We start from the raw sequence: 64,054 nt of genomic DNA, 5'->3' as shown, positions 1-64,054 counted from the left end.
CCTTACTGTATTTAACACACACATAAGGCGCACTGGACCATAGGGCGCATACAAGTACCGTATGCGTATTTAAAAATAAAGCGGGAGCAAACCTGAATTCGGTACCTTATGCCGGTAATCGTCATCATCAACAACACACAAGCATACAAGTGTGCGTATTTAAAAATAAAGCAGGAGCAAAACAAAGTTTGGTACTCACATTTTTATCATCAATCAAACCCATCGAAGTCCTCATCCTCTGTGTCTGAATTGAACAGCTGCGCTAAATCTCCATCAAACATGCCAGGTTCACTGTCTTCACCGTCAGAGTCACTTTCCGTGCCGTGCGGCTCCTCGGAAACGATGCCGGCTTTTGCGAAAGCTCGAACAACAGTGCCAGCAGACATGTTAGCCCAAGCATCTACAATCCATTGGCAAATTGTGGCGTAACTCGCCCGGCGCTGCCTTCCACTCTTAGTGAAACTGTGGTCTCCACCGGTCATCCATCGCTCCCAGGCCGCTCGCAGCCTTACTTTGAACGGGCGGTTCACACCGATGTCCAGCGGTTGGAGTTCCTTTGTCAGGCCTCCCGGAATGACAGCAAGCTCACAGTTCATTTGCTTCACTAGTTTTTTCACATCGGCTGTGAGATGGGCACGCATAGAGTCACAGATTAAGAGCGATGGTGATGCGTGGAAAAAACCACCTGGTCTCCTTACATACACCTCCCTCAGCCAGTCTTTCATCATTTCCTCATCCATCCAGCCCTTTTCATTTGCCTTAATGATGATTTCTGCTGGAAACTTCTCTTTAGGCAAAGTCTTTCGCTTAAAAATCACCATAGGCGGCAGTTTCTGTCCATTAGCATGGCAGCCAAGCACAACAGTGAAAGAAGACTTTTCATACCCCGTTGTGCGTATCGCTACCGTGCTGGTCCCCTTCTTCTCCACAGTGTGACTCACCGGGATGTCAAAAGTGAGCGGGACCTCGTCCATGTTTGTGATGTGGCTGGGCTGGATGTTTTTGTCGCCGATGTGTTTGCTGCAGTAGGAGCGGAAGATGGCCAGCTTTTCCTTATAATCCGCTGGAAGTTGCTGCGCTACCGTAGTCCTGGTCCGGATGGAAAAATGGCACCGTTTCATAAAAAGTGAAAGTGAAACTGCTTTTAGCCGAATGGTGACCGTCGAAACGCTTCTCCTGCTCGCTCTTTGCTCGATGATCCACCGCTCGAGTCTTTCCTCCAACTCGAGCCACCTCGCCTTATGTCCGCGGAAACTCAGCTGCGTCTTCTTGACCTGCCGGAGCTTGTTTTCCAGCTTCCTCCATTTGCGAACCATCGATTCGTTAATCTTAAATTCTCTCGCCGCTGCTCGATTTCCATGTTCCTCCGCGTAGCTGATGGCCTTCAGTTTAAACTGTGCTTCGTAAGCCTGTCTCTTTGCCATTTTCAGGGTTGTTAAAACAACGATGTCCTGCATAATGCACATACCTGTTCTTTTATACAGGTATGTGCGATTGTCCCGGTATATACGATCAACGCCCACACTTCACCCTTTAACGTTCTCATGGTGTTCTCTACTACGTCCTCCTTACAACACATAGGGCGCACCGCGCTATAGGGCGCGCCGCACTTTTTGAAGAAAATCTAAGACTTTTAAGTGCGCCTTATGGTCGTGAAAATACGGTACTCCCAGCTGTGTCCACCACCTGTGTGTAATTTCTCTGTGTGTATTTAAGTCGCGTCTTCTGTCATTGTAGTTGCTGGTCTGTCTGTGTATCCTCCATGTCTCATTCGTGTGTCTCCCTGCTGTCATCATCATGTGCCATCGTCTTTCTTCCTTTTATGTTCAGGTTCTTGTTCATGCTCAGTAGTTTAGTTGTCCCAGTATAGTTTAGTTCTCTGTTTTGCCGTTTGCCTATCTATATTTCGTGTTCAATAAATCTCCTTCACGACTGCCTGCATTTGGATCCTCCTTTATCATCTCCACACAGCTCTTCTCACTCGCCGTGACAGACAGAAATAACAAAATTCTCCTTTAGATAATAAGACTGTTTACTGTGACTCTCTTTCTCCTCATTGGAGGCCACCCGTGTTGATCGAAGATTGACTTTTACTTAACCGGGTGAAGGGACACTTTCTCTTGGTTGAACACACACACATACGCATGTACAGTGACACAGACCTACACTCAACCCCCCCCCCCCAAAACCCCTCCAAACACCTTTGAAGCTTATGTCTTCTATGTTGTGAGATGTGGTGATTCATGTGTTGTTGTTTTTGTTTTTTTCTCCTCGTCTTTCCTCATGTTGTGCATTTTCCATTGTTGTACCTCTCTCTGACCTGCCTACCCTATGAGATGTTTGTGTAATGTATGTATGATCGGAAGGGAAAGATGGCGCTGGCACGGCTGGCAGCCTTAACCCAGTTTCCCTCGGGATGAGTAAAGTATTATCAATCAACACTACTAGCAGCAGCATCACATCCTTGATACCACATTGCAACCACAAGACCTTGTGATAGCAACACTAGCAAAACTATATAGAGGATTACCAGAATGCCAGTCGCACACTCTTACACACCTTTTGACTACATGTTTCTGTATACATTAGCACATGTTTTGTTTGTTTTGTTTTCTCAAAAACTAAACATGCAAGAAGGATGAATGATGGCTGAATGATCAGAATGCCAGAAAAATCTAAATAACTTAATTCATGCTAATGCTCGCCGCTACCACCATATTGATTTCACCTTCGAGACTCTCACAGAAGACTCCCTTTTCTCGTTCACCAAAATTTCCCCCTCTGATCTGAACTAATTTAGCCCAAACGGTCAGCAAATCAAGGCATCATGAACTGATGCCTGTCACTCACTACTCTATGAAGGTGAATGATAGATGATGCTGTGGAACATGGGCTGTGAAAAATAAGCCCATGTAGTTAAATCCTGTGTTTTTCTTTGGACTATTTGGTGTTGTTGCTGCACTTTTTTACACCAGCGTTTAAACAATGTGTTCTAAGATCATTTTAAACACACACTCACTCAAACACATACACATCTCTGAATCTCTGAACACACGCATATTTCCAACACTCTCCTCCTATTCCCACATAAATGAAAGATGCCATTCAGTGCACTGTAACTATTACAACATTAATAAACAGAAAACAATGAGGTATTCAAAACTATTTTTGATTTGAAATCTGCTTTTTAGCTAGGCAGTCTGATGTGTCATGTGCAGAGAAATTACACGTTGTTTTCTCAATTGCTCTGTGAATGTTTAACATTTGATCGGTGCTGTGAGAAATTTCTTTCTAAGACAAGCAATAATTTAATGTTTAACTTAATTCTGTTCCTTCAGCAGCAAGTAAACCCAGAGCCACACTGACAGCACAAAGTTCAGTCATACCAGCAGGGGGCAGTGTGACACTGAGCTGCTCTGTGGAGGGCTCTGCTGGCTGGAAGTTTGACTGGTTCAGACGTGATTCAGTCTCTTTTAAAGCTCAGCTCATGAGAGGAAATGAAGCAAACAGAGATATTAGTGTCTCACAAGGAGGTCTGTACCACTGCAGAGGAGGGAGAGGAGATCCAGTTTGCTACACAGAGGACAGCCGTGACGTCACCGTTGTGGAGATTTGTGAGTTTTTTATAATTATATATATAATATAATTTTTATAAAGTTTATAGTTGATATACTTTATCTTTCTTATCTTCTCTTCTAACTTTAGCTAGCAACTGGGAGTTTGTTGACCTTTAAATGAGGGACACTTTCTGAGTCTGTTATCATGGTAACATACTGATCTATTGCAGGTTTTCTTCAACAAACTCTGTTTCTCTCTGACTCTTTCCCTCCTGCTGCACCTGAATCCACTTTCAAAGCTCAGAGTGAAGCAAGTTCTTCTACACAAGTTGATTCACTTCAAGTTAAATGAGGGCAGCAGCGTTATCATCATTGTTAAGGGCCACAGGGGAGAAGCCATAATAACAAAGATGAAATTCTTACAAAACAGCTAAAGTTCAGGAGCAATGAAGACAGTGCACTTGGTTCACCTTCCAGAATTCATCTCAGTGGTGTGTGGACTTCCACCCCCTAAAGGGGCACACATGCCTTAAAATCAACAGTTCCACCTTTTGTGTTGCTCCACTTTACTGTCCTTCTGCACAGTCCGTGTAACAAAACAATACGTTACAAATACTGGTCATGTCTCCAAAATGACTTTCAGTCCTCACAATTACTAAAATAAACTGTTAACGAATTAAATAAAAGAAATGAAAGCATTAATAAAAGTGGACACATATTCTGGGCGCACCACATAATCGTAAGTCAGTCAGGTCACTGACTATCTTGGGATTCAGTCTATAACCAAACTCAAACGTATCAAGAGTGTCATTTTCCTTCACAAAAGCTTTTATTTGCATAAATACAGCTTTTTCTAATGCTTCACTAAACGAGGGAGGTTTAAAATTGGTTTGTAATATATTTGTGTCCAAGTTTGAATTCTTTAAAATGACAATAAAAATTGATGGTGGTTTTAAATGTTAAGTTTGAGATACAGGCTGTATCCCAATTCGGGGTCTGCAGCCTTAAAGGCCGCATTTTAAGGCCGATTACATCACACCGACCCGACAAAGGCTGTCCCAATTCGAAGGCTGCTCGAAATGCGGCCCTCAAATGCGTCCTTCATTTCCCTGAATTTTAATCACTGATGACTTTCTTTCTCTGCTCACACACTTAACTCAGAGTGAACATACTCAATGAACATGATTTGCTAGTTCACCTCAAATTCAGTTTTTATGAAACTGGTGTGACTGATGGGTCCAGAGATTTTTGTTGTGACCCATCTTTATTCAGTACATGCATCACACCACAATTTCCAACCACTACTTCGCCGTGTTTTTAACACCATGGGTGTGATTGTGAATGCCATACAGGTGCGTCCGCACGGCACCACAAACCACGCCCCACCACAGAAACCAAAGCATACTTAATCCAACTCATGAAAAAAATATATATACAACATCAATAAAAAAATAACAACTGAATGATGTAAATGCTATGAAACTTTACTAAAAGTCATAAATTGAAGTTGTTTACATGGTATCATAACTTTGTGTGTATATGTGTTGCTGTTCATTCTTCTAAACAGTTTCTGTCTGTGAATCAGCTGTTTTTCACTCACTTTACTCTCATTTAAACAGCAGAATTTTTATGTCGCTATTTGTATCTAACTGGATATTTTTCTTTGAACAATTCCCAGTAAGCCCACTGTGACCCTGCAGCCATCCTGGACTCAGATATACAGCAGTGAGACAGTCACTGTCAGATGTGAGATTCAGGGAGGTGAAGGAGCTCAGTGGACGTATGAATGGAGAGCAGCCAAGTTAAACACACCTCCAACATCCAATGAATACAGAATCATCAGAGCTACTGAGTCTGACAGTGGAGGATACAGCTGCCGGGGCAGGAGGGACTATTTCTTCTCAGAGTGGAGTGATATCATCACACTGACTGTATCATGTAAGATCTTTCATCCAGAGTATCTAAATAAGGACAAAGCACTTCTTCTTTCTTACAGCTTTATAACTGTCTTTCATGTTGGTCAGTAAAATGTTTAGTTTTTATTCCAACAACAAAAACCTGAACAGCAGCTTTTTATTCACAGTGAAGAGAACAAAACATATGAGAGTAACTTCTCTGCTGTGCAGCTCTAATACATGAAAGATGAAATGCAGAACAAATGCTGGATTTGTCTCAGCTGCTCCACCACATCCACTAAGAAACATTAAATCCACTGATTGTTCCTCGTGTGTGTTTTTAACTTAGAAATGCAGCAAATTAAATATGAAAGATTAGTGTTGTGTTTGTGTGATAGTTGTACAGTTTGTTGTAGCTTCACCATTAAAGTTATGTGATATTTATTATTGACATATTTCCACCAAGTTATTTCAACTGGTTTGATTCAGTCATTGACTTTTGTTCTTTTTCTAAACTGAACTGCAGATAAACCAAAGGCCAAACTGAGAGCTGATAACACAGCTGTTCCAGTAGGGGGCAGTGTGACCCTGACCTGCTCTGTGAGCCCATCATCATCATCTGGATGGAAATACTACTGGTACAGAGATGAGAAATCCTCTGAAGCCCTGACCACACAAGATGCAGTTTTCCACTCAAATGGACAAATCAGTGTCTCACAGGAAGGACTCTACAGGTGCAGAGGAGGAAGAGGAAACCCAGTTTACTACACAGAGGACAGCCAGTCAGTCAGGATTGGGAAAACTGGTCAGTTTAACATGAAGTCAGATAAATTCCTGATTAAGGAGGAAGATGAAGAACAAAAGGCATTAACATTTTTGACATTCGTGTGTTTTTATTGTACTTTCTTGAACAGTAACAGCCTCAAACAGGCCTGTTGTGACTCTGTATCCAAACTGGTCTGAGATATACAGAGGAGAGACGATCACTGTCAGATGTGAGATCCATGGAGGAGACACTGAGTGGGATTATGAGTGGGAAACAAACAGCAGGATAAAAGCTCCAAATCAAAATGAATACAGGATTAGATCTGCTTCATCATCCAACAGTGGAAACTATCGCTGTAAGGGCAGAATGAAAAGTTCACAGCATGAAACAACAGAGTGGAGTGATTCAGTCACACTGACAGTTTCTGACAGTAAGTAGAGTCATAGTTCATTTAACCTGGAAATAGAAACAGTTTGTAAAAATGTGTTTTTATTAGTACATGTTGAGATATTTGACATGTTTAGATCGTCTCACTCTTAAAGTTCATCATAAATATTTGTGAGTCAACATTTTAGTGACATTGAATTCAGAGTTAAGAGACGAAAGATTGAGAGAAAATCTTTGTTGAACAGATGAACCCCGTCCTGTCCTCACTGTGTCTCCATCATGGCTGAGTCCTGGAGCCTCAGTAACTCTGAACTGTGAGGTTGAACATCCGTCTGCAGGATGGAGCTTCTACTGGTATAAAGCTGTTCCTGATCTATCAGAGAAATCCTCCAGTTATGAGCTGCTACCTGATGGCAGTGGGACTGCACAGGACTCCTACATCATTCATGGACAGACACACACAGCAGGATATGTGTGCAGAGCTGGAAGAGGAGACCCAGAGTATCACACTGATCACAGTCAACCAAAGTTTGTCTGGTCTGCAGGTCAGCTTGTTTCTGTCTATCTTTTTTCAAGTAATGCAACAGCAAAAAAATGTAAATTGATGGGGTTTTTTTTTTGGGGGGGGGGTAGCATTGAAGGTGAAAATTATATGAACATTGCTTTTAGCACTGACCTTTAAACATTAAAGAAAAATAATATTTTCACTGTGATATTTTGAATCCTAACATCTCTGAGCTTTGTCTCTTCACTGCATGTTGTTTCCAGATGTTCATTCAGCAGCGTCTCTCACAGTGAGTCCTGACAGAGTGCAACACTTCACCTCTGACTCTGTCTCACTGACCTGTGAGGGAAACTTCACTGAGTGGAGAGTGAGGAAGTTCTCTGAGGACGGCCGACTGTACTCTGACTGTAGGAGAATGACTGGATCCACATGTGACGTCAACACATCAAAGTCAGATACTGCAGTGTATTGGTGTGAGTCTGGATCAGGAGAGTTCAGCAGTGCAGTCAACATCACTGTACAGAGTATGTTATTATACATTTACTTCTTGGATTTGGATGATTTAGAAATCACATGAACATTTGTCCCAGCTTTGCTGTATGTGAAGTCATTTTATGTGGGAAAAATAGCAGTTTTTAAACATAGAAGATCAGATCTTGATGATAAAAAGCATCTGTACAATCTGTTCTTATTATTGTTTGTCAGCTTTTTTCTAAATTTGTGCAGCAGCTGATGTGACTGGAACAATATTTGTGATTGTTTCACAGATGATGGTAATGGTCCTATCCTGGTGAGTCCTGTTCATCCTGTGACTGAGGGAGCTTCTGTTAGTCTGAGCTGCATTTTGAGAACACAAAAAATACTTTCCAATGTGTTTTTCTATCACAATGACAAACTTCTTCAAAATGATCCCCGAGGGGAGCTGAAGATCTCTGCAGTGTCAAAGTCTGATGAAGGTTTCTACAAGTGTCAGTACTCAGGAAGAGAGTCAGCACAGAGCTGGATGTCAGTTAAAGGTGAGCAGGATCAAAATATGTGATGGATTTTTATAAATGAGTTTGATGACTGAGAGGCAACATTAGATTTTCTGATTTACGTCTCAAAGTCGCCTGGCTCAATTTTGTAAATATATATATATATATATATATATATATATATATATATATAAATAAAAATACATGTAATTCATTAATGAATAATTATTGTTTCTTGTAACTGTGTCAGGAGCTGACAGCTCTTCATCTCCTGTGTGGTTGATGGTTGGACTGGTTTGTGGAGTCTCTCTCATTATTATTCTCCTGCTCTTGTTCTATCGCTGCAGACAGTCCAAGTGTAAGAGCCTCTTCTTGTCATTGTGTATTACAGAGTTTATTTACTGCATACGCTTTAATTATTCACACATATACATGTATTCTGATCGAACAATTTACATCACAAACATGTGTAATAACATTTGTCTCTTTCACAGATTGCTTCACCAGGTTGGTAAAATACTTTTTATTATCATTTTAAACAAACATCAGTTACTTTTGAGTTTATTGTGTTTATTTCCTGTTTCAGGTGGATCCAGTCTGAGAGTCACAGTCCGGGCTCCTCCACAAATCATGGAGTCAACCAGGATGAAACTCATGAATACAACTCTCTTCATCCTGGTCAGCACCTAAACCGATCTTTATTATCATTATTAATATTGACTTTTCATTCAGTCTCCATTAACAGGAACATTTCTTAGGTTCAGTTTGTGCTCAGCAGCTTCTCAAAGAACATTTATCAAAATCCAGCTGGACAAACATCCAAATAACCAACTGACTACATGCACAAAAGATCAGAAACAAACAGGATTTTACAACCTGATTGTATCTTTAACTCGACTGAAAGAATCCACAAATGTTGTTGTTTCATATCAGAACAACACAAACAGTAACACCATGATGGGTTCATGCTCTGAAAATATCTGACAGTCCTGGATTTGACTTAAACACAACTAATGAAATTGGATGTGATGTGTTTTTTTTTTTTGGTTTTTTTTGTGTCCCGTTTGGATCTTTAGCCATCAGAATTGTTTTCTTAAGGCCAAGAAGGATGCCAAGCGGATTTATTTTAGCAAGTGGATCATCATGGCCTTGCCATATTGGTCCATTTGATTGACCTTTATTATAATTATGAATTTATTTTATTTTCAGTTGGTACAAACGGGACAGACATGACTGGGGGATAGGACAGGGAGAAAGAATGAAAGAAAGAGAGGGAGAGAAAGAAAACCAAAGGGGAGAAGAGACGGTGAGAAGGGGGGGAAGAAAGAAAAAAACAAAAACAAACAAACAAACAAAACAAAACACCTGGATCACCTGTATGGAGAAAAAAAACAGAAGAGAAAGCAAACAACAAAGAGCAACATAATAAAAAAACAGCACCATCACAATAAACTAGCTAGCAGTAGATAACAGTAGATACTAAATAATAAACGATATTGTGCAGCACGCAAGATAGACAGCGCACAATGTTCTTTGAGGCAGCAGCCAAGAAAGCTGTAGTTCGCGTCTGTGAACACCTGTGTGTACACCTGTGTGCATACCTGTGTGGATCAGCATGCTTGTATTCCAAAGGTTTTTCCATGTAACGATCTGCTAGGGAGTGTGGGGAGCCACAGCCCCGTCCACCAGGGTATGAAGCAGGTATGGAGGAGATCCAGGCCCCAGACATCCAGAGGCCCCAGAGTACAAGGACCCGAGGAGGACCACCAAAGGGAGGGGGGGGACCGTGCCACCCTCCTGGGAAGAGCTGAGTAGAGCCCCAAAGGAGAGGTCACCCCGCAGCTACGGAGCAGAGGCCAGAGGGGGTTGCAGTGGCGTGCCCGCGGGCTCTGCCGGCAGCCAGCTGTGCCAGAGAGGACCGAGCTTCAGGCCCAGAGGCCAGAGGCCTGAGGGCATCCCACCCCCCGGAAGGAGCCCAGCCGGGCCACAGGCGCCCGGCCCCGCCAATCGGCCACCAGGTGTGAGCTGGTACATACATGAGCGCCCAGCCCCAGACGACAAGGACCACCAACACACCAACGTCTGAGGGCATCAGCCACCGGCAGGGAGTGTGGTGAGGGGAGATAGGCCTCCATACTTTAGAGGGCCTGAGATGTACCCAGAGAGGTTGAGTCTAAGACCCAACCTGACATATAGACACAGACGAACAGGCACACGCGGACACAGACGTGCATTCCCACACCATATGCACAACCAAATACTCGGCACTTACCCAACGTGTAGACAGACACAAATAGACACTGCACAGACAGTCGCACTCCCCAAACATACTCTATATCCCAGGTCCAGGTACCCCCACCCTCAGAGGGGCAAGCCGCATCTAGACCCAGGAGATGTAACCCTTCTCTCTGGGGTGGAGGCAAGCAGACCACCTCCTTATCTGCAGTAGCGGGGAGGCCCCGCATCCCAGACCCCAGTCTGACGGCTAACAGAACCGGGGTGAGTGAAGACCTCAAACCTCCCTACGCCCGCTCATATGTAGTGTTGCTGTGTGCTGTTCTAAAGTGCATTTAAAACTCAGGAGAGCATGGTACTAGCTTCCTCTCAGAGAGCAGCACGGCTCTTCCCGAAAACCCTTAGTGTCTAAATGCATTTAAAATTGAGGGTAGGGCACCAGCGCCAGAGGTGGGTTGGAGTACACCGACCATCCTCTGGATGCTGTAAAACGTGCCCACCCCCAAGGCCCTATATGTATGTGTTATGTGAGAGTGTGAGTAATGTGGATGTCTAGGTTGCAGAATAAAATTGAGGCACAGGCGGCCAGAACGGGACAGAGGGGGAGTGCCTCCCCTGCACCCTGGTGACATACCTGCACCCCAAGCCCTGCGTGTGTGGGAGGGTGTGGTAGAGCGGGAATAGGGAGGCAGCTGAGGATGGGGAGGGAAGAAAGGGAGGGGCAAGCAGCCCCTCCCTGGGGCCAGCTCCCCCGCTGACCCCAGTAGGGACCCCCACACTCTGGAACCCACCAGGGCAAGGGGGCCCAGGCCCATCCGGACCGGGGCCCTCAGCACCCCAGACTGGGGGGCGGAGCACCCCCAGACCCCCAAGCCTCCACGCCCGTCCCGGACCCTCCCAGGGGCAGCCAGGCTACCAGGCCAGTAACCAATGTCCGCCAGCACAGACCCTCCCCCATCTCCGCTGTACGCAGCCACAAGGAAAACACCATCCAAGAGCCCCAGAGCTCCTAACCAGGTCATGGCCACATCCCTCAGGTTAGTCCCTCTAGGGAAACGTCCTTAAGGACTCCCCAGATGCCCTAAGGCCGTCCCTACCCCCATATCAACCACAATAGCGAAGGCAGGACCAAACCATGATCCCCCAGCCCCACTAGGTGATGAAGCCGATCAAAGGAGCCCAAAGGGATTGATCAAATGTGATGGCAGATGTTGTATCAAGACTAATGTGATCTATTAGATGGTTTCTATATTGGTTACAATTAAGATTATTTTTATTTTTCCAGTTAATGAGGACCATTTTCTTGGCAATGCATAGGGCCGTAAAACAACGTGGGCTGTGTTTATTTCTGCAGTGACCTCATCCAAGTTGCTCAGCAAGCACACTAAAGGGGAGGCTGGAATGTTACATTTCAGACACTTTGATAAGTCTTCACATATCTCACGCCAGAATTTCTGAATTGGTGGACAGAACCAAAGAGCATGGATGTAATTGTCCGTTGTATTTGCTGTGCAGTGTGAGCAGTTGTTGGAAGGCGTATAGCCCATCTTGAACATCCTATGACCAGTATAGTGCACTCTGTGTAATATTTTGTATTGTATTAATTGCAAACTGGGATTTCTGATCCATTGAAAGGTTTTTAAGCATATCTGAGACCAAAGGTTTGGGTCTAAGTTGATTGATAAATCTGCTTCCCATTTTACAATAGGAAGGGATATTGATTCATCTATTTTAGAAAGTGTTCTGTATATTTTAGACAATAATTTGGGGGGTTTTAGACTAAAAAATTGTACCACACTTGGTGGTGTTTGTAATTCAGCTTCACTGGGATTAAATTTCTTTTTTTACTATGGATTTAATTTGTTAATATTCCAAAAATCGTTTCTTGTTGATCCCATAATGTGCAACTAGTCTGTCAAACGAAATAAAGTCTGTTCCTTCCCACATATGTTCCAAGTATTTAATTCCTTTGCAATTCCAATCTGGAAAGTTTATCATATTATTGTTTTGTAATATGTCCGGATTGTTCCAGATAGGTGTACTTTTGCATGGGATTAATGAAGACTCTGTCATTTTTAGAAACTCCCACCATGCTGTCAGAGAAGAGCTAATATTGATGCTTTTAAAGCATTCATGTCGTTTGATGTTTGAGCTGATAAATGGTAGGTCTGAAATTTCTAGGTTATTACATAGTGCCTGTTCTACATCTATCCAAGGTTCATCTAAGAGGGTGTGTTTAAACCATCTAGAGATGAACTGAAGCCTGTTGGCTAAAAAATAGTGATTAAAGTTAGGCAGATCTAATCCTCCTTTATCCTTGGTCCTTTGTAGTGTTTTTAAGCTGATACGTGGGGGTTTATCTTTCCAAAGGAATTTAGAAATATACGAGTCTAGAGATCTGAACCAATCTTGTGATGGCTTATTTGGGATCATTGAAAATAAATAGTTTATTTTTGGCAAGACCATCATTTTTATAGCGGCGACCCTTCCCATGAGTGATATGGGTAAAGATTTCCATCTAGCCAGGTCGCCTTCTACTGTCTTTAAAAGTGGGATGTGTTTTAATTTAGTTAATTCTGAAAGTTTAGGAGAGACATTAATACCTAAATATTTTATATTTCCACATTGCAGTGGGGAAGGAGAAGAGTTATGGAATTAATTAATTAATCAATTAATCGGAAGAACTGTTGATTTCGACCAGTTAATTGAATAATCTGAGACACTTGAGAAGGAATTTATCAATGCAATTACCCCAGAGATATTGGTTTGTGAGTTTTGGAGAAAAAGTAACACATCATCTGCATAAAGGCTGATTTTACGTTCTATATTCTTACATTTTATGCCCTTAATTGTTGTAGCCTGTCTAATTGCTGCTGCTAGTGGCTCAATAAAAATTGCAAACAGTGAAGGGGAGAGTCTGGTGCCCCTCAGAAGAGAGAAGCTGGAGGATGTTTGGTGTGATGTGTTTACAAACATTCTTACATTTCAGGTGCAGATGAACCCGGAGACGTCACATACTCTCTTATTAAACTTCAAAACCTTAGAAAGAAGAGTGAGTACACAAAACACACAGTGTAGAAAAAAGCCTGGAAAGTTTTTAAAGTGTTTAAAATGTTTTAATTATTTTCATTAATCTGATCATCTTCACAGAGAAGCATCATAAACCAGAGCAGAGTGCTGTTTACTCTGAGGTGAAGACGGGAGCTGCAGGTACAGTCACAACAGTCTCATTCAGTGTTTGTACTTGAATGTGTCATCACATCGTTATATTGCAGGTAATTATAGGTCAACATGGAGTTTAGTTATTCACTGACCAAGCTTAGCTACTACATACGACCACTACACATCACCAGACTGAATCTTATACACATCGAGGGCCGTTCAGAGTTTAGTGTAAGTTTGTCTGCTACATATACAGAATGATATTGTTATTGTACAGTATGGTATTGTCCATCTATATGTCCCCAAACTAAATAGTTTCTCTCATGTTTTTACTCTGTAATGTTCTTGTCATCATATCTGTGCTGAACAAATGTGTGCTGAGCTCTGACGTCTCTTTTAGAGGACAGTCTGGTGTATGCTGAGGTCAAACAGCCCAAAAAAGAAAAAGCCAAGAAAAACAAAGGTGAGCAAAGTCTGCCATCATCTCCACTGAATATTGTTCAACATGTTTATCTGCTCTTACAATGTAAATCTGTTTATTTTATAGTTTATATTTATGTATTCACACTTTGTCAGCTATTTAAAATCTACTCTTTTATCTTTGCATTAGTGGAGACATCCAGTTTCCTCCTGGTTAATGATATTATTGTTTTCAATGATCTTCTCTTCATTCACAGGAACATCAAGTCCTGCAGCTGATGCAGCAGTTTATTCTGAAGTCACATCAGGAAGCTCTCTCAGTAATTCTGCTGCCATGCAGGCTGATTTATTCTTCACATTATTAAATGTCTTCAGCTCATAATATCTTTACATGTTGGAAATCACTTTGTCTCTTTGTGCTTGTCTTACAGGTCAGTGAGGAGAGCTGTAGCAGCAAAGCCAAGAAGAAGCTTTTTATGAAGCCACTCTTGCCCAAATATCAGACATGCTCAGCTTTATGTACAGTTACAATATTCAATCATAATATCATATATAACAGGGGTCAGCAAACCAGGGCACGCGTGCCACAGCTGGAACGCGAAGGGTTAACTGTTGGCATGACCGTAGCTGGACCAGCCATCGGACATTTGCTCGGTGGGCCAATGTTGATTTTTCGTTTTTATGGGCCGATGATTTTTTTTTTATTTATTTTTTTTGCAACGGTATAAACAATGAAAGGTGGTGGATTGGCCAGATGCTGGTCAATGTGTAAAAATAACTCGAGAGACCCATTTTCAGAGAAAATATCAGGCGTTTCGTGTTGAGCTGAGAGGGGACACAGTTTGTCCCGGACTTCAGCTACAATGGAAAAAGACACAAAGCTGGATTTATTCTGTGTCTTTGCTGCACAGCTGCCTCTTCTTCTCTTATTCTCTCCTGTTGCTACTTTAATCATGAAACTGATCAATGATCAGCTGATCGGCTTTTCTCTCTTGCTTGTTCATTGCCCACTTTGCACCAGAAAGAGGAAACCAGCGGATGCCGCCCTAAACAACAGCAGAACGTTTAAGCTTGATCAGCTGTTGTTAGAATTTATTTAATATTAATTTCTAGTATCAGCTGATGTTTGCTGGAGCCACAGCTGTAAAGCTGCTGGTCATGATGTCGGTTTGGATATGTGGTGAGAGGGAAACATGAAGATGAAACCAGGAGATGTCCTTACTGAATCATCAGAGCTGAACAGGTGATGGAGAAACAGGTTTACCTTTTAGGTCACATGAATGAGTTGAAGGGAAGTTAAGAACTGTTTCTGAGAGACAAATAACACCAGGATCCTTTTTTTACTTAGCTGACAGCTGGTAACTGTGCAGGGGCGGGTCTAGCAAGGTTTTGCCAGGGGGGCAGGTAGAGCATTAACAGGGAGAAGGGGGCACAAATAAAATACTTTCTTATTCTCATTTAAAATATCTAGCTTTTATTAAATAATTATCTGAAGCTTACAACCAAAGTTTTTATCTGATGTAAAATGTATAGAAATCATACATATACCAACAAGACTGTACGTCACTGTCACAACAGTGTTTGCTTTCATTCAGGCTTTATGGCTTTAATACCTGGTGGGCTGGTCTCTAGTAAAAATGCCCGGGACGATTTTTTGTCCCAATCCAGCCCTGGGCACGACACGCAGTGAATTAATAACATTAACATGTGTATCTCTGTATTAACAAATGTGCCATATTGGCCCATTTTATTTTTCTTATCATTGTTGTGAGGAGACCATAAATAGCATTTGCATTTTCTGTTGTACAGTTCATTTGCTGTTATGGATAAAAAAGTGGCTTTTTGTTGTTTCAAAATAGCTGATAACTATTCACTGATAGCTGCCAACATCTGCAAACAAATATAGTTCTATAAAGTGGTTCTGTGTGTAACTGTTAATATAGAGCGTTGTTAAATTTATTGCTAATGCAGTCATATGGCACATTGACTTCTGAGGAAATTTTAGATGGCACTCGTCATCAGAAAGGTTGCCGACCCCTGATATAGACATAGTACTCTCTTATAGTATAAAACAAATGCAGATGTATTCCTATTTAATATTCATGCGTTTTATATTCATATATTTTTTATAAACATTTTGTAATAAACCTTGACTGTATCTAACATGTTCCAACACCAGTGAGAACAAAGTGTGAAATATGTGATCTTTAGTATCTGACTCTAGCAGATGTCTTGTTTTATGTTATCAGCTCACAGCAGAGAGTTAACAAGGAATTCAGACAAAGAGCACAGTGGAAATTTCACTTTTCGCTCTCTGTGTGCATCACACGTGTTTATATGACCTGTCCATACTGGAGTGATAGTAATAATTGTCACTGCTACATTGCATGACACTATGTGAAAACAGTTTTCGAATAAAGTCACTGTGGCCATTAAATCTGTGGGCATAAAGAGAAACTGTGAAAAGCTTGTTTCTCATGCTGAAAAGCAGCTGCCTGTAAGAGTCTCTGCTGTAATTGTTCACATTAATAAAAAAAAAACACTCGGTCTCTTTCTCTCTGCCCTCAACATCATATAAAGATGGATTTCAATAAGTCCTGATATGTGACTTTTTTGAGCTTCCGCAGCAATTCACTAAATTATTATTATTCAGTTAAAAATATCTGCAAACTATAATAAAACCGTAAACAAAGAACATGTGTTGGTCATCTGGTTTTAAGTTTAAATGTGTACAGTGTAAGTGTGTGCAGTATATGAGTCTACAAGTTAAAGTCTTTGTGAAATGGAAACCACACACACACTATGTTGCATATTGGAAAAGAATTGGATCATTTTGATTGGTGTAGTTTTCCACACAAACATTGTTTTTTATTCTTCATCTATTTCACCCTCTACAGATGTAATCAGCCCATTCAATGGACATAATTCAAATATAAATTTCCGTTTAAGTAGTTTTCTTATAGTTAAAGGGATATAAATTTACAGGTGTGCCCCTGTAGCATTGCACTTGCTCTCTGTGTGGACTGCACATTTTATATGATCTACCTGTAATGGGAAAAAATACCACACTGTGAGAACTGATAAAAAGTCAAAATCTTTTTCTGCAGCGTAGTAGGATTATTCTTTAGTCAGCAAAGACCAAACCAAGTGTGTTCACTTTAGCTAGAGTCCATCGTGTTTTGCATGAAGCCTCTCAGGACTGTCAGAGTCAAATATGCTGACATCCAGCCGCTGACAGTGTCCAAAAACCTGACAAATATTCTGCTATGATAACAATCCAATGGACCACAGCAGTTTGGTTAAAAAAGAAAGGAGTAAAACTATAAGCTGAGTGAAAATGCTGTCTGACTTTAAAAATTGTAACAGAACATTTTTAATAGAAAATAGAAAGGGAACAACATAAGGAACAAACATGTATGTTCTGAATGGACAGGAAACACAAACACTGCTGCGGTCGAAGTTACAGCAGATGTTTGAGCTCAGTTTTAATGGGAAGGAAGCATGGAGGCCACTGAGAAGAAGAAGTTACAGTCTTATCTATATTTAGTACAGCAGCTCTTTCTTCTGCTTAATTATTTTTGGAAACCAAAACACTTAAAGATTAGCTGTGGATCAGAGTGCAGCAGAGCTGGATGTGAGGATGAAGTGGTCTTTACTCTGTGTACTGGGGCTATTCTGTAAGTACATTACTGATTACTTTTCTATTTATATGGCACTGAATAAAGAAACAGTTTTTCTTTTTTTTGAGCAGGAGAACAAGTTTGAGAATTTGATTAGTGCTACAATCTGTTGTTTTACACTAGCAGTTTAAAGTCTACAAGCACAGCAATTAGAGAATGAGCAGGAATGTGTCATCTGAAAATTCACCTTCTTATAAATGTTTTAGTTCATAATGAGATGATTTTCTGTCACTTTGATGATGTTTCAATCTTTATTTTAGTGCTCAGTAAAATCTTGTATGGAAATGCTGAAGGTAAGGTGTGTTTTTTTCTTTTGTTGCTCTTTTTTATATTAACAGTATTGAACTTAGAACCTAAATTATTAAGTAGTATACTTCTATAGATACCAAGCAGGTTACTGTGATAAATGTGGAGGGCTGGTTATCCATGGAGAGAAAGCCCCTGGCTCTCTGTATCTTTCTGGTTTCTTCAGCAAAACCAGGAAGAGGTTGAGTCAGAATAAATTTGGGGTTACAAACAGGAAGTAGAAGGGAGAAGTGAGCAAGCTGAGTGTGGCCAAGTGGTCAATATATATGACAGAGATGTGGCTCAGTAAGAATCAGAGTGAATAAGATTTAACTGAGCATTTGATGTGCCAGTATGGAGATTTAGGTGTCTCAGTGTTTAAGGCTGGAGCTACAGTGCTCCCAGCATACGTGAAGCTCCACCTGTACTGGAACATAACAGAAAGTGAAAAATGGAAGAGGGAATTACTGGAGGATGAGGTTGAGGGAGCTTTTTATTTATTTTATTTTATACGATACATTTGAAATTAAATGTAATAAATTTCAGTTTTAAAACTACCAGGTGAGAGCCAGAGTGTGATTTACTGATACACTCTGACATACGATTTATTTCTGTGCATTTATTTAATAATTTTTACAAACTGAATTGGTAAACCAGTACCACTCATGTCAAAACTAGAACAGATATATTGCCTCACCTGTTTAATGTATTGGGGTACGGACTATCACAATGTACTTTTGTTGTATTAACTGAAGGACTCAAAGGTGTATTTATAAAAAAAAAAAAAATACACAGACAATAATAGAAGTAAATACTCTTGGAATCTGTGAATTGCAAGGATGAATACAATTCTCTGGCAAAGACTTAAACATTTCCAGGGATTTAAATAAAGCTGCCAGAATATGAATCACAAGACCCAGAAATTCTCTTCATATCTTCATGTTTCTTCTGTGGATAGATGATCCAAATAGTCTTGACTACTTTTTCCCACCAGCATTACTGACTGTCCACTATTGGACATCATGTTCTGCCCACGAGGGTAGTGAGCCGGTAACATGACTGAAAACTATTAATACTATGTGATGAAAATAGTTTAAATATGTTGAATGTGCTATTTCAGTAGAACAAGAACAGAATAAATACAAACAAATTTAACAAAAATGTCTCAGTTTTGAATCGAAAAATACACTTGGCAAATGTGCAAATATCATATAATTTAGTGCCCGATAGACAGAAACATAATACCCCAGAGGTGTTCAGTTGAATTTAAGTCATCCTCCAGGATATGCCTGTATAGTCTCATCACAGGAGGCTGAGCATTGTCGTGCACCAGGCGAAACCCAGGACCACCTGCACTAGCACAGGGTCTGACAGCGGGTCCAAGCAGTACCTTATGGAAGTCAGGGTGGAGTTTCCTAGCCTGTAGAATTCTGTGTTTCCCTCCATGGATATGACGCCCAGACCATCACTGACACTGAAAAAGTGATTTAACATTATTCACATTTCATATCAAAGAGACTGTAATTTTCTTTTTTTTTTGTATTTCTAACTTACAGAATTTAGAGAGAAGGCCACTCTGACAGCACAAAGTTCAATCATACCAGCAGGGGGCAGTGTGACACTGACCTGTGATGTGAAGGAATCTACTGACTTAAAATATGAGTGGTTCAGACAAACGTCATCTGAAGAAAAGTCCATAATAACTGATGAGTCAGGCAGAGCAATCTCTGTTTTTAAAGGAGGAAATTACACCTGTAGAGCTGAAGGGAAAACTGTCACCATAACAGAAAGTGACTCAGTCACGGTTCGGGAAACTGGTGAGTGTAAACATTTCATTTGAAATAAAACAACAAAGTCTTGAAGAGATCCATTTTAAACGGTGGCTGTACAGGCACAGATGGAGGCGTTGAGTTTTCTGTCTTTTTCTTCTTGTTCAGTATGTTTTTACAGATTTTTTAAATGTTTAGAAGACCTGCATGGAGTATTTATACACCTTTAGTTACTGAAAAACATTAAATCACATAGCATGCAGGGTAATCAGTGAAATAGCAATATATAAATGTATTGATCTGAACAGAAAAAATACAATGAAACATAAAAATAGCATATTCATCCTAGATCACTGCACCTGTTTTTAAATTATAATAATATATAATACATTATATTGAAGCCATAAGTTTTGAAATTTCAGCTTGCAGAGGAACCAACACAGAAATACAGCTTAACAAAATGTTAAAGTAGTTAACAGGTTAACCTATTAAGTGTGTCTGTACAATTACACAGTTAATCCGAACATTGATATTTGGGTTATTTTGAAAGATTAATGCACAACAAATCATTCAAACAAGTATGACAAAAGGCTGCTGCTGGAAACAGTGATGTTTGTGTTTGTTAGTTCGTAACAGGATCACAGTGACTGTGCAGCACAGCTGGTCTCAGATATTCACTGGTGAGACAATCACTCTCAGATGTGAGATTCAGGGAGGTGAAGGAAAGGTGTGGAAATATGAATGGACAGCACCCAACACAAACAGCCCTCCAACATCCAGTGAATACAGGATCAGCAGAGTTTCAGTGTCCCACAGTGGAGACTACAGATGTCGGGGTAGCAGTGACTATCTCTTAACAGGATGGAGTGATGCCTTCAGACTGACAGTTTCATGTGAGTTGGACCATGATTCATGCTGACATTTAATGTTTTCATGTTTACATCTGTCTTAACAGGAAAACTCCAACAATGATCCAGCTGTCTGCAGGCAGCTCAGGACAACAGTTTCTCTCACTGAAATCACTGAAATCACTGAAATCTTTAGTTAAACAGTCTAATGTGTCACATGCAGGGAAACGAATTATTGGTTGTTTTTGTAGATAAATTACTCTGTGAATGTTTAATGTGTGATTAGTACTGTAAGAAATTTTTCTCCATGATGATTTAGTGTTTACTTTGTTTCCTTCTTTCTTTGTCTGCAAACTCCATAGCAAGTAAACCCAGAGCCACACTGACAGCACACAGTTCAGTCATACCAGCAGGGGGCAGTGTGACACTGAGCTGCTCTGTGGAGGGCTCTGCTGGCTGGAAGTTTGACTGGTTCAGACGTGATTCAGTCTCTTCTAAAGCTCAGCTCATGAGAGGAAATGAAGCAAACAGAGTTATTAGTGTCTCACAAGGAGGTCTGTACCACTGCAGAGGAGGGAGAGGAGATCCAGTTTACTACACAGAGGACAGCACTCCATTTACAATTTACAAACAAGGTGAGGGTTTACTTTTGCTCTGAAAAAAAAACCCCATTCACAATTAAATTAGAAAAAAAATAAAACAACTTTATATCTATGGTTTCTTTTGTTTTTGGTCTCTGTTGGAGTTGTTTTTAAATGTGTGGTTTTGTTTGTTTGTTGAACAGTTTTGGCTGCTGTGAAACTGCAGCACAGCTGGTCTCAGATATTCACTGGTGAGACAATCACTCTCAGATGTGAGATTCAGGGAGGTGAAGGAAAGGTGTGGAAATATGAATGGACAGCACCCAACACAAACAGCCCTCCAACATCCAGTGAATACAGGATCAGCAGAGTTTCAGTGTCCCACAGTGGAGACTACAGATGTCGGGGTAGCAGTGACTATCTCTTAACAGGATGGAGTGATGCCTTCACACCGACAGTTTCATGTGAGTTGGTTTACGAGTCAAACTGAAGTTTCCTTTTTTGTGTTTTAAACTCGACATCAAGAAACAATTCAGACCCTCCAAGAAACTCACTGTGCAAACAGACACACAGCTGAGTCCACTGTGACTTCACAATGATTCAATTAAAGGGGAATGTAAAGAGATGATAGTTTTAATAAATAAATAATAAATCAGGTAAATCTGTTGTGTAGTTTTGAGCTAAGACAGATCGCCTGTGTGAGATTATAACCTTGTGTTTGGTGCCAGTCAGAGTCAGAGCCACACTGAGAGCAGAAAGCACAATCACAGCAGTGATACCAGCAGTTCTTCAGTCTGTTTGTCTTTCAGTGAGGTCACATTAAAAGCACCAGGACACAGTTTATGAAATTTGGGGGATCAAAGCCAAAGAAAGAAGCCATTTCATTTCACTGTGTGTAGCTGGTCTGGCCTCACACTGTTGCTGCAAACTGTGTTGTGTCAATGAGGAGATGAGTCAGCTGTTGCTTTGCCTGCTGAGTTTATTCTCCAACAATGTTTAAATAAAAATCAATTCAGTTCAGCAACTTCATGTGATTGGGCTTCTACACGCACAGCTTTAAAAGAAACAGTGTCTTTGAATACAGCAACCAAGATTTGAACCATTTTAGCACTTTTACTGTGCTTAACCTCTGTAACAGGATCATTAGCATAATCTCATCTCTCCCCAGCAGGGCCTCCTTCAAAACTACAGGAAATGTAGTCAAAGGTTATAAAAAATAAAAGCTTTCAAATATTAAAAATAAATACACAAAATAACTAGATACACATGTATGACTTGGGTATAAAAAATAATGACAAAACCAAATAACAGACAATGGATTCTCTGTGAAATATAAATAAATATATTTCAATGCATGTTTTACATGTGGATACAGATTACTGTTTAAAAATTGTACAAAAAAGTTTCTTTACTATAGAAAAACTTTTGTCCGTCCAGTTTTGACTTTCTTAGGAAGCTGTTTAAATGTTCGTTTATCCCTGCATTAAGGCTTTATGTTTCCACTGGAACTAAACATATCTTTTTAAAAATAGAGCAGTGTTGCATTCTGGGAAATAGCGTGGAATTCAAAGCTTGGATTTAAAATGAAAAACTGTAATTATCAGGGGCTATGCTTGTGTAATTGTCACCAGTTCTTTTTGTGTATTTTGGTTTGAGGTTTGTGCAGATTTTCAGGAAAGATGTTTGGCCTCATGCGCACCAGATGCTGCACCTTTATTCAGGTCATAGAAGCTGAACCAAAGACCAGAAAATGGCCTCAAATTATTACAGACACATTACTACAGTAATCTTTCTCATTACAAAGTTTTGCTCTCAGGAAGACTCGGGTGGATGGAAAACAAATCTTTTGCATTCCATCTACTGTATCACATGCAAAGTTGCAAAGAAAGCTTTCACATGAGTCTCTACAGTCCTGAAAAAACTAAGCACACCTCATGATTCAGTAGCTTGTAAAACCTCCTTTAACAGCAACGACTTGAAGTAATCTTTTTTTTTTTTATCAGTCTGTCTCATCATTGTGGAGAAATTTTGATCTAGTCTTCTTTACAGCATTGCTTCTAAGTGGCTAAATATAATAATATCATTAGAGCGTATCCATTTACTCAGAGTCACTGACTGAAAAGCTTCAGATCTGTGTAGGTATGATTGATTGTTTTTATTCATTTTTAATGAATCGTGTGCATGTTTATATATTTTTCCTCCTTTTTCATATCTGCAGATAAACCCAGGGCCACACTGACAGCAGGAACAACAATCATACCAGTAGGGGGCAGTGTGACACTGACCTGCTCTGTGCAGAGCTCTGATGGATGGAAATATGAGTGGTTCAGACGAACCCAAAGAACCTCTGAAGGTAAAATCAGAGGTCAACAAAACAGAGATATCAGAGTATCTCAAGGAGGAATCTACAGCTGCAGAGGAACAAGAGGAAACCCAGTTTACTACACTGATAGAAGTGATGATGTCACCATTGAGATAACCTGTGAGTTCAGTAATTTAGTTTGAAATATACATTCAGTCATGATCATCAAACATACAATGTGAAGTTTTCTGTGTTGATTTCATGTTTCTGTTTGTATCTCAACTGTTAATATGTGTGAACAGTTTCCAATAAAGTTGTTGTAAAACAACAACCCAACTGGCCTCAGATATTCAGAGGTGAGACGATCACTCTGACATGTGAGGTGCAGGAAGGAGGTGAAACCACTGAGTGGGAGTATGAATGGAGACGACCCAGGACACCCACACAGTGGACACACAATAATGATGTGACATTCAGAGTTTCTGAGTCCAGCAGTGGAGACTACATGTGTAAGAGTCGACGCAGAGATGACTCATATTCTTCAACAGAGTGGAGTGAAGCCTTCACATTGTCAGCATCAAGTAAGTCATGTTTGTTGTGTGATCTCCATTTGACAAATGTCATAATGGTCAGCACAGGATGAATTCAATGGTCTACAAAGCATGTTACATTGTTAGTCAGACAAAGAGCTGCAGCTGATAGTAGCCTCATTGTAGACAGTTTGTCACCACTTTGTGTCATGAACTTTCAGCTGGTATAGAGACGCCAATGCTGACCTGCTGCTCCACCACCTGAGGACAAGAATGATATAAACAGGATAAATAAATAACATATTCAAACGTCTTGATGCATTCTCAATCATCCAGGGAAGTAAATCTCCAAAAGTTGATTCTGTTCATCTGGATGTAGCGTTTTGTGGGAGAAACGTTTTGTCACTCATCCAAGTGACTTCTTCAGTCTCAGCTGACTGCAGGTTTCCTCAATCTTATAAACAGTATGTTTGCAGAATGACTGAAACCCGCCCACTGAAGGAACAATGGGCTGGGAGGTCAGTTCCTTAATCAGAATTATGCAAATTCTCAGGACCATTGATCAACAACCACTGGCCAAAACCCATTGATCAAAAACCACGAGTACCATTCACAGAGAGTTGGGGAATGGCTGCAATCACAGCATTGTAAGATGGTGAAAGATGTACCCTTAGGCCCGCTCCTCGATTCAGAGATGGTCTTTCCCTTTTCACGTAAATGGCGTCCTTGACTCCGCGCTCAAACCAGCGTTCTTCCCTGTCCAGGATGTGTACATCCTCATCCTTGAAAGAGTGTCCACTGGCCTGTAGGTGTAAACGTTTCTCCCATAAAAAGATACGTCCAGATGAACAGAATCAGCTTTTGGAGAATATATTAAAACAAATAACAATTGATGTACAATTTCCATAAAAACAAATAATAAAAGTAATTCTGAACTATCATCTGATCAAATACTGCCATCTTTTAAAATAAATAAACACACACAGACATACCTCCAAAAATAATGGTACTGTTTCTATGATTAACATTCTCATAACTCTGAGTCACTTCCACTCACCTTTAGCAGGAGGCTGATTGAGATTGATCCCTTTAAACTCCCAGGTCCTAAAGAGGGACCAGCTTATTAATCAATCTTCAAGTACTTTTTAAATACAACAAAGACAATATAAAACTTTCACAGCTTCGATCAAAACGATTGTACAGTTAGTATCTCTTCAAGATCACCAAGATTTGGTGATGTTCACCATTTACATCTAGTTATTTAAACGGTTTTGATTCAGTCATTTACTTTTTTTTTGCCTGTCCCATTTCTTTAGCCGTCAGAATTGATGCCTGAAGGCCAACACAGATACCCAACAGATTTACTTTACCAAATGGATCATCGAGGTCTTGCCGTATTGGTCCATTTGTTGTTATTATTTTATTTTATTTTACTTTTGGTTGTTACAGATGGGACAGACATTGCTGGGGGATAGGAAAGGGAGAAAGAAAGATGAAGGAAAACAAAAGCAGAGGGGAAGAGAGACAGTGAAAAATCTCCCAGATCACCTGTTGAGAGAAAAACAGAGAAAACAAGCAAAAAAAGAAAAGAAAAAAAGATCAACATAATAAACACAATATGATTGCATTAATCTAGCCAAGTGTAAATAACAGTAAATGCTAAATATTGGATGTTGTTGTGCAGCACGCAGGAGGCAGGACTGACAGCGCACAATGTGCTTTGAGGTAGCAGCCAAGGAAGATGTAGTTTGTGTCTATGAACAGTGAACATCCGTATGTACACGATTCAGTCATTGACTTTTGTTCTTTTTCTAAACTGAACTGCAGATAAACCAAAGGCCAAACTGAGAGCTGATAACACAGCTGTTCCAGTAGGGGGCAGTGTGACCCTGACCTGCTCTGTGAACCCATCATCATCATCTGGATGGAAATACTACTGGTACAGAGATGAGAAATCCTCTGAAGCCCTGACCACACAAGATGCAGTTTTCCACTCAAATGGACAAATCAGTGTCTCACAGGAAGGACTCTACAGGTGCAGAGGAGGAAGAGGAAACCCAGTTTACTACACAGAGGACAGCCAAGAAGTTCACATTAACACAACTGGTGAGTTTGGATTCAGCAACAATATTGAATAGATTGATGATTGAGGATTACTATGAAGGTCAAACAGCATTATATCTCATGGTAACCTCTTTGGCATTGTAAAAATGTTCTTATTGGAAATGGTTGAACATGAATAGTCATGTAAAATGTGGAGTCTAGAGAATCAGTGTCAGGAATGTGATCCAAGGAGGGGAGACTAGGTGGGATTATGAATGTGAAACAATCATTTTCAGCAAATCTCCAAATCAACATAAATTCACAATTAGTTCTGTAACAATTCTACAAGTAACACTGCAAGTAGTGCAGAACAGGAGTCACAACATCAAACCACAGAGCAGAGTCATGCTGACAGTTTCTGACAGGAAACAGAAAATCTCAATGTAAACATCAGTTTTTGTTTCTTTATATTAAGATTTCAGATCCAAAATCTGACATTTTCTAGTTTCAGCTTTTGGATGTGAAAGAAGTTCATTTATCGTTCCGTTCATCATCGGACTTGTTAGTGGAATTATTGTCGTGCTGCTGCTGATGTGTTGCTATAAACAGATAAAGGGTGAGAGACTTTCTGATTGACTTTTTAAAGGAAAAATAATTTATTTTAATGCTGTGACACTTTTAAACAAACTGATGTAATAATCTTTGTGCTTTTTACAGAACCCTGTTGTAACAGGTTGGTGCAGCAGTTTAGTTTCATTTATATAACTTCAAATGAAACTAACTTTGAATTATTCCTCATTAAACTTACATTTTTTGCTGCATGTTTCAGTCTCACTCAGTCTCAGAGCACAAATCAAAGCTCTGCTTCACAACAAACAGCCAACCAGAATGAAACTCAGGTTTACTCCTCTCTTCTTCATTGTGAGGCTAGAAATTATTACTTTTTTCTTTCTCTTTAGAAAAAAAAAACATATTTTATTAAACAAAAAACAAAAATAAATAATATATTTTTTTCTTTCATATTTTCAATGACTTGTAGGTGATCTTTCAGTCTATGAATCAATCAGAGGCTCTGGAAACACTGGAAGTGGTACAAACAGTATAAACTTTGATAATAGCAGAGCTGTAAGAAATGTAAATATTTGATCTGACTGATCAAACTTCATTATTTCAGCAGATGAATACAACAACATCACATCTGGATTTCAGCTTGAAGGTCTTGATAAAAGGAGTGAGTACAAGAAACATGAAATGTAATAATTGGTCGAATGTTTTTGTAACTTGTGTAATTTTAGAGGAAGACAGTCTCCATGTTATTAAACACAATAATCCATCATCACAACAGGCAGACATGATGGCACAGAGGAGAGCTCTGACTACAATAATGTGAATCCTGAATCAGCCTCACGTACAAATGTGAACTCTACAGACACCGAATCATTAGTAATCAGATTACATGTGCAGTAAAATGTGTGACATCATTGCTAAAGTTTCAAAGTTTTGTGGAGCTGATGAGCAGAATCACGACTGGTTTTAGTTATGTTGTGTTTCTGTTGTCGTGTCTGAATAAAATAGCGAGCCTCTTAAATTTGCAGTTCTGTGTGATTAAAGAATGAAAGTGTAAAACAGGGGTGTCCAAACTCCGGCCCGCGGGCCAACTGCGGCCCGCGATCCATTTTTAATTGGCCCGCAAGTAGTTTTATAAATAGAATAGAATATGGCCGCACTTCAACTTTTGCTTGAGTGTATTGCACTTCTTAGTTTTAACATCAGGGGGAGCTACTGCTGATCAAGGCAGTTGCTTCACCAAAAAGGACAATCACAGAAGAAATTTATCCCAAGTTACTAAACGTGGCAGAACCAAAGAAGCGAAAGGTAGAAAGTGAGTGCAGAAAATTTCAGACACGGTGGGGGAATGAATATTTCTTCAAAGAATTCAAGGGGACGTGTGTCTGTTTGATCTGCACTGAAACTGTGGCAGTTATGAAAGAGTATAATGTACCACGTCATTATGAAATCAAACATCAGGCCTATGCATCCTACACTGGTGCTGAGCGAGAGCAGAAGTTAAAGCAAAGGGTAGCTCTCCTGCAGGGTCAGCAACAGTATTTTTTTCGTGCTCAAAAGGTCCAGGAAAAGGCTCCAATAGCCAGCTATGAGGTCGCTCAACTCATCGCAAGACATGGCAAGCCTTTTTCAGATGGAGACCTCATAAAATACGGCCTCGTTAAAGTCACCAAAATAATGTGTCCGGTGTTCCAGATCTACTGGCGTTTAGATCAACTGGTGTTGGTCGAACAGATGTGTGGCAGACTTGCGTTTCAGGAGCTGCTACCGACAAACCAGCAAAAAAACGCCAAATGTGTCATCTGTGACACTTGTGAGGTTGTCTCAAACACACTCCGTCAGTCTTGATGCTGTTGAACAACAAAATGTTTAAAAATGTGGCGAGTTTACCTGGTGATATCCTCATGCGCGACGCAATCGCGAAAACAGCAAACAATTAACACCACGCCGATGTTGTTCACGGGACAGCAAGAGTAAACGATCGGGAGACTCTTGTCGTCGTTATCGTTCCCCTCGCACGGTTTATTTCTCCGGTTTCAGCGTTTTTGCTTCACAACTACAGCGAGCAGTTTACTTTGTGCACTAACATGGAGTCGAGTCAACCAGCGCCACCTCTGGCCAAGTGCCACAGCCTACAGCCAGATCAACTTGTGACACACATCTGCACTACGTTTGAATTCATTTCATGCACAACACATTTGTACCTTTCAATTGTGTCTGTTTGTGCGTCATGCAAATAAACCTTTGAAAAGAATGAAATGACACTAATATTTCACTAGTGTTGTAACATCACATGTCGTTAGCGTAGTCTGCCTGTGTCTTTTCTCTGCAAACAAACATTTTAGAGTTGGTTGTTATATACAGTCTGTATAAGTGTGGTTAATCTAATAAACATTTGTAAGGAGATGGCAGTTACTGTACAGCGGGTGATTAGTAATAAACAGTCAGACAATGACTCTGACAATCTCATTCAGTCTTGCAGATCGAATGCACCTTCTGTGGAAAGTGGTACCACACAGTGTGTGTGGACTTCCCCTGTGCAGAAGGTGACTACAAATGTTGTGGGTGCTAAATAAACAGAAAAAAGTGATCCCTGTTGTCTTTGCTTACTGATTGTTTTTAGTGTTGACAATCCACATTGCTGGCATTGCATCTTTCAACATGTTTGTGGGTAGATCTGGATGTACCAGGGGTAAGTGCAGCCACTCAGCCTCTACTCAATGTCATCATAGCAGCAGGTGTAGATGTGTCACAAGTTAATCTAGTAGTAGGCTGTGGCACTTGGCCACAGGTGGCAGCAGTGGACTGACCTCCATTTGAAACTGCTCCAGCTGCTGTGTGATAGTGGATCTGCTACAAATTGAAGATCATAAGCAAGTTTTGGAAATGAACCCTTGTATTATGTTGAAGAACAAACAATTGACATTGATTTTGTTGCGGGTCATTTAGATCTGTACTGTGTAAATCCACTCAGAATTATCCAAAAACTGCAATAAAATAATAGCAACTTTATTTCCCATCAGATAAACATGTAGAACACAGACATACAACAGTTAGACTTTCCATAACTATTTTAGGAACAATTTGGTTTTTCGTTCTTACAAACACGTCTTTTGAACTTGCCCAACGTTCTCAGTTTTTCAATGCTCAACATTTTCAATTTTGTCCACATGATGGACAGAATGTAACTGTGTGCTTTCTGCAGATGTATTTCTTGCATTTCTCACAAAAGGTGCTTGTTTTCAAACAGGAATCTTCCTAACTAAGATTTAAAACAAAAGATTTCTACGTCTCCTCCAGTCTCACAAACAGATGACAAACCAATCGACACACCTGAGTCACTGACTTTCTTAAATCCACTCACTCTCACTGGCTCTGTTTATTACGAATCACTGTGTAACTGCTGTGAATTCACAGTAACTGCCATCTCCTTACAAATGTTCATTAGATTAACCACACTTATACAGACTGTATATAACTCCAGCCATGTTGATGGATTGCCTATATTGGCTGGAAATATTAATTTCCAGGGAAAAGACACAGGCAGACTCTGCTTACAGGATGTGATGTGACAACACTAATGAACTATTGATGTGTCATATTTGTCCAAGGCATATTTCATTGTTATGGAAAAAGAGAATATTAAAATCATGATGACCAATTGGAGTGGTGATTTCTATGACTTTGTGTATATAATTTGGAATTTTGTACAAATGTAGGCCAATAAGGAATATATGATATCATTTCATTCTTTTCAAAGGTTTATTTGCATGACGGACAAACAGACACAATTGAAAGGTACAAATGTGTTGTGCAAGAAACGAAATCAAACGTGCTGCAGATGTGTGCCACAAGTTGATCTGGCTGTAGGCTGTGGCACTTGGCCAGAGGTGGCGCTGGTTGACTCGACTCCAGGTTAGTGCACAAAGTAAACTGCTCGCTGTAGTTGTGAAGCAAAAACGCTGAAACCGGAGAAATAAACCGTGCGAGGGGAACGGTAACGACGACAAGAGTCTCCCGATCGTTTACTCTTGCTGTCCCGTGAACAACATCGGCGTGGTGTTAATTGTTTGCTGTTTTCGCGATCGCGTCGCGCATGAGGATATCACCAGGTAAACTCGCCACATTTTTAAACATTTTGTTGTTCAACAGCATCAAGACTGACGGAGTGTGTTTGAGATAACCTCACAAGTGTCACAGATGACACATTTGGCGTTTTTTGCTGGTTTGTCGGTAGCAGCTCCTGAAACGCAAGTCTGCCACACATCTGTTCGACCAACGCCAGTTGATCTAAACGCCAGTAGATCTGGAACACCGGAAAAAGTGCAGGTCTTCAACAACGTCAGCGTGTCCAGAAATCCAGTTGTGCGACGCATTGAAGACTTGTCAGCCAACATTAAACTGCAACTGTCTGATAAAGCTGTGCTTTTGATTTTTACTCCATCGCATGCGATGAGAGCACCGATGCCACAGACACCGCACAGCTGCTAATTGTTTTGCGGGGAGTGGACGAGAGCACGAGCACTTTAGGTGAGTAAAAAATATATTCCACAGTAAATTCCACAGTTAATAAGCATCCATGTGCAGGTACACATGCTTCATATATCAATAATGCGCATCAATTCTGTCACTACCCTGCTTTTGCGCACCACTTTCTTATATGCGTTTTTCTTGTTAACACACAGAGTACACACCGCTGTGCACAGCGCACACACACGCGAAGTCAGCTGATCTCATCTGATGCAGATCTCCTCCTTGATCAAGTGACATTTGTCCGGATTTTTGCCACGAGTGGCGATCAGCACCGCAGCTGGATGGCCTGATTTACATACCCAGCGCAGCTGATACTCACCAGAATAATTTACTAAAATTATATGCACTCCTGTTATTAAGTCCAGTTCAGTCTGTTAATGTTGATAATCGTCTCAAACAGACGATAATAGATGTTTTGCTAAGCCTAATAACTTAAATAACAAACTTGAAATTTACCCATCCCATTTTCCACTTTATTGTTTTTTCTCTGTGCTGTAAATCTTCTGTCTAAGAAGAAATCTGAGGCTGCTGTTCTGAGAATGAGCTACCAAAGCTTTTTCTGAATAAATCAATAAAGATCCATTTATGGAAAGCTGTGATGAAGGCAGTTTTGTCTATAATTATATTCAACAATATAACATATTCGACCACTTTTAAGTGATTTTTCTAACTATACACTAAAGTTAAGGTTATATACCTAATTTCTAGTAAGTGGCCCAGCCCCTCCTATATTTTTATGTATGTGGCCCTCAGTGAAAAAAGTTTGGACACCCCTGGTGTAAAAGGTCAGAAAGCATCATCATATCTTTGGCACCATTTTTTCTTTGTTTTTCACTTTTGACGTCGTATTTGTTCTGATTTTGTTTCAGGTCCATAAAAAGATTATTTCAACAAAACTCAAGACTCACGAACAACATCAGCAACAAAATCCAACTCAGAACATTTTGACAACATTTAGAGAACTGCCAGCATCCAGATCAACAGCAGTTATATTAAACAATGACATGCTGTTGGTTTAATGTCAGCACTGGAAGACTGATAATATGGTTCATCTTTGTATTCAAATCTTATTGTGTTTATTTCTGTTGTAATAAGTGGAGGTTGGATGGTGTTGGACATTGTTTCCATCATGACACAATTTCATGATTTGGTTCTATGAGTTTGATTCAGTCTCTCTCTTTTTTTTAATCTCTTTAAGATGTTCACTCACTTCCTGCTTAATTTTACGTTATCTTTAAAGCTTACTGTATGGAGATGTTTATTGCATAGTTTTCATGTCAGTAACAAAAAAATACTAAGAATTATGTTAATATACATTACTTGTTTCCAAATTGTGATGCATAAAAACTAGTCAACGTTCAGATTTTACAATGTGATTCATGTCACAGAGAAACAGATAAAAATCAAAATGATTGCTTGTTGTTGATTGTTGTGCTTTAAAAAATAGTCAAAATAATATCACAACACTTCTTTATTCCTCTCAGTGACCTGTGATGCTTATATGTGTATAAAAATGTTGTTTCTAACTGTCTGCTATATGATATTTATTAATCAGCTGAAAATGACTCGTGATTTCTGTCTGAGCCCCCAGAAAAGAGAAAATGCAGCCTGTGGTTGAAGAAAAAAATGTTGTGTTCAGTAAATGACTTGTTTTAGCAAAGAGGCAACAAGAAATGCAGACAATAACAGCACAGTGGTGTTGTCTTGACAACTACATGCTGATATCATCAAACATAAATATAAAAAATTTCCTTAGTTGAAGGGATAAAAAGTGTCAGGTGTGCCTTTGTAGCACTGCACTTGTTCTCTGTGTGGACTGCACATTTTTATATGATCTACCTGCGCTGGGAAAAATACCACACTGTGAGAACTGATGAAAACTCTCCTTTAGAAAAGTATTAGGCAAAAATTGTGATTGCTACAGTGCTGAACGTGACAGGCAAAAAAACAAACAAAAAAAAAACCATAACAAAAAACAGTCCTGTGACAGACCCCCCCCCCCCCCTGTTTTTTTTAGAAAAGTATCATAAGCTTGCCTATAAAAGTGTCAGAAATCATACTATAAGTGAATGCTTTTTTTCCCAGAAAAACCTCAGCTTTCAATATCTAGCAGTCATTACATTTCATTGTATTCGTATGACAGTGGAACAGCAGTGGGGGAAAACAGACTCTGTTTTTTCAGATTTAGAGTTAAATGGAAACAGATTTAACATGAACAGAATGTAATACAACATCAGCTTTAAATATGAACTACACTGTTCCAAAAAATAGTAATGTCAAAGTATCTTACTGTATATTTTACTGTTTTGTACTGTCTTTCTAGAATATCATGAAATTTACATAAGTAGACTGTGATTTTACATGTCAAAGGTAAAATAACATAACATCACTGTAAATATAGTAAAACACAATTTACTTGTTTTTTAAATATATTTTTTTGTACATATGCATATTTAGATTGTAAAAATACATTCAGAAATGTATCATGATTTCACAAATATTTGTCTCTTATGTGAGAGAATGATCTCTTAAATTCAAGTGTAATACTATGGAAAAATATATAAAATGATCAAAAATTAATGAGAATAATCAATAATTAAAGGAGTAATTGAATTATAATTTTGCTGAAAATTTAAAGTCATCTAGGTCTGATTCAATAATTCAGAGGTAACAAGTGAAAATATAATTAATAGGAATAAAAACTAAAAAAAACATAAAACATTGCACGGCCACACTGTGCTAATTATATATTTTTAAAAATAAATGTAGAGGTAGGAATTGCAATTAATATAAATCTCAAAAGTATTCACAACATTCCTGAACAGAAATAGGCCTCTGCACCTGGGGTGAGGGTGTGGCCATGAAAACAGTGTGACATGCCATTGGATGTTGGGACACATAATAACATGACGCTAAGCATCGGCCAATGAATGTGAACTAACAACCACAAGGTCGTGGGTATGGCTGCACTGTAGGAAAACACCGTAATATAAAAGTATTTTACTGTGCATTTTACAGTTTTGTTCTGTTCTTCTAGAATATCATTAAAGCTACGTAAATAGACTTTGACTTCACATTTTGAATGTAAATTATCGTTAAATCACTGTAATGTAATAAAACATAATTTTCACGATTATTAAATGTATCTGTCTGTACATATGCATATTTAGATTGTTAAAATACATTCACAAATGTATCATGGTTTCACAAATATCTGTCTGTTATTTGAAAGATTGAACTGTTGAATTCAAATGTAATGCTATGGAAAAGTATATAACATGATTCCTATAAGCTTGTGTTACATCACATAAGTATTATTATCATTGCTATTTAGGGTGATCGTGGCTCAAGAGTTGGCAGTTTGCCTTGTGATCAGAAGGTTGCCGTTTCGATCCCTGGCTCGGACACTCTCGGTATTGTGTCCGTGGTCAAGACTCTTCACCTACAGCCTACTGGTGATGGCCAGAGGGGCCAATGGTGCGATATGGCAGCCTTGCCTCTGTCAGTCTGTCCCAGGGCATACATTATTATTTAAACCAACTGTTAACTGTATATTTCTGTACATTTACGTATTATGATCCCTATTGCCACATTCATTGACCTTGTTTATAGGTAATTTCATTGTTTGATCATGTAAAAATGTTCCTAATTTGATGTCTAAAAGCACTTGGAAAAGGCAGAATCCCATGTAAAATTAGCGCAACAAACTCTATTTTCATTACTGAAAATAACTGTATTTTCATGAGAAAGTTATTTTCTTTTATTTTATGGTAGTATTTTGGCACCCCAGCTGCCGGAATATTACCGTTTTTTTAAGATGTTTTTTTTAACAGTGTATACTAAATAAGTCCAAAAAAGTTTTTGAGCCTAGCCTACTCAATTTTTTATATATCCTCCCTTTTATATTGCAAATCTTCAGGCGTTTTGGGCAGAGGCAGAGGAAGACATTTGATACACCCGGGGCTTAGCCCTAAAGGATAGTATGCATGTGGGATTTTTTATTTTATTTTATTTTTTTTGGGGGGGGGGGGGGGGGGGAGGGGGGGGGGGTTGAAATGACTGAAAGATTAATAGGCTCTGTTTTGAGTTTTGTTCAAAAAAGAATGACTTCATATAGGGAAAAATATATATCAAATATGCAGGACACCTTAAACTAGTTTTTTAATTAAGCAGCTAGGCAGAACAAAGTCGGGGCTGTATCAAGACACGAGGACTAAACCCCAATTCAACCAGACCCAGAACTGATCCGGAATTAAAACAGGACTACAACAGTTCAAAATCAGGACTACTGAGGACTTAACCAAGACAGAACCAGAGTCAGAACTAGATGATAGTAGCACTAAAAATAATCATAGACCTGCACTACACTTATTTTTTAATTCTACCAAAGTACATTATTTAGATTGAGAAAAGTTTATATAATTATTTAGCCTTGTTGTGCAAACAAGCCTGTGTAACCGACCCAGTGTTTGGGACGGTAAAACAGATTAAATGTTCCTGCAAAACAGGGAAATGATGAGACAGAGACGACTGGTGAAGTTTCTCTTTGCCTCGCTTCTGCCATATTTATTTATACAATCACATGTATTTTCAATTTGCAGCACCAACATTCTCCATATGCAACAGAAATAAGAATACAACCGTCTGTATGTTCAAGCTGCGATACCACGATCTTTACATGGAAAACAAAAATACTTCATGTGTAGCGACCTTTAAATCATCTACTCAGCTATTCTCTCTGGATGACAATTCAAACAATATGAAATGCATGTTCAAATACATTTTTACCTCTATTTAACTTTTAACCCAAATACCTATGTATTCTGATTGTTTTAACCACCATACCAGTGCTTGGTCTTAAACCAATTTAGCTTAGTAGCTCACAAATACATGAAAGAGGCATGTGTATGCTGGCAGGCTTAGCTTTAGCTTTAACATTCTCAAAATCACTTTTTAGAACTAGTAAACAGTCATTCTTCACTGCCAACAACATATTAACATTCATATTCACAATATCAGGATACAACAGGGAGCTTATTCAGCTAAACGTCCTGAAATAAGTGCAAAATGAAACCAAAATGGTGCCCGCGGCTGGCTAGGCTTCGGCATTTTTCCAGTCCTTCTACTTTATAAAACGTAACAAATAACAGGGTTTACCCACTGATTTATACCCCCACATTTAGCTGTGTTTCTTATCAATATTTTACAATGTTTTAATATAGTTTTACCGCAAAACAGGGAAATGATGAGACAGAGGCTGTATCCCAATTCAGGGTCTGCAGCCTTAAAAGCCGCATTTTAAGGCCAATTACGTCACAGCGACGTGACGAAGGCTGTCCCAATTCAAAAGCTGCTCGAAATGCGGCCCTCAAATGCGTCCTTCATTTCACTGAATTTTAAGGATGTGGCTGTCACTACCCGATCCGTACCGGAAACCCGATTGGTACCCGGCATGCGCGAAAGGTGTCTACTTCCGGTCGAAGCGTTTTACGATAGTTACAGGTCAGAGTATCTGTTAAGATGTTAAGAATAATAAGTATCTCTTAAAATGTTTGCAATAATCAATCATTTCAATATAATGTAGACAAAAACGAAAAATAAAAAGATAGTTATGGATCAGGACTCACCGATCCTTACTGCGCATGTGCAAAGTCGGACCGTACAAATCGGGTCTACCCGATCCGTACCGCGCATGTGCAGGGGTTTTCTTCTTCTTCTGTTCGTTTAATGGCAGTTTACTCCCCAGTGTACGAGGATACTGCCACCTGCTGACCGAGCGAATGAACCCTATTGTAAACCGAATTAGCATCATTACAAACGTGTGTTAAATTTGATTTAGTGATAGTTGAGTGTGTTTAATGCTTGTCTGTGTGGAGAGGATTGATTGGAATAGTGATGATGATGTCCGCTATCACTGTCAATTGTCAGTAAACACTTCATCTGGCTGATGAATCTTCACGTGACATGTTACAAAGTCTGTATTACTAACTCTGTAATTAGGCGCCATTCTTCTTATTTTACGGTGCTGTTGTTCAATCAGGGAACGCTCTCTGTTGAGGAGAAAAGCATAAATTTGTTTATATATGAATTATCCATTGTTTAAATGTCCCGGTAGTCGAAAAGGAGGCAGAGCTGTTGAGAAATGCTAGGAGATAACTGGGCGCTAACCGTATCATTCAAATATATTGAATGTGGCAATGTTGGCAAAGAGAGGAAGTGACGTAAGATTTGCGCATGCGGGGTACCGATCGGGTTTCCGGTACGGATCGGGTAGCGCATCCTTCGGAGGACCCGGCCTTTGCGGTCTACGTGGGCCGGGTCCTTCGAAGACCGAAGAGAAGGCCGGAAGTGCGAGGCTGTGAAATGGGACGGTCTAGCCTTCAGATTTGCGTCACCGGTGTGTCGGTGGAGTTTAATAAACTCGGTCGTCTGCTCCTTGCTATCTAAACTATAACAGGACACTGGCGTAAATTGTCGATCGTCACACACTTCTGTTTAATCAGTTTTCTGTTTGACGTTTATTCAGCTGTGTGAAAACAAAGGAGGAACCCACCCGATGGATTAATAAAGTTTTATTTAATCTAATAACTTTGATCTCAGCCAAACCGATTTACTCCGGAACAAATAAAACACTGGAAAAGGGTAAAAAAATTACGTTTTTAAGTTATCCGAGTGACTTGTATCATGTTTAACCTGAGTAGCGAAAGAGTGGGGGTTTGAAAACGATGAAGCCGGGAGTCCGCTGCTCTTGCCGGCTCGAGTGACCATTGAACCCCCGGCTTGCTATCGAGCTGGTGGGTAACAGACGTCTCCGAAAACGTCGGCACACTTTTGCAAATATGCGATGTCTTGATAAACCGAGCAGATATTTGAAGTTTACACAGCTACTTTCTCGCCTGAAAATATGTTAAAAGTGTATTTTGTGACCCAGAAAGATTAATAACACTAATTTTAAAACTCAGCAGCGGCCGCCATTGTTGGCAGCTTAAATTTGGCTGGGCCGCACTATGAATTCTGGGATATGGTGGGCCACGAAGGACACACCCGACCCATCCTTCAAATTTGGGGAAATGAAGGACGCATTTGTCGGCTGCATTTGAAGGAGTCGACGAATTGGGACAGCCTTCATCGCCTGGCTGTGACGTAATCGGCCTTCAAATGCGGCCTCCGGAGGATGCAGCCGACGTTTTGGGACACTGGCAGTGTAGACTTCGTGGCCCAGCATATCCCAGAATGCATAGCGCGGCGGTGGGTGTGGATAATTTTGCCGGGAAAAAAAACGGCGGAAGAGGGGCGGCCAAAAAGTAAACTTTTAAAAGTAAGTACTGAATATTATGTTACTTATTTATGTGCGAATGTTTAATAACGAAGAACATTAAAACATTACTGTTGGCCACATGTCGGCAAAGTTATGTGATATTAGTGATGTTTGTAGTAACTTGGTTTTAAAGCCTTTACTTTAAAATATACGCCGTTCAATAGTTGACGTTAATCTTACAGAGAATGTGATGATTTTATGGATATTTAAAGTAAGCACTGAGACAAATTTAGCAATGCCAACATATTAAAAGAACAATATTTGTCTCTCATATATATAACACAGTTATATATACAGTGTCAAAGAAACTTGTCTTTGAGTGAAGATTTAAGGTGACAGGAAATATAAATAATATAAATAAATGCAGCTTGAATCTTTACTGAAGCTCAGTATTTGAAACAGAGTTCATTCACTGCTGTAATAACTAATAATGATTGAAATTATAACTTTAATATTGGCCATATTATATTTACATTACCAAAGTGAGATGACTTTAGTCTCATGAACAACATTAGGTAATTATTATTTACTTGCTAATCTTAAATGACTCTCTAAAGAAACAGCATTGTTGTTGTTCGGCTTTTCATTTCGCCATTTGTTGATTCACTTGAAGAGCAAGTAACGTAATATGGGTCAAGTGATCAGTTTGATATCAATCTTTCGTGATACACCGTCAAATTTACATTATTTGTACAGTACGAATGATTTTCTTTGGTACCTGGTCAAACTTCAGTTCTCCTCTGTCTGCCTGGTAGTGATGTGTTGGTCGCGAACGAAATGGCTCTTAGAGCCGGCTCTTCGACATTAACGACGCGAGCCGGCTCCTTATTGGCAGCCGTGTTCTCTCTATCTCTATCTCTCTCTGCACTTTTTCCGGTGTCACTCCGCACACGAGCCTTGTGCTTTGCGCTGGGAAGAGGGGGGAGGGGCAGTAGTTACACTCGCAGTAGCACAGGAACAGAGCGGGAAGGAAAGAGAGAGAAAGAGAGCCAGAGACAACAACGTCACATTAGAAAGGCATAGTAATCATCCACAACTATTTTCAGTTGCGGATGATAAAGGATTCAGAAATCATGCAGGCCCATATGACAGAGAATATGCATCTTTTTTTTGTTTTCATATTTTAATTTATATTTAATTGTGTTGTGGTTTGCAGTGTTTTGTGTTGTTTCACTTTAAATTTGTTTAAAAGGAAAGAGCTGAAAATTTAAATAGTTAAAAGTTGGAATGTGAATAATTGGTTTTTGTATTATATGATTTATTTATTACATTTTATGTGAAGTGAATAAATAAAAGTATATTTACGGTGGCCCCTACAGACAAAGTAAAAACTCCAAAACACGTACAAAAGACAATAGAAGTGCTCCAGGATGCTGGGAGCAGTGTTGAGCTTTTGTTACCTAGTGGTTATACAAGCCAGCAAGTACCAACGACCGGATTTGGTGTGTGGTAGTAACAGGTAAATGACCTTTTTTTTAAATTATTTGAATATATATGAGTGCTTGTGTATAAATACACAAACAATACACATATGTTTTCAATTGTGTAATTTAAGTGATCTAGGTAGCTCTGATTTGGAAGTTCAGTTAATGCTAAAAATGTGTTTTGGAGTTTGTACGTGTTTTGTCTCTAGGGGCCACAGCATATATTTATATATAAACATATATAAATAAAACCACTTCTTTTTTTTACTTTAGTAATTCCTTTTGTGCATAATTTTATATTATTGTTAATAATAAATTAATTAAAGCAACAAAACAACCTGAAGAGCCGGTTCGATGCCGAAAGAGCCGGTTCTCTAAAAAGAGCCGGAAATCCCATCACTACTGCCTGGCTGCGCTTCTCCAACAGCACACTCGCAGGCAGCAGCTCCCCCCGCCCCCTCGCTCAGTCGCTTAGTGTCTGAGCTCAGATCATACCGATATTAGGGGGGATTTACGCACAGTCGTAAATTCGCACAGTGTGCGCTATGTGCTTCGAATATTGTGTGTAGTTTTTGTTTTATACAGTTGTCAGCCGGGCATCTAACTAGGAAAAAATTACACTCCAAAAGACCCCGGGCTTCTGAAAAAACAACCCAGGCTTAAGCCCAGTAAGCCATCCCCCCGCTCCGCCACTGGTTTTGGGGCGTTGTCACTTCTCCACACCTAGCTCTCTGCTCCATGTGTCATCAATTCTTGCCTGTGATTGGACCGTCTTCGAATGTGCATTCTAATGATGCACTGTAAAGTTTCATAACGTTTGTCTTCTCATCTTTCAGTAACCGTTTCTCTCTAGCCCAACTGGTAGTTTGAGTCACCCTGGTAAAACCCAGGCGGAGTTGACTTTCCTGTGCTCAGACAGCAGTAGCTTTGTGCTACCGTAATACATCAAATATTCCTGAAAACCTCAGCTTATCTGCTTTTCTAAAGCGCATTTTCCACTGGCGGGCCCATGATAAATAGAGGTAAGTGTCAGTGTGGATATACAGATATAGTTCCCCTCCCATATTTCCCATGTCAGACTCTGAACACAGCTTCCAAGTACAATCGCTGGACTGTGTTTGCAGAGCTTACTTTATATTTTTACATGCCGTAGAGCCATTTTTGGGAGCATTTCAAGTTGCTATACATCAATACAACTGTTATAGCCCATATTTTAATAATATGTATGCATTACGTCCATAGTAACTACATAAATTGCAAAAAAGTGCAATAAACTACAAAGAAATTGAAAATTGTTTTTGGTTGTTTTACATATATTTCTATTGGAGAAATTTAAGAGGTTTATTCCCCAAAACTTAAAATACAAAAAAGTTGCAAAAAATAGTTTACAACAACAGGAAATTTATTTTGAGTGTCTTCATAATTTTATTTTTGAGATACACCAATTTTTATATACTGCAGGAAAAACGAAAAACAATCCTGTGATTCAAATTTGCAAAGAAAACAGCATGTGCATCAAAATAAACTATTTTAAGCAGTGCAATTTGAGTTCAAAGCATCCCAGCAACCATTCAGAAAAGCATAAAGTCATAAACTTTTAAAAAGCCTATGCTTTTAAGGCCTACAAGTAAAAAACTACATTTTCCGCGAAAATGACGTCACTTCCGGTTTCGAGAAGTGTTACGAATAGCTGATCGGATCGGTGTCGTGCCCGCGACACCGATCCGGGCATGACATCCGCGACACCGGTGTCGTGCCCGCTCCGACTGGCTTTAAAGGGTTAAACCATTTATAATTTGTTGTAGCTGTCATGGTCTCCCAGTCCTCCTGGTCAACCAACCCGTTGTTTCTCCTTACGAGTATAATAAACTCGATACTTTACTTGCTGTTTCGCTCCTGTATGCACTCCTGGCTGTCTTAAAGGTGATGAAAGTTCATTCAGAATTAGTGACACTGATGATGTACCTTAACTATTAAAAAGTATTGGTACGTATCAGCAATATAGTCCCTGTATTTACTTGGTATCAGACTGATACCCAATCTTGCATTATTGAACACGACTAACAAATAGTGATGTTAAATTCATTATACTGTTATTATTTCAGCACCATGGACAGCACACAAGGTGTTCGCTGCATGAGCTGTGCTCTCTAACACGTGACTGTTTGTAGTGGTGGACAAATTTAGCTGCATGCACATATAGCTCTCTCTCTCTCTCTCCCTCTCTCTCTCTCTGTGATAGGTTAAAAATTTTAATTACAAAATAATAATTTAATGTTGTACTGTTTCCCTTTCACTGGGTATATGTGTACTCTGTAGAGCACATCAGGTCACTGCAAATGTTTATGTATATTTGAATAAAGAAATCTTAAGAGAATCTGTCACCCTCTGTACCCACAATATTATATAAATATATTTTTCTTTCTGTAACTTAAGATTGACAGATCATTGTCATTCTCCACCTTTCCCATACAAAAGTATCTCTCAGATATAATCACTGGGTTGTTTTTGCAGCTAGTATTCAACATAGGACAGAATTTAAAAAAAAAAAAAAAAATGGTAAATGGCCTGTATTTGTATAGCGCTTTACTTGGTCCTTAAGGACCCCAAAGCGCTTTACACATCCAGTCATCCACACATTCACACACACAATCACACACTGGTGATGGCAAGCTACATTGTCACCACAGCCAACCTGGGGTGCACTGACAGAGGCGAGGCTGCCGGACACTGGCGCCACCAGTAGGCAATGGGTGAAGGGTCTTGCCCAAGGACACAACGACCGAGACTGTCCAAGCTGGGCTCGAACTGGCAACCTTCCGATTACAAGGCAAGCTCACACACACACAACAAAAAGGTGAATGATGATGTTTCAGAATAATATTAATTGACAGATGGCTCAACCTGCAGGCAATAGTACATATGACATGTGAGTCTAGTGGTTCAGGTCACCCTTTAATTCTTCTAATTAAAGAAGAATTAAAGGCATTTAATTATTTTTTAATTAAACACACACACACCCTTGTTTTTCTGAGCAGACTGTGATGACTGCATGTGTCTAAAAGACTGTTGTTGGTGTATTTTTATCTGCTGAAAATCGAAGGTGACAAAATCTGTGGCTGGTCCTCGAAGAAAAGAGAAAATGCAGCCTGTGGTTTCAGCCTGAAGTCTAACGTTTGTTTTCTTTAAAGTCAACACATGCCATAATCCACCACTTCTGGTCAATGATGGTCATTCACAGTGGACATAGATGGCCTCTTTCACTCCTCTTTCAAACTATTGGTCTTGTCACTTCAAAATGTGAACACTGGCACCTTTAAATGACTGATATTTCATATGATATTGGGAGCAAATTAAACCAAAATAAATAGTTTGAGATCATTTTCTGTGCATAATCCTGGAGAGTGAGTGAGTGTGGTGGCCAGAAAGTGAGAACAATACATTTTGGGAAGACAGCATTCATGTATGGCACAATAAATGTCTGTGGATGTTCAGAAACATTTGCTGATAAGATGACTCGAGATAAAATATTTCAGCTTTATGATGACCACACAAGACACTGCACAAATCACATAAAAGAATAAAAATAAATAATAATAAAACATAATTATGAGCTGGTAAAATATGTCACCTGACCTGAAACAACAGAAGGTAAGAAGCAAACACAAGAAGCAAGCCTGCATGTTTGCAGTGGACAGGAAATGTGAACACGTCACACAACTGCTGTGGTCAAAGCTACAGGAGCTGTTTGAGGTTTGTATAAAAGGAAAGGAAGCACAGAGAGGCCACAGTCAGAAGAAACACTCTGGTCTTATCTGTATTAAATGCAGCTTCTCTTTTTATTATTGATGTAAAGTCAAAGTGTTTGAGATCAGCTGAGGATCAGAGTGCAGCAGGGCTGGATGCAGTGGCGGAGCGGGGGTGGCTTACTGGGCTTAAGCCTGGGTTGTTTTTTCAGAAGCCCGGGGTCTTTTGGAGTGTAATTTTTTCCTAGTTAGATGCCTGGCTGACAACTGTATAAAACAAAAACTACACACAATATTCAAAGCACATAGTGCACACTGTGCGTAACTCCCCCCTAATATTGGTATGATCCGAGCTCAGACACTAAGCGACTGAGCGAGGGACGGGGGGAGCTGCTGTCACTTTATCTAAAAAGCAAAAACATAAACCAAAAAAACACAGGTGTACAGTGGAAGCCCACGCCCCAGTTTTACAGCAGGTCTCAGACAGTGTTGGTTAAGTAATTAGTTACTTGTTACTAATTACTTAACTTGGTCCCTTAGGGATTACTTAGGGATCACGTAACATTACTGATTACTCATTTTCAAAAGTAATTAGTTACTTATTACTTAGTTACTTTAAAAAAAACAGATACACAACCTGAGTGCGTTATAAACCGATAGACCTTTCAGCCCAGTTCTATTTTTTTTCCATAATTCATCATGTAAATTGAATCAAGTGGAAAAGTCTCTTGTCTTGCATAAAAAATAAAATTTCTTTGTGTTTACACTCACTCTTTCAAATCGATGAAAGTAAAACACAGCAAAAAATAAATAAGCCCAAAGATTAAGCAGCACTAAGTCCTGTGGCTCTTAAATCTAATTTCATCTATTTAGCAGGAGTGAAGCAGTAGTAGATCTGCAGTGGTCATGCCAGTGGGTGGATCCGAGGGTTTCTCTGTGAATTTCACATTCCCACATTAGTGTGCTCTGTGCTTGCTCGGATTTGAAGTTTAATTAGTCACTGTACAGGGTGTACAGGGTACGCTAATGCTTTTGTCATTTTTTACGGAATAAAACTTGAAGTAATGTAAGTACTTCGACACTTGAGATCTTGCAGTGAAAAGTTTCAGATTTTGTTTTAATAACAAACAACAAAACAATTGTTTCTGTATTGCACTCCTCTCCATTTGCCCATGTTGATGCCTTTGCAGCTGTGCTTTGCAGTTCTTGATGTAGCACAGCACGCTATCAACAAACAGCTATCGGTTAGGATGTTCGAAGATATCTCAGTACGTCCTCTATGAAGCAGTCCTACAACTGCTGAGAGGATTCCTGAGATGTGGTTTAATCCTGTAGCCTGTTTTAGCATGATCATTTTCACTCACTTTACTCTCATGTTTTAAATTCTTATGTTTCTATTTGTCTCCTTTTGGGATTTAAATATATATATATTCTTAGTGCTTATTGTCTGATTATATTGTTTTATGTATGCCAGACCCAGACGAGAACTATGTTAAGGGTGACAGGTTGCCCTGGCAACAGACTTATGAAGAGGAAGTGCAAAGCTGCACCGGAAATTTGACACAAAGAAAAGAGGAACTTGTACCATATAAGGAGTTGTTTGTGTCAAAACTGGGTGTGACGTGCTGCAAAATATAGCGAGATGGGGTGCTGATGCCTCAGACTTGGGCTGGCGTGTTTGTGTGTCTGCTCAGTCTCCATATTCCGGAATATGTAAAATTAAAGATCATTTTTTGAGTTAAACCACTTTGAGCCGTGTCTTTCTTGGCCGTTAAAGAATACAAAGACCTGAATTTAATACTCCTAACTGGATATTTTTCTGTGAACAGTTCCCAATAAGCCCACTGTGACCCTGCAGCCATCCTGGACTCAGATATCCACAGGTTTCTGTAAGAGCGTACGTAGGCTGCCATGACAGACCACTACTTCCGTTGTCCGGTTTTATACTTCCGGTTACTCAAAGCGAGACCCAGTGTTCAGTCGTTGCTAACAACAAAATCAGTTACTTTGTGCTGTAATAAGTGGCTTTACCTGTTCGAGTATGAGCTCGGGTTCAACGTGTGCTATTGTCGGCTGCCACAATAATTCAAGAAAACTGAAAAACGCATTAGAAACATTTTGCCTTGAGCATCAACAACTTAGAAAGGCCTGTCCGTGCCCACCGCCCTACGCACTGCTTTCTATGCCGCGGAAGGAGGATTGGAAACTAGCGTGGCTGGCAGCTTCTTCTGTTCTAGAAGAAAGGTTATGTGATACAGTACACATATATATATATATTAGGGGTGCAACGATACACAAAATTCACGGTTCGGTTCGGTTCGATACTTTGGTGTCACGGTTCGATATTTTTTCGATACAAAATAAAATGTTCATGCCTTTTTAATTTGTCATTTATTAAAATTATAAATATATATTTTAACTCAAAAGTACAGTTTTTAACCCTAACCCTAACCCTTGTGCGTGTTTTTTATTTTGACAGCGAATGCGCACCTGCGGACCACTTATGTGCACCCCTGGTTATTTAGCTCATCATATTGCAGCCACAGAAATTATTTTGTCCATGAAACCATAAAGCTGCACTTTCTTTTTGCCTTATCGTCTGATTTGTCATAACTTTTCCGTTTTGTGGTAAGCTTTTCTTTGGCTGTCACTTCTTCACCCTAACCTGTCTTATTTGGCTCAGCAGAACTGAAATATATATCCTGCTGCTTTTACACACGCACTCACATAAGCTCAGCGATTCTCTGCGCGATCAACCTCTCACATGTTTAAGCTTGCTGCGGGAGATTTCACTTGTCATGTTTGCATAGTAAGCTAACGATTAATAAGACGATGTCAGAGGAATTGGTGCACAAATTATCATCACTCACAGATCAGTGCTGTCGCTCTCTATACACAGTTCGCACGATTGCAAAGTGAAAGCAAAAAAACAAGCGCAAATTCAAACGCGATTTCAATATGTCACATATTGACAGTGGCTCACCGATGCCAATGACATAATTACCCAGCTACGTTTCTGAAAGAATGCAAAAGCATTGACATATATTTTTCCTTCCTACAATAGCCGGACGGGCAGGGCAGAGATAGATTTTGGTAGCCCGACTGGAAAAATCTCTAGCCCTGGGACGTTGGGCTAGCGATTTTGTGAGCCCTGTATCTGATTGAGGAATCACTCATCTTTGGAAAAGAGAGTTTATTACAGAGAAATGGCTCTTTCCAAAATAAAAGCTATACTATCCGCTTCTTCTGGGCTATATTCTCAGCAGCATATTAAACATATCAGGTCCCCATAAGGAGAATCATGTGCTAACGGCTGTCTAAATGACTCGGGTAAAGTTTGTAGCATGCATGCGTGTTGTTTTTGTCTTTGCACTAGGATGATGTCGGCGTAAATGTGCAGTCATATTCGTTGTGTTCCCACTAGTGCTTTCAGGTTAACCTCGTTGAAATGACCTTAACGCCACAACACGGCAAATCTCCGTTAACGAGCTACCCCTGATAGCCCCGTGCATGGGGCTAGACAGCCAACACGTTAACGAGCTAACTGCGCTAACACACTAGCTCCCACCCATGTAATTGAGCATTGCGTGGCACATCCAACATACTGTTTTACTTTAGTCCATGACGCACTTACCTTCAGGGTCATACGTCACATGAAAACCAAAATAATTCCAAACGCCAGATCTGAATGAGGGTGGGGGAGGTTCAATTTGCCATGTTGCAAGGAGAGCTTAACTTCTGTCTCGCTAGCTTGCCCTGCGCTCTTCCTTCTGACTATGCTGTCTGTGTGGAGCGCTCAGTGGATCTGCGCTCGACAGTGCAGCCTAGGCGGAGTAGTCGAATGCAGACTCACTGAGCGCTCCACACAGACAGCATCGTCAGAAGGAAAGTTGATAAAATAAATTAAAAATTTTGTATTGTTCGATACATATGTGTACCGAACCGAAAGCACTGTATCGAACGGTTCAATATCGATACGAATATCGTTGCACCCCTAATATATATATATATAAAAATTGCAATCAATTGAACAATTACTACTTTTTTATTCAACCACATTGTGATAAGTTCTTCAAATGAAAAAAAAATGTTTTTCTCAAATCTACAATAATTAGTTGCGCATTCTTGACATTTTTTTTGTGTTGGAAGATTACAGAAATACAGAACTATTCACAACATTTAATGTTGTCAGTTTGTCATTCATTTCCCACCATATACAACTATGTACATTTTAGTTGTATTGAAATATTTAACAGATTTCATATTGAATGTCTCCTTTCATTCACAAGACAGAGACCAAACTCTGCAGACATGTTGGTGTCTGACTGTCCCATTTATAGTTGTAACATGCATTAAACCTTGCCCATTATCTTCAAGTAGCTCTCATTTAACTGAAACCGTCCTGCTCCATACTCCTCTACAAGTCAAGGTAAGAAATATGAGAAGTAAAACCCTCTCAAGCGTTTTACTTGTTCCTTTACAAATGCTTCATCATATTGCACTGTAAATGAAACATGCTCAGTAGGTGTCCAGATCACAAGTGTGGCAGTCTTGAGCCCTGTGCAAAACATTGTAAGTTGCACTTGCATGTAACAGCCTCTGCTGCCAGTTTTCTGCAGCTGCAGTTCCTCATCTACCAGTTTGATATCGCTGCATTTCTGGGTAAGCTGCTCCGTGAGTGAAGGACAAGTCGGCACAGGACATTTTATTTCTAGAAGCACATCTGAGTCAATGACCCCGTCAGGACTCGCAGAGAGCCATGGCTCCTGGATGCTGATAACACTACCCATGTGAAGGATGTTCATACCCTGTTCTTTCAGCTGATGACAAGCTCGAACTTCATTTTCTTTACCATAGTTTGTTTCATAATTCCCACGAAAGGAAGGGTACATGTGCTCAGATAAAAATTTGTCATTTTTTGTGGTGGCACGTACTGGAACTTTTTTAGCAGAGCTTGCTGTAAGTCTGATTTTCCTGCAGTTGTGCCACAAATCAGATGCACTTTGGTCTTTTGTTTCTTCTTGTAATTGTTCTGCTTGCACTTCAGAAACTTGAATGTATGCCTGGTAGAATGCCCTGCATGGATTACAGCTTAGTTTGTAACTGTGTGCTTGGTGTGGCTTGCTCATCAACTTTACTGTTGCGGTGAGGACCTGCAGATGGCGAGGCATTGTAACACTTTCCAATTAATGTGTTCTTGAGGAGGAAAAGTGGCTTCACTGGTGCTTTGCTAACACTGTCAATAAAGTCTTGATGTGTAAGGTGATATGGTGTGTTAGGGAGAGATTGTGTCACTGCAGTCCGGGAGTTCACATCATACTGCTGCTCTGTCCTGTGATGTCTGAAGTTTATCTGGCTTAGACGTTTAGGTTCAAGGTTCGTTGCTGTCCCTGCATTCCACGTGCGCTGCTCGTCTGTACACGCAAGCCCTGTCTTTCTACTGATCGCAGCATTATGCACCTGTAACAAACATTAATAGTTTTTTTTCTCACTGTCAATACTCAAGATTTAACATAATGAGGAAGTTTACACTAACAAAAGCAGTACACGGTTGGTGTCTGCATGTTATAGATATGACCCTGGGTCAACACACCTGAATCATATCCAAAACAGATATAAACACTGGCAAAGTCACCCATATTATCCATTTCATATTAATAGTCAGTTACAGTTTGATGCAGAAATATACATCCACAGTCTATTTTTTTTTCAAAGTAGTGTGTGTGTACAAATATACATATATATAAACAAACATGGATTATACTACCCTGTGTCACTTCTTATAACTATAGTATTTTGTTTCTTGTAAATTTGCCCTTAATGTGCAGTCTTTTATTTTTTTTATATTTTATCTTCATGTGATTGTACAGCATACAGCCCACACAAAGTTAACGAGTGGCTTTCACATGTAAACAGTGCTCCACGTAATACTTGGCTAGATGGCAGTAGCGTGACTCCTTAATCACAGCCTTTGACCAGTCCATAGTTTCTGTTTCAGTGATTTAAACATTGTGATATCCAGAAAAGTGATATACCTTCCACAGAATAGCAGCCGCATGACTACATGATCTCCCTAATCCGGCGATACAGGAACAGCCGACTGTCTCCACTACTCCACTTTCTCTTAGCATTACCCATGCTAAGTGTTTCGCTTGATTAATGCTCTGGCTCGCCTCTACAGCTGCTTTAAGAATAATAAAATCGCCTTGTTTGTTGAGCAGTACTTTATCAATTTTGTTGCTGTGCAGGTAATTATACGGCTCGCTGCTCTTGTAATTACGTAATTCCTCGCCATCAACGCCTTCGGAAAATACAAGGTAATTAATAATGTCGATGTAGCTAACATCGTTTCATGTCATCTACCCACTCCGTGAGAAGTGACGGGTGAGGCACTGAAACTGCAGTGAGAGAAATCTTTATCAACAGTGAAGGTGTAACCCCGCAACTGTACAGAAGAGGATTAGGGCCACTGGAAAAAAATCTGAGAAAAAAGTCAGAATTCTGAGATTAAAGTCAGAATTTTGAGAAAAAAGTCAGAATTCTGAGAAAAAAGTCAAACAATGGCAGGCTCTTTTTATTTTCTTTTTACTTTTTAAATTACAGTAATATGTCACATACAGAGTAATTACTAATTTATGTTTGGTGTTTGTACAGAAATTATTCAAAAATAAGATCGGTGCTGTAGGGAATTTCTTCCTGAGATGCGATGATTTAATGTTGTAATTTTTTCTGTAATTTCAACAGCAAGTAAACCCAGAGCCACACTAACAGCACAAAGTTCAAGCATACCAGCAGGGGGCAGTGTGAGACTGCTCTGCTTCGTGGAGGCCTCCTTTAGCTGGACAATTGACTGGTTCAGGCGTGACTCAGTTGCTTCTGTAGCTCAAAACCTAAAAGAAAATCATGGAAAAAATGTTATTAGTGTCTCGCAAGGAGGTCTGTACCAGTGCAGAGGAGAGAGAGGAGATCCAGTTTTCTTCACAAAAGAGAGTACTGAAGTCACTGTTGGGGAAATCTGTGAGTTTAGTATTTTATTCCAAAGCTGAAACACCACTCAGTGTTGCTGTCTGTTCACCGAACACCCAATGATTACCAATGAATATTTTTTTGTAAATGTCAAATATTAATGCATAGACAAAACACAGTATTTGTATCTGAAACAAAAATTGAGATATCCTTCTATTGATTTTATTGTTCTACTCATTTTAAATTAAAATGAGTAGAACAATTAAGTGTTTAACCCTTTAAAGCCGGTCGGAGCGGACACGCTCCATTTTGCGTAACTATTTTTAAATCCCGGTAGCACTGCAACCACGTAAGCTAGCGCAATAATTTTTTTTGCATATGAAACTGAAGGACCCGTCCCATCCTGGCAACAAACTGTTCCAACTTCTGCAATCCGGTAGAAGGTTCAGCATCATCCGGGCAAGGACAGAGAGACTCAAGAGGAGCTTCTATCCCCAAGCCATCCGGGCCCTAAACACACACACCCGCCCTCTTACATCATCTATAATTGACTGAGACAGGACTCTCTTCCAGACACTCTAAACCAAGGCACAATGTACATTTCAAATTCCTTTAATTTTAAATATGTTTATATTGTCTATCCTGTAAAATAGTCAGATGTCTATTCTTATTAATGTACAGAATTCACCTGCTTGCTGCTACTACTGCACATTCACCCAATGTATATACTATATATAATGTTCTTCCTCTACCATCCCCCCCCCCCCATTTTTGCACATGTCGAGGAGCCGATCCGATCAGCTGTTTGTAACACTTCCTACGTCCATCAGCGTGAACTATCGCATGTCCGGCATGAACTGCCCGAAACCGGAAGTGACGTCATTTTGCGGAAATGTAGTTTTTTACCATCGTGGCCATATGAGCCTTTACTTGTGTTTTTAAAAGTTATGTTTGACTTTATGACTTTCTGTGTCGTTTCTGGGATGCTGAGAACTCATATTGCACTGCTGGAAATATTTTATTTTGATGCATATGCTGTTATTTTGCAAATTTGCACTATAATATATTTTTTCGTTTTTCCTGCAGTATATGAAAATTGGTGTATCTCAAAAATAAAACTAAGGTAAGCGACCCATGTTGTAGGTGACGTCAGACGCCGGAGATTTTGGCGGAGAAAAAAAAAGCAAATGGTAGCATAGAGTTTAACAAAGGTTTTTCAAGCTTCAGTATTACCAAATATACTAATCAATTGTCATATAACTAACATCATCTGTCCTATCACCTTTAACACCCTGGATGACAACGGGGAGAGTTTAGACGCTCTCCAAGATTACATCGACCGCTGTTTTCAAGATTTAGTAATGAAGAAGGCTCAGGGTGCATCTTCCCCGGCCAAAACTGAGACGCCGTCATCGAAGAGATGTCGCCCGGCAGACTCCCCCGGTACAACATCGCCTGCCGGCAAAGACATCGCAGACATCCTGGAGTCAATCGACAAGCGATTGTCCAGTTTCGATGCGAGGCTGTCCCTGGTGGAGATTTTACACCGGGAATTTAAATCTCTGAGAGAATCCCTGGAATTCAGCCAGCAGCAGGTGGAAACGCTTGCCGCTGAAAATGCCACGCTACGGGAGTCGGTTAAATCTCTCACCGATAACGTGACCCAGCTAAACATTGAAAATAAAAAAATAAAAGAATCCGTTATCGATCTACAAGCCCGTAGCATGAGAGATAATCTTGTGTTTTCTGGTATTCCAGAATCTGCCAGAGAGGACGCAGAGGCAACGGTGAAAAGCTTCATTAAAATCCACCTGAAGCTGCCGGAGGACACCGTAAAGAACATCGATTTCGATAGAGTGCATCGCTTGGGGGGCGTGCAGTCGCGGACCGGGAGACCACGGCCTATTGTGGCCAAATTCGGTCAATTCAAACAGAAGGAACAGGTGAAGAGTCGCGGCAGAGAGCTGAAAGGAATGGACTTCAGCGTGAACGACCAGTTCCCCAAAGAGATCCTGGAACGACGCAAGGTCCTGTTCCCAGTTCGACGTAGCTTTATCCAGAAAGGCTCCCGTGCTGTCATCGCCGTGGACCGGCTCTACGTGGACGGACAGCTCTACCGCGACCCCGGCATCACACCGTGGTTATATTGACTGCACTCCAGATAAGAACCCGCTACACTCATTTCTTATTCATTCACACTCTCTCCTTTAACATGAGTTTAACCTAGTAATATCAATATGATGTCATAGCAGATATAACACCGTCACCCTCCGTCATTGCTTTAATTGGAATGTTTCCGTTTCGTTTCTTTTTTTTTTGGTGTTGCTCACAGTTCATGTGGTTTCTTTCTTTCTCTTGTCTTTCACTGCTGTGATCACCCACTTCCCCACTCACCTACAAACAACACCCTCTATTTCTCCATATTTTCACACCACGATCATGCAAACACATCAGCTCAACGGCAGCACATTCACAACAGCCTCAAGCACGCACAGACTTGCAGGACACATAAGCAAGCCACGCTTGTTCATATTAGTGAATATTCACACACATAGTCAGACATATGGAGCCTCTCACCACACTTCTTTTTCTCTTTCTATTTACAAACAAGTGATGTTTCCACATCCTCTCCACCTGTCTAAACGAAACACCCAGCGTACATCATTAGACATACACACACAATTATGGGCATGCTGAGGTTTGTCACATGGAATGTAAATGTGTCACGGTCCGCTGTGACGGACCGAGTGGAGAATGCATGTAATGGACCCAGGTGCGAACACAAGCGAAGATACAGGAGTGGATTAAACAAAAGCGAGCCTTTTATTATGGCTGATGAAAGGAACAAACCAGAGTGAGGGCAGCATAAGAGTAGTAGCTAAACAGAAACCTAAACTGGACATAAACTATGGAAAGGCTATGGCTGGAGATATGGAACACAGGGGGTGGGAACACAGACGACGCGACGCAGACTACATGAAACACAGAGACTAAATACACATGAGGAATGATCAGGGGAAGTGGCCACACATGGGAACACAGCTGACACACATGAACTTAACGACAGGACAGGAGGAGTGAAACTGAATACACTGACAGTGAATGCAGGCCTTCAAAGTAAAACAGGAAACATGAGACATGAACCGGGGAGACGTAGTACAGGGGGAGGTGACATAACTGACAGCATGAACTTGACAGTACAAGACACACAGACATAAACACACGAAGGGCAAGGGAGACGTAATGCAAGGGTGGTATATACAGATGGCTGGACTAACTTAATGAACCTAAACAATCAATAAACATCAAAATAGACTAAACACAAAACACTGGGTCGCACGACCCAGGACCATGACAAAATGGAGCTGGCTCCAGAGGAAAGAGGTTAAAGATATTTAACCAGCTTAAAAAACTACAGGCAGATGTTGTTTTATTACAAGAAACTCACAAACCTGTCACAGGTTTAAACGAACTTAAAACACCTGAGTTTCCTAACGTGTTTGCAGCCTGTTATAATTCTAGACAACGGGGAGTAGCAATTTTAATACATAAAAATGTTAATTTTACAGTACTCGATACAGTTATAGATCCAGAGGGTAGATTTCTAATTATTAAACTATCAATATTGAACAAAAAACTATGTATTGTAAGTATATATGGTCCAAATGTTGATGAACCCTCATTCTTCCACGGATTTTTTAGTGCACTCTCTGAACACCTTGATTGCACACTCATTCTTGGCGGTGACCTCAACCTTGGACTAAATGAAGACATGGATAGGCTCAACACAACAGGAACTCAGCGCAATTGGCAGTCCACAAATATAATCAATCAGTATATGAGCGACTTTGGTCTTTGCGATGCATGGCGCTCTCTTCACCCCACCAGTAAGGAATATACTTTTTTCTCGCATGTTCATCACTCTTACTCTCGTCTGGATTATTTTTTGGTCAGCAGCTCACTGCTGTGTGACATTTCAGACACTGAGATTCATCCTATAGCTGTCAGCGATCATGCTCCTGTATCTTTAACACTAATGCACAAGAATAATACTACGCCAAGTAAAAACTGGAGATTTAATATATCACTACTTAAAGATGAAGACTTTATTAAATACTTTAAAAAGGAATGGACTTCATATTTAGACTTTAATGACACTCCCGGAATATCTGCTTCTGTTCTATGGGAAGCAGGGAAAGCTGTGATGAGAGGTAAAATAATTTCTTTCTCATCACACAAAAAGAAAGAAGAAAACAAAAATATTCAGGAATTAGAAAAAACCATCAAATCACTAGAAGAAGCCTACGTGTGCAACCAAGATCAGGAAACATTGAACAAAATATGCAAAACAAAACTAGAATTAAATGAAATTATTAATAAAAAAACACAATTCCTTATACAAAGACTACGCTTGCAGAATTTTGAACACAGTAACAAATCAGGTCGATTTCTAGCAAACCAGCTAAAAATAAATAAAGAAAAAACAACTATATGTGCTGCTAAAGATTTATCGGGGAACACAATATATGATCCTGGAAGAATAAACAACATTTTTAGGGATTTCTATGAAACTTTATACTCACCACAAATAAACCCATCTAAAAATGAAATTGATCTGTTTCTTGACAACGTAACTCTTCCAAAATTACTAGACAGTCAAGCAATGGAACTGGATTCGCCACTGACGCCAAGTGAACTCCAGGAAGCCCTGATAAGTATGCCTAATAATAAGGCTCCAGGTCCAGACGGCTTCCCTGCAGAATTCTACAAAGAATTCTGGACAATTTTGGCACCAGTATTCCACGGCATGTTGCAGGAAATCGAGGAAAATGGCAGACTACCACCAAATATGAATTCTGCCAACATTAGTCTCCTGCTAAAACCAGGCAAAGACCCTTTATTTCCCTCAAGCTATCGTCCAATTTCTCTTTTAAATGTAGACCTTAAAATTCTTGCCTGTGCTGGATTATGGTGATATTCTATATATGAATGCTTCTGCTCAATGTCTTCGAATGGTTGATTCTGTGTATCATGCTTGTCTGAGGTTCATCACTAACTGTAAATTTCAGACTCACCACTGTGAGTTATACTCTCAGGTAGGATGACCTGCTTTGGTAAGTCGGAGGAACTCTCATTTATACAGTTTTATATATAAGGCGATACTTGGGTTGCTGCCTTCTTATATATGTTCCCTGCTTGTAATGAAACATGCTGGTCGGTATTCTCTTCGTCCGCATGGTTACTTGTTGCTTTCTGTTCCATTTGCCCGAACTGAACTTGGTAAAAGAGCTTTTGTCCATTTAGCACCCTCGGCCTGGAACAAACTGCAGAAGGAATGGAAAATGACTGAATTCATTTCATTAAGTGATTTTAAATCTAAACTATGAATCCTTGAGGCCAAGTCCATAACATGCAACTGTTTCAATTAGATTGATTGTCATTTTAACTGACTTTTTATTTTATTTGAATTTTATTGAATTTTATTTTTATTTTATTTGTATTCTTTCACTTATTGTTGCATGTGTGTTGTTGCTGCCTGTGTTTGAGTAATTTCTGTAACTGTGAGACATCTGCTGCTGCCTATCTTGGCCAGGTCTCCCTTGAAAAAGAGGTTTTTAATCTCAATGGGATCTTCCTGGTTAAATAAAGGTTAATAAATAAATAAATAAAATAAAATAATCTGCAAAGCTCTCTCAAAGAGATTAGAGAAAATGACCCCCCTCTTAATTCATCCTGACCAAACTGGTTTCATAAAAGGTCGGCACTCCTCAACAAACACTCGTAGATTACTTAATTTAATAGACTACTCATACGATAAAAACATCGAAACTATAATATTATCTCTAGATGCAGAAAAAGCATTTGACAGAGTTAACTGGAAATTTTTATTCGCAACTTTACACAAATTTGGTTTTGGAAACTCTTTCATAAACTGGATAAGAATATTATACAATTCCCCAACAGCTCGTATCAGAACTAATGACCAGACATCCTCCAGCTTCTGTCTCCTGAGGGGCACCAGACAGGGATGCCCACTCTCCCCTTCACTTTTTGCAATTTTTATCGAACCTCTAGCAGCAGCATTTAGACAGGCTACAACAATTAAGGGCATAAAATGTAAGAACATAGAACATAAAATCAGTCTCTATGCGGATGATGTGTTGCTTTTTCTGCAAAACACACAAACCAACCTCTCTGAGGTAATTACTTTAATAAACTGGTTTTCAAGAGTTTCAGATTATTCAATTAACTGGCCAAAATCTACAGTTCTCCCCATTAACTGCTCCTTCCATAATTCTTCCTCTGCCCCACTGCAATCCGGAAATATTAAATATTTAGGTATTAATGTCTCTCCTAAGCTTTCAGACTTAACTAAATTAAACCACATCCCACTTCTAAAGAAAGTAGAAGGCGATCTGACTAGATGGAAATCTTTACCCATATCACTCATGGGAAGGGTCGCCACTATAAAAATGATGATCTTGCCAAAAATAAATTACTTATTTTTGATGATCCCTAACAAACCATCACAAGATTGGTTCAGATCTCTGGATTCATATATTTCCAAATTCCTTTGGAAAGATAAACCCCCGCGTATCAGCTTAAAAATGCTACAAAGAACCAAGGATAGAGGAGGATTAGATCTGCCTAATTTTTACCAATACTTCTTAGCCAACAGGCTTCAGTTCATCTCAGAATGGTTAAAACATACCTTCTTAGTTGAGCCCTGGCTAGATGTTGAACAGGCACTATGCAAGGATCTAGAGATTTCAGACCTACCATTTATTAGCTCAAACATCAAAAGACATGAATGCTTTAAAAGTATCAACATCAGTTTTTCTCTGACAGCATGGTGGGAGTTTCTAAAAATAACGGAGTCTTCATTAATCCCATGCAAACGTACACCTATCTGGAATAACCCTGACATATTACAAAACAATAATATGATTAATTTCCCAGAATGGAGTTGTAAAGGAATTAAATACTTAGAACATATATTAGAGGGAACAGAATTTATTCCATTTGACAGACTAGTTGCACAATATGGGATCAACAAGACAAGATTTTTAGAATATCAACAAATTAAATCCATAGTAAAAAAGAAATTTAACCTCAGTCAAGTTGAATTACAAACACCACTAAGTGCGGCACATTTTCTTACTCTTAAATCCCCCAAATTATTATCTAAAATATACAGAACACTTTCTAAATTAGATGAATCAATATCCCTTCCTATTGCAAAGTGGGAAGCAGATTTATCAGTCAGCTTAGACCAAAACTTCTGGTCTCAGATTTGCTTAAAAACCTTTAAATTAATTAAAAATCCCAGTCTGCAATTAATACAATACAAAACACTACATAGAGTGCACTATACAGGTCATCGGATGTTCAAGATGGGCTTTACATCTTCCAACAACTGCTCACACTGTCAAGGCAATACACCAGACAATTACATCCACGCTCTTTGGTTCTGTCCACCAGTGCAAAAGTTTTGGCGCGAGATATGTGAAGACTTATCAAAGTGTCTGAAATGTAACATTCCAACTTCCCCCTTAGTGTGTTTGTTGGGCAGCTTAGATAATGTCACTTCAGAAAAGAATATAGCCCATATGATTTTCACTGCCCTATGCATAGCCAAGAAAACAGTCCTCATGAACTGGAAAAATAAAAATAATCTTAATTCTAACCAATATAGAAATTATCTATTAGATTACATTAGTCTTGATACAGCCTCTGCCACCACATCAGATCAATTGCTCTGGGCTCCTTTTATCAGCTCCATCACCTAGTGGGGGTGGGGGGTCATAGTTTGGTCCCGCCTTCACTGTTGTGATTGGTGTGGGGGTAGGGACAGGCTTAGGGTGTCGGGGGGTTCCCCGGAGGCATCTTCCTTGGGGGGCTCAACCCGGGGTAGCGGTCATGTCCGGTTGGGGGCTCTGTTGGCTCTCAGGTGACTATTTCCTCGCGGCTGCGTGCAGCGGGGCTAGGGGAGGGTCTGTGCTGACGGACGTGGGTTACTGACCTGGTAGCCTGGCTGCCCCTGGGTGGGTCCGGGATGGGCGTGAGGTTCTGGGGGCGCTCCGTCTCTGGGCTGGGGCCCGGGCCGGGCCTCGGGGGCTTGGGTCCTGGTTGGTGTGTTGCCGGGGTTGTGGGCGGGTGGGTGCATGGGGGCCCAGCCCTGGCGCAGGGTGCCGCCAGTGCGTCGAGCCACCTGGGGGGCTCTTCAACTGGTGGGGGAGATGGTCACATCTGCAGGAGCTTTCCTCTCTTCAGGGACTCTCTCTGCAGGAGGGGGAGATACAGGAGAGGTGGAGGAAGATCTCAGCCTGGGCGTTTACTGTCTTATGTAGTCTGGAAGATGAGTGGATGGTGGGGTGGGTGCAGTTTTCTCTGTGGTGGGGTTGGGTGAACTGTCCCGGGCTCTGTGGGGCCGGGAGGCGCTGCTGCACTGGGCCCCGGTCTGGATGGGCCTGGGCCCCCTTTCCCTGGCGGGTCGCGGAGTATGGGAGTGCCTACTGGGGTCAGCGGGGGAGCTGGCCCCAGGGAAGGGTTACCTGCCCCTCCCTTCCTTCCCTCCCCATCTCCGGCTGCCTCCCTCTTCCCACTCCACCACAACCACCCACACATGCAGGGCCTTGGAGTAGGGGTGTGTCACCAGGGTGCAGAGGAGGCTACCCCCCCCCCCCCCCCCCCCCCCCCCCCCTCTGTCCCCTTCCGGCTGCCTCTGCCTCAATTTTATCCCACAACTTAGACATTCACATTATTCACACTCTCATTACACATACATATAGGATCTTGGGGGTGGGCACAATCACGGAGTCCATATTACCATCAGGGTGTACACCTCACCCCTGGCGTCGTTGCCCACCTCTCAATTTTAAATACACTTAGACATTGAGGGCTATCAGGAGGGACTATGCGCTTACCTGCTGCTCCTTGGCAGGTAGCTCCATGCCCTCCTGGGTTTTAATTGCACCTTAGAACACACATGCATCAACACTACAATGAGCGGGTGGAGGGAGGTTTGGAGTCTTCTCCCACCCCCATTCTCTGCGGCCTGCTGGAGCGGGAGGGCTAGGAGGAGTTGGCCGTCCGACTGCGGTCTGGAGTGTGGGGCCTCCCTGCTGCTACGGAGTCGGGGTGGTCTGCCTCTCCCCACCGCAGGGAAAAGGGTAACACCACCTGGGTCTGGGTGCGGTTCCCCCCTCCAGGGGCAAGGGCACCTAGACCCGGTTTGTAGAGTACGCTTGGGGAGTGTGATCGTGTGTACAGCGTCTCTTTATGTCTGTCTCCACGTTGGTTGAGTGTGGAGTGAGTGCATATGAGAGCATGAGGGGGGGAATGGATGTTTGTGTCTGTGTGTGCCTGTATGTCTGTGTCTATATGTCAGGTTGGGTATCAGACACCACCTCTCTGGGGACACCTCAGGCCCTCCAAGGTTTGGAGGCCTATCTCCACCCACCACCACTTCCCCTGCCAGTGGCGGACTCCCTCAGGTGTCGGTGCGTTGGTGGTTCTTTGTGTCTGGGGGTGGGCGTCCAGGTACACACCGGCTCACTCCTTGGCGGCCGCTTATCGGGGCCTGGAGCCTGGGGCTCGCTCGGGCCACTTCGGAGGTGGGGTGCCCCCGGCCTCTCGGCCTGGGGCTCGGTCACTCAGGCACAGCTGGCTGCTGGCGGAGCTCACGGGCGCGTCACTGCAACTCCCCCTGGCTTCTGCTCCGCGGCTGCTGAGTGAACCCTCATCTGGGACTCTCCTCAGCTCTTACTGGGACAGTGGCGCGGCTGCCCCTCTGTTGGTCTTCCATGGTCTCTTGTGTTCTGGGGGCCTCTGGATGTCTGGAGTTTTGATCTCCTCCATACCTGCTTCATACCCTGGAGGACGGGGCTGAGGCCCCCCCACACTCCCTAGCAGATCGTTACATGGAGAAACCTTTGGAATACAAGCACGCTGATCCACACAGGTATGCACACGGGTGTTCACTGCTCGTAGACTTAAATTACACCTTTCTTGGCTACTACTTCGAAGCACATCTGTCCTGCGTGCTGCACAACAACATTGAATATTTAGTATTTACTGCTGTTTACACTTAGCTAGATTAATGCAATGGTGTTGTGTTTAGTATGTTGCTTTGTTTTTTTTGTTTTTTTGCTTGTTTTCTATTCTTCTCTCAACAGGTGATCCAGGAGATTTTTATTTTTTTTCTCCCCCCCTTTCTCACTGTCCCTCTCCCCTTCTGTTTTTCCTTTCCTTCCTCTTTCTTTCTCCCTTTCCTATCCCTCACTCATGTCTGTCCCGTCTGTAACATCTGAAAATAAAATATAATAAATAATAAAAACAAAGATCGACCAAATGGACCAATACGGCAATGCCACGATGATCCATTTGGCAAAGTAAATCCATTGGGTATCCTTGTTGGTCTTCAGACAACAATTCTGATGGCTAAAGAACCAAATGGGACAGGCAAAAAATAAAAAAAAAAATAATAATAAAAATAAAACTATGAAGACGCTTAAAATAAATTTCCTTTGGTGGGAAACTAGTTTGTGCAACTTTTTTGTATTTACAGTTTTGAGGGATAAGCCTCTTAAATTTCTCTAAGTAGAAATATATGTTAAAAAAACAAAAATGACTTTAAATTTTTTTGTAGTTTATTGCACTTTTTTGCAATTTATGTAATTACTATGCACTTAATGCAGACATATTATTAAAATTTGGGCTATAATGGTTGTATTGATGTATAGCAACTTGAAATGCTCCAAAAAATGGCTCCACGGCATAAAAATATACTATAAGCTCTGGCGGACTTGGTTCTATGGTAGGTCTTAAAGGGTTAAAAATTAAGTGTTTAAGTTCATCTCTGAATGTTTGTAAAGCATTCCTATGTTAAGCTTAACAACCGATATGTGGAGCGCCGACGTCTGTTCGTTTTCATGGCCTGACTCTGCATTGTCAAGTCTGACTGTACAATGGATAGACTCAAGTTTTACTTTGCAAAACGCAGTGTTGCAGGCTAAACTTTTTTTTTTGTGGTTCAAAAACACTATGAAAATTACTTTTTTCATACTTACCACTGGATGTCTATTGATGTTGAGCTGTAAGTATAAAAGCGTCAATTCTACACGTTCTTGTTTTTTGTTTGTTTGTTTTTAAGTTGTTGAATGCAAACATTATTTTGTGCTGATATTACACATTTTTCAGAACCAAAGAGTTTTTGGAATCTGCATAAAATTGCATTTTAAATTACTTTTTGAATATTACTTAAATACTTACATTTAAAGTTCTGCTAATAGTTTAAATAAAAAGATCCGTATTGCCGAACTGTGGAATATTTTTGGTGCAGAGTATTTTTTGCATACAGGTATAAAAGAATAGCTTTAGTGTTTTCTTTTTTAAAACTTGACTTTTATTGATTATAAAATACACTATATCAGATTCATATCAGTATCAGCAGATGTCCAATTTTATGATATCAGTTTTAGACATTTCTACTCAAAATCAACAACCTTCGTTTTTGACATGAAGAACTTTGGAGCTGTTGGACACCAGAGCAGACTGTTTTTGACCTCTGTTTGTGTCACTTGGAGAAATAAAGAATACAGTAGACTTTTTGATTAATGCAAAGAAAAAAAAATTAAACAATGAAACAAAAATACAGTAAATCCAGATCTACTAAAAATACAGTTTTGAGAAGCAATATCAAGCATTAAAAGATCAAACTGGAAACATAGAGATGCAGCATAATGTTTTTTGTTCTTCTGAGCAGGCTCCAATGCCTGCATGTCTGTCAAACTGTAGATTATGATCTATTCTGCCTCAGGCTTATTGTGACTCTACTGAAAAACATCATGGTTTCGAGTCAGGCTACCTAGAAAACAGGAAATGCAGCTTGTGGTTTCAGCCAAAAGGGGTCTGTTAAAAAGTGCATAGTGCAGCGTGCAGCAAGCAACAGCGAGTTGCAAAAAGCACAATGGAAGTTTCACTTTGATCTCTGTGTGGATGGCACATGTTTATGATTTATCTATACTGAAATGATAGTAATAATTATCACTGCTACATGTAAGCATGCATAACATTCAGTGAAAATGGATCAAAAACTGTTGTCATGATGACACATGGTGGACTACTGAAAAAAACTGTGTGGGCATCAAGAGAAACTGTGCAGAGTTTGTTTCCCACATTGATAAGCAACTGCCCTCAAAAGTCTCTGCATTGACACGATGTAAATGCTCATAGAAATCTCAGTTACATGTGTCTGTGTTCTTAGATCCCTTCTGTTGAACTCTGTAATAATGATTGATAAAGAGAGAAGCTCAGGTGTCAACTGATCACCACCTGATGGTGAGTTGGATCAGATGGTGGGAAAGGATGCTAGACAGGCCTGATACACCAAACTGTGAAGTGAGGGTGTGCTGGGGGCAAGGTCTTCAATTCTCCCCTCCAGCACAGTTTCGATAGCATGGGGTTTCGATAGGGAGACTGGGGACATGGGATTCAAATAACTTGTGATCTGCATCAGAACTACTGTATTAAATTGTGGCTGCAAAGTGGTTGTTGCCTCTCGTGATGGTAATCCACGAACCAAAAGGTGGACGCCTGAGGTGCATGGAGCCATCAAGTTAAAGTGGTGGGTGAAGTTGTGGGACGCAGGAAACAAGTGATAGGTACCAACGGGCCAAATGGTGTGTGGCTCTGGCAGTGGCTGAAGCAAAAACAATAAGGCTAGAGAACGAGACTTATTGTCATCGCCAAAGTGATTCTGGAAAACCCCTCAGTCAACTCAGGAGGGAATAGCGGTGCTCTACTTACACAATGTATAGTCCAGGTTCTGCTCACTTAAACTGAGGATACAGTTGACCAGTAAAAAGAATACTTCTACCTCTACAGTAGCTCTGTTTTGAGCTCCGACAACAAATTTGCTAAATTGTTATTTGTTTTAGGAAAAAAAAGAACAACAAAACAAACAAACTACACATTACAATAAAAATGTATTCAAGGATCATGTGTTGGTAACCGTTCAGTTAATTCAGTCATATTGCTGGTAATACACCACAACATCTTCTGATGGGGTGTTATACATGCAATTAAATGGTTTGGAAAGAGGGCAGGACTTTGTAGAACTGGTTTTATGGAAGTATACAATATACATAAGTATACATAAGTTTACAGTTTATTTCTTTAGTTTTATGAAGGATGTAATTCAAAACATTTGTAAATTAAATACTAGAAATGCATACTTTACATTTCCACATGGTTGAGTTACATAAACTTGATCCACAACATGCAGTTTTCAAAACAAACCTTTTTTTTTATTGCAGCTTTAAAAAAAAAAAATTCACATCACATATTTGGATTCTCTTAACTATTTTTTGACCTTTAGTCAGATGCTCAGGTCTAGTCTGTACGTTTATGTCCAAGTAATACAAATAATCATTTCAGATTAAATGTGTTAGTACTTAATGTTACTTTGATATGCTGTCAGATAATAAATGTAACTGTGAATGTAAATGTTGTCTTTAGATTTCATCTTAAGCTTTAGCTACAGTTCAGCCACACAGTG

General features: G+C 40.3%; 3 long non-coding RNA genes across 4 annotated transcripts; all 3 read left to right on the top strand.

Annotated features, from left to right (window-relative positions):
• The first annotated feature begins 13,307 nt into the window (after nt 1–13,307).
• LOC143414737 (uncharacterized) lies at nt 13,308–14,389 on the top strand. 2 transcript variants are annotated; one of them, XR_013095439.1, is made up of 5 exons: nt 13,308–13,371; nt 13,470–13,529; nt 13,882–13,944; nt 14,159–14,221; nt 14,333–14,389. It is a non-coding gene; the product is annotated as an uncharacterized LOC143414737 (long non-coding RNA). The 2 variants fall into 2 exon arrangements; XR_013095436.1 differs by having other exon boundaries at nt 14,159–14,359.
• A 3,123-nt stretch (nt 14,390–17,512) lies between these two features.
• LOC143414715 (uncharacterized) lies at nt 17,513–19,669 on the top strand. The gene is made up of 3 exons (XR_013095407.1): nt 17,513–17,578; nt 17,842–17,874; nt 19,423–19,669. It is a non-coding gene; the product is annotated as an uncharacterized LOC143414715 (long non-coding RNA).
• A 6,784-nt stretch (nt 19,670–26,453) lies between these two features.
• LOC143414712 (uncharacterized) lies at nt 26,454–32,756 on the top strand. The gene is made up of 6 exons (XR_013095399.1): nt 26,454–26,555; nt 26,657–26,672; nt 26,769–26,860; nt 26,979–27,029; nt 27,114–27,170; nt 31,909–32,756. It is a non-coding gene; the product is annotated as an uncharacterized LOC143414712 (long non-coding RNA).
• Nucleotides 32,757–64,054: the final 31,298 nt, after the last annotated feature.

The sequence above is a fragment of the Maylandia zebra genome, linkage group LG3 (assembly GCF_041146795.1).
Source record: "Maylandia zebra isolate NMK-2024a linkage group LG3, Mzebra_GT3a, whole genome shotgun sequence".
Classification (NCBI taxonomy): Eukaryota; Metazoa; Chordata; class Actinopteri; order Cichliformes; family Cichlidae; genus Maylandia; species Maylandia zebra.
Note: the sequence above shows the minus strand (reverse complement) of the source record. Positions and strands in the feature narration are given on the sequence as shown.